This window comes from Ictalurus furcatus, chromosome 5 (genome assembly GCF_023375685.1).
Source record: "Ictalurus furcatus strain D&B chromosome 5, Billie_1.0, whole genome shotgun sequence".
Lineage (NCBI taxonomy): Eukaryota > Metazoa > Chordata > Actinopteri > Siluriformes > Ictaluridae > Ictalurus > Ictalurus furcatus.
In genome coordinates this window covers 16,272,804-16,337,320 of record NC_071259.1, presented here as the reverse complement: position 1 = coordinate 16,337,320, position 64,517 = coordinate 16,272,804, and the positions used below count along the sequence as shown (strand labels likewise).

The following is a 64,517-nucleotide window of genomic DNA, read 5'->3' as shown; positions in this document are numbered from 1 at the left end:
TACTATGCAAAGCAGAAGCCATACATCAACACTGTCCAGAAGCGCCACCCATTTCTCTGGGCTCGGTCTCATCTGAGATGCACAGTAGCACAGTGGAATCGTGTTTTGTGGTATAACGAGTCAACATTTTAAATAGTTTTTGGACAAAACAGCCATCGTGTTCTCCGGGCCAAAGAGGAAAAGGACCATCCAAGCTATTATCAGCGTCAGGTCCAAAAGCCAATGTCTGTCATGGTATGGGGTAGGAAACTTGCCCATGGTGTGGGAAACTTGCACATCTGTGAGTGCATCATTAATGCAGAAATATATGTACACATTTTGGAGCAACATATGTTGCCATCCAGAGCAGGACAATGCCAAACCACATTCTGTCCAGATTACAAGCGCATGGTTGTGTAAGCAGAGAGTGCACCTGCAGTCCTGACCTGTCTCTGATTGAGAATGTGTGGCGCATTATGAAGCGCAAAATAAGGCAACGAAGGCTCCGTACAGTTGTGCAGCTGAAGAAATGCATAATGGATGAATGGGGGAAAATTCTACCTGCTAAACTTAACCAACTGGTGTCTTCAATGCCCAAACGCTTAATAAGTGTTATTAAAAGAAAAGGTGATGTTACACAGTGGTAATGAGTGTATATTAAAAAAAATAAATTCACAAAGTAAAACATCAAATAATGTGTTAATAACGTGTTTTCAATATAGTACAGGGTGAATTGAATTTTCAACTGATTTTGTTTGTTTTTTTTGCATTTTCCATACTGTCCCAACTTTTTCAGAATTGGGGTTGTAAAAGAGCCAGAAGGTAACACAGACCTGAGGTCTCCCTGGGACATAAGGCAGCCACTCCAAAATCAACAAACCTAAGTGAACGCGTGAAAATCGGGGGGGGGGGGGGGGGGGGGGGGGCTCTAGATCTGGATGTGAGCCCTCTAGATCTGCTCTTTTACCTAAGACAAAAACTATTCACAAAAACCTTGACTAAACAAATATGTTTTCAGCCTGGACTTAAACACTGAGAGTGTGTCTGAGTCCTGAAAACCAATTGGAAGGCTGTTCCATAACTATGGGGCTTTGTAAGAAAAAGCTCTACCCCCTGCTGTAGACTTCACTATTCAAGGTACCAACAAATAGCCTGCACCTTGAAGTAGGTGTGGCAGATAATAAAAGACCAAAAGTTCGCTCAGGTACTGTGGCGCAAGACTATTCTATGCTTTAAAGGTCAACAGTAGTATTTCATAATCAATGTGAAATTTTACTTTGAGCCAATGAAGTGTGGATAAGATAGAGGTGATGTGGACATATCTTCTGGTTCAAGTAAGGACTCTTGCAGCTGTATTAAGGACTAGCTGGAGCTTTTTTATGCATCTACTGGAACATCCAGACAGTAAGACAGTACAATAATCCAGCCTAGAGGTGACGAAAGCATGAACTAATATTTCTGCATCGTGTACTGACATTATATTTCTGATCTTAGAAATATTTCTGAGGTGAAAGAAGACTATCCTAGTAATATTATCTACATGAGTGTCGAATGAAAGACTGGAGTCAATAATCACACCAAGGTCTTATGGTTGCACATGATGAAACAGAAAGGCCATCCAGCATTACTATGTGATCAGAAAGCTTACTTCTAGCTGCATGTGGTCCTACTATAAGTACTTCTGTCTTGTCAGAATTAAGTAAAAGGAAATTTATTATTATTATTATTATTATTATTATTATTATTATTATTATTATTATTATTACAATTATAATGAGAACAATTATAATTATAATTATTGGATAACAGTATTAATGTAGTTTTATTCTCCTGGACAAATTTGTAATGTCCTTGGTGGCCTGATGTTCACTTACGGTTTTAAGAAACATCCATATGCCTTTTATAGCATGCCTAAAAACAGAAGTGCAATTCTGGTCACCTGACCAAGCACTTTTTTTTTATCTTGAAGACCTCTCTGAAAATTACTAATCTGCCAAAACCTGACCAAGCTCCTCAAACTGGTAGACCATCTTTGCCAGCTGATAATTGAATTTCCAGCTCCCTTATTACTTAACTTGCTCAATAAATGTTTATACAGTGCATCCGGAAAGTATTCACAGTGCTTCACTTTTCCCACATTTTATGTTACAGCCTTATTCCAAAATGGATTCAATAGATTATTTTCCTCAAAATTCTACAAACAATACCCCATAATGACAACGTGAAAGAAGTTTGTTTGAAATCTTTGCAAATTTATTAAAAAAAAAAAAAAACATGTACAAAAGTATTCACAGCCTTTGCCATGACACTCAAAATTGAGCTCAGGTGCATCCTGTTTCCACTGATCATCCTTGAGATGTTTCTACAACTTGACTGGAGTCCACCTGTGGTAAATTCAGTTGATTGGACATGATTTGGAAAGGCACACACCTGTCTATATAAGGTCCCACAGTTAACAATGCATGTCAGAGCTCAAACCAAGCCATGAAGTTCAAGGAATTGTCTGTAGACCTCCGAGACAGGACTGTATCTGCAGCATTGAAGGTCCCAATGAGCACAGTGGCCTCCATCATCCGTAAATGGAAGAAGTCTGGAACCAGCAGGACTCTTTCTAGAGCTGGCCGCCCGGCCAAACTGAGCGATCGGGGGAGAAGGGCCTTAGTCAGGGAGGTGACCAAAAACCCGATGGTCACTCTGACAGAGCTCCAGCATGTCTCTGTGGAGAGAGGAGAACCTTCCAGAAGAACAACCATCTCTGCAGCACTCCACCAATCAGGCCTGTATGGTAGAGTGGCCAGACGGAAGCCACTCCTCAGTAAAAGGCACATGACAGCCTGCCTGGAGTTTGCCAAAAGGCACCTGAAGGACTCTCAGACCAAAGATTGAACACTTTGGCCTGAATGGTAAGCGTCATGTCTGGAGGAAACCAGGCACCACTCATCACCTGGCCAATACCATCCCTACAGTGAAGCATGGTGGTGGCAGCATCATGCTGTGGGGATGTTTTTCAGCGGCAGGAACTGGGAGACTAGTCAGGATCGAGGAAAAGATGAATGCAGCAATGTACAGAGACATCCTTGATGAAAACCTGCTCAAGAGCGCTCTGGACCTCAGACTGGGGTGAAGGTTTATCTTCCAAGAGGGCAACGACCCTAAGCACACAGCCAAGATAACAAAGGAGTGGCTACAGGACAACTCTGTGAATGTCCTTGAGTGGCCCAGCCAGAGCCCAGACTTGAACCCGAATGAACATCTCTGGAGAGATCTGAAAATGGCTGTGCACCAACGCTCCCCATCCAACCTGATGGAGCTTGAGAGGTCTTGCAAAAAAGAATGGGAGAAACTGCCCAAAAATAGGTGTGCCAAGCTTGGAGCATAATACTCAAAAAGACTTGAGGCTGTAATTGGTGCCAAAGGTGCTTCAACAAAGTATTGAGCAAAGGCTGTGAATACTTATGTACATGTGCTTGTTTTGTTTTTTATTTTTAATAAATTTGCAAAGATTTCAAACAAACTTCTTTCATGTTGTCATTATGGGGTATTGTTTGTAGAATTTTGAGGAAAATAATCAACTGAATCCATTTTGGAATAAGGCTATAACATAACAAAATGTGGGAAATGTGAAGCACTGTGAATGCTTTCCGGATGCACTGTAATTGCCTTACTGATGTGATATTTATCCATGTGATGTTTTCCAGCAAATCTAGCAAATGAGCTATGCAGTTAAACTTAACTTGGAGGGCTGCACCTGGAAGTGCAAGTTGAGGCCCTGGTCGTGTCCTAATCCTTATCATTCCATCATTGTGACACATTTTTTTTTCCTCACCAGAATTCAAAGAATCCACTGCATATCCCGTTTTCAGGACTGGTTAAGTGTGTGAAAGACTCGGTCATTCCTAGTGTACATATACACATGCATTCTTCACATGCCCTGCTGTAAAGCTTCAGACAAAGCTCAAGGCTTAGTACTCGATACTCATGTAATGTAAGAGCGTGAAATAGATTTTTTTTTCTGAACGTAAAAAAACAACACTGCAGTAGTTATACAGGCAAAAACGCACAGGTTCCCACCTTCCCCTGAGGGCGAGAGAGAGATAGCGATAGAGGGGGTGGGGGAGGGGACGCTCTCTTTCTGTTTCAATTCAATTGAACGCTTTCTCAGGCAGATGTGTGTGGAAGAGCGAGAGGACACACCCAGTCAAACACCCAGTCAGACATGCCTGGTTGAGGCGAGTCCAGTGGCGGAGGGAGGGAATAAGAAGGGGGGCATATTGGCCAAACGCCAGCGAGTAAAATAAGAGGGCGTGACTGACGGAAAATCCTTTTTTAAAAAGTGAAAAAGTTTAAGCACATTCACACCTGACAGCTCGCGCACAGCCACTCTAGGAACAAGGACTGGAGGAAGAAGGTTAACGCTTCCGAATTAACTCGACAAGACAAAGTGAGAGGAAAACAGACCAAAGGGCAGAATGAGAGACTCGGCAAAAAAAGGAAGCGGAGAGCAGAGACAGATGGGTAAGAACAGCCTTGGAGTTTGTTTGACGGCCCTGTTTTCCATCTCTAACTTCCGTGCAAGACAACTAACATTTCCCCTTTTTTTCCTACTCCCCCACTCCCCCTCTTTGCTCATTCCTCCCCATTCCTGGACTTTTATACTGTTGAATGTAAAAGTGCTTCTGTGGGGAAACATTTGATTTAAAGCTGTTCAGAAATCTGTGCCTCTTTAATACCCAAAACTACCTTCTTTCTTTCTTTCTTTCTTTTTTTTCAAAAAAAAAAAAAGAGTAATATGAATAAAACAGACGGTGCACGGTTATTGAGCTTGGCTGCACTCTATATCCTCTCTGCTGGTTGGATCCCAAAGTTCCTGTTCTCGCGAATGAACAAGTCACACACTCCTGGGCTTTCCCTGCTTTAACACACCCACCTGGAACCAGTAAGCAAGTTTGAGACATGGAGTGGCAGTGGTGCTGTTGCATCATCTACTGATGAGCAGGACAGTGTTGTATTTGCAAGATATCTTATTTGTTCCTTGCTCATCATGAACGTCTACACAACAATATAACTAGTGGCCACATACTGGCTCTGTGGTTATTGCCTCAACTCTAGGGATGGCATTTTCTTATTTCTGCGAAACTCGTGTAGCCAACCCAACTAATCTCGACTAAGGGAGGACTTATTAATGATCTGATTAGTTAGCCCCCTTTTTTGACACTCAAAACAACAAAATGTGCAGGGGCCCTTCAGGACACAGGTTGTGACTCACTGCTGCTGAGAGATAATGGAAGTATAAACCACCTTGTTATAATTTATTAAGGATTTCTTGTTTGGGGGGGGTGAATCTACCACGGTCATAAACGTCCTTTCAACATGCCACTTTTACTACTACCTTAATGGAGATCATATTGGCATGGAGCCAAAATGCTTTACAAATTCAAGCGTGTAGCCTTGTTAGAAAACGTATTGAAGAGAAGGGCCTGTACTTCTGTATCCTGTGTATTTGAATGATTCTCCAGTTCTTGGACCAATTTCAACCTGACAATCCCTAGCCAATAATCACCAGAGAGTAATTTCTGCTCCACAACCAAGCTTAGATGCCCCGGGGGTCTTTGTGATCAAATGTGACGGTTTCTTCTTTCCTATAGGCAGATTTGCTAACAGGCAAGCTTACACAAAATCAAGCTGGGTCTTGTTTTATTTTTCTGAGAGATTTAAAATGAAGCTTAAAGCAGAACCATTAACACTGAGAGACTCGCATGCAGGGCAGTGCAATAAATTGTATTCTGGCTGTTTGCACACGGCTTGTTCACAGTAGTTTGCACCAGATGTCCTTTTTTTTCTCTTTTTTTTTTCTTTGTTGACATATATTTTTCGTTGGTTTCATACTGCTGTGATTTTGAAACACACCAAATTTTTTGCATATATGTGTTTTTGATAGTAATTGGCAAGGTTTGCTTTGATGGGCAATTGGTATTTGTTGTTTTACCTCTGCAGGTAATTAACCAATTAACTAATAATGTGCTAATATTACTAATGCATGCACTCATACGGGTATATTTAAAGCCATCCATCATCTGATGGAAAAGAGTTATATGCATTGATCTACATGTGCTCAAAAAATAAATACGTCCTCTTCTTCTTTGTTATATCTTATATTTTTGTCATTAATGCGACAATGCTGGCATGTCATAGCCTATGCATCCTTCTGTGCTGATTGGGCAGCAACAACTTCCACAACACATTCAAATGATATTAGAATGGAAAAATTTATGTTGAAAATAAAACTGACCTTACTGCTGTTATGAATGCTTTGATGTCCCTTTCACATCATTTTGGTGCAGACCATCATAAAACCATGTTTTCATCAGTGCACGTGAACCAGGGTTCACCTGGATGAGGACTAGGTCACATCAGAAAGGTTGCCTGCTACACTTGCTTGTACAGTAGACAGAGAGGCCAGTCGTGGACCTGTGCGTCCTGTCCCAGTGGGGTTTCTGGATTTGCCAGTGAGAGCCACAGTTAACAAGAAGTTGATATGGCACACCACTTCTGGGTGCAGATGCCACTTTGCGTCTGGTATATGCACTGACATGACAGTTTGTTCACTGCAACATTGTGAAGTCCCAGTAGGTGAGTTACTGTTAGTGAGGCTAACCAAATGTGTTACCCACCTGAGGAGCTGTCGTGCAAGGCAGAGGGAGCTATCCGACCTTGTGTTGCCTTAGTGCTTGATATATATGATTGCCATTACATTGACCACAGAGCCCAACGTCTCCAAACAGTTAAAAGAAATTTGAGGACTTGATACTGTCCAGCTATTTGATGTTCTGATTTTACACCCCACACAGCCCCTGTGTCCCTGTGACATCCCAGCTGGTGAGGGAGGCGTCTGTTGTAACTATCTCTCTCCAGTGGGGCACCTCTCAAAAGCGGCCCCCTGTCATGAGAAAAGCTGTGCTTCTAGAGCATGTTACTCTCTTTGAGACAAAGGTGCATCTTTGTCTGTGGTATTTGAGGTCTAAACACAGTCTGATAACATACTTCTGATAGTTCTAGCAGACTCCAGGAAACTACCAATGCAGCTGCAGTCAGTGGTCCTAGCATCCTCAACAGGCTTGGTTACTGTGCAAAGTAACCTGCCTGAATTTGTGGGGTGAGCACAGTAATATCTCCCACATATTAGGGTGACAGCATAGCTAGCATTCTCAATGAATCAAGCTTCTTACTGGTGAATTGTGACCTGTTCAAGGGAAGATACAAGAAAGATGGAGGGAAACCCAACTTGTGTATGTGTTAGTGGTGAACAGGCATCATATAGCAAGGGCTATATGCTATATAAGTCTAGCTAGGCTAGCCGCCTGTATTAGGGCTGCAAGTTGCTACATGTGAAAAAACTAAGAGCTAAGGGAAGCTGCACCTAGAGAGGGATTGAGAGGTGAGTGCCGTACTTAACAACATAATAGGTTGTAGCTAACTCATGGACAAGTCAGGTGTGATGGATAAAAAGCTAGCAAGCTAACAAAAGAACACAGCTCAAGGTAGTAGCCACAGTGTTCTGAAATGACTCCAAAATGTATAATGCACTCACCACAGCTGTGAAGAAATTCTAGATGATAGGAGCCTATCACCAGTTTTGGAGGACAGTGTACCTGTAACTCTGACCATTATCACAAACTGTACTGCAGATAGCTACGAGGTGTATATGAGGTGGAAAGAAGAAACGGAAATTATGGCTGCATGACAATGATATTAATATAAAATATTACTTTATACAGTAAAAATATATTTTTTTAATTATCAAGCAAAAGCAAATTGAATATGGGCAAATTTAACAAATTTCTTATGAGATTATTTTAAATCAAATATTGGATTGTTCAGCCTGTTTTTAATAATTTAATAATCAGCTTAATATTTAATAAAGATATTGTTTATTAGTCATATATTTAGTTTATATCAATCTTAGAAATAATAGATACATTTGACTATATTCAAGATATTTTCACTTGCTAAGTCTTCGTTTTTTTCAGTACAGTCATCTGCTTTAAAGGTTTGTGTAATTTGTCTCGTGTAATTTTGATTGTATGTGATAGGTGGAAGCACATTTTAAGACTGAATTGACAAGACAAGGCTTATTTTCCTTGGATACAACTTTTCTGTTTTGATTATTCACATTTGTGTCATTGGATATGAGTCAGTTAGAAACTTCCACCTTGGCACCTCTCTGGATGAGGTCACAGTGATATGCACATGCACTATTAAGTGTGAATTCCAGCATGACCATTCTCATCACAGCTCCACTGCCACTTAGCAGATATGTATCTGATCTAGCGCCGATGGGTTGATTTCCAGTTGGGAAAGATTGTCTTTTAATGCTCACACAGGAATGAAAAAAAATAAATGAGACATTTGTGGAAATTATTGCAAATGTCCCACTTTTTAATATGAATATACGGTACCTTAAATGTGCCCAAATGTGACAAGTGTAGTCATGTCCGTTATTTCACTCTACAGATAATTCAGCCAATGGAAAACGATCTGGAGGATTGGGGAAGGAGGATGATGGCTCATATACTGTGAAGATCCAAGGGGCAGGAGTGGATGCTTTTGAGCTAACGGTGAGACTGTGTGTCAGAGAGATATCCTGAGACAAACAAGATATTTGTTATTGCCATCCCAGTAGTTTCATCCCATCAAGTAGTTGAATAAATACAGTGTTCATATATAATGTTCATATCCATTACACTTACTTAAATCACAGCTTAGACACTACTTATTACTCAAAATACACTATCTAAAACACTGTTTTGGGAAATTGTTGGCTGATCTTTGAAATATATTGAAATATGCAACTTGAGTCTCCCCCCCACGTTGATACTTGAACGTTGTAGTACTTTAATGGTCTTCTAATAGTATAAATTAGTACAGTACATTCTACAGTACTTTTCAATGCTTTCTGTGAAAATTTATTTATTGGAAGTGTATTAGAGATCAGTAATCTTGTTTGAGAAACGCATTTAAAAAAAAAAGGTAAAAGAATTAACTGCAGAAAGAAAAACAGGTCCTTTTGAAATTTTGGACACTACTATGTGATTGTCTGTGCAGGTTCCTGGGTTCTGTCTGGTCCAGGATGCAATAATAACAATTCTTAATAGAGAAGAAGTGGCTCCTCGAACATCCCTTGCTCTCTCTTTGTCTGGTGCAAGCCTAGACCCCTTTGCTGAGCTCCAGAGTGTCAAAGGCTTCAAAAAAGGAGTTACACTCAGATTAATAGAAGGCAAGTAGTCAATTCCATCAGCATGGCCCATGATGGATTATTTTTCTTTTGTGAATCATTTTCAGTAAAATTGGCCATTGCTTTCATTTGAAAGGCAGTGCATATAAACTCGCTGCAACAATTGCCTGTGATACAGGCTCAGATGATCTTGCATACACCTGCAAAACACAGTGTGTTCAGAATTAGCACTCTCACTAATGCTGAAACAGTGTTCTCATCATGTGGCATCAGCACAATGCATAAAATCATGCAGATACAGGTCAAGAGCTTCACTTAATATTCACATCAACCATCAGAACGAAGAAAAAGTATGATCTCTGCGACTTTAACAGAGGTTGGCAAGTGGCAAGGTAGTTTGTGCAAGATGGGCTGGTTTGAGTATTTCATGAGCTGCTGATTTCCTGGGAATTTCACACACAGTAGCCTCTAGAGTTTACAGAGAATGGTGAGGCGGGGGGAAGCAAAAAATATCTGTTGTGCAGAGGGCCTGAAACACCTTGTTGATGAAAGAGATCAGAGGAGAATGACCAGACCGTTTTGAGCTGACAGTAACTCAAATAATCACTCTTTACAACCGTGGTGAGCAGAAAAGCATCTCAGAATGCACAACACATCAGTTACACATGACAGTTGTAAAGAGTGACTATAAGTTATTTTATTTTATATAGCTCAAATCAATCTGGCCATTTTCCTCTGGCCTCTCATCAACAAGGTGTGTCCACCCACAGAACTGTCGCGCAATGCTTTTATTTTTTCATACCATCCTGTGTAATCTCTAGAGACTTGTGTGTGTGAAATTCCCAGGAGATTAGCAGTTTCTGAAATATTCAAATCAGGCCATCTGATACCAACAACCATGCCACTAGGGCTGCAAGAACTAATCGATTAAAATCAATAGTAATCAATAATTAAAATAATCGACAACGAATTTCATTATGAATTAGATGGGTCAGTGACGTCGCTTCACAATGGTGAAACATTTCCGTGAATAAAACACATCTGAAAAACAGCAGATGTGACGGAGTCAGCTGCTGCTGTGGGAAAAGTGCACGATCCAGGTAGTCCAAAACATGAGAACGTTTTGTATTAAGCTCTTCAAACAAACTCGTAAATGTATTAACGTGGCTTGTCGTGTTCGATGCCGCAACAGATGTGTGTGCTGTTTAATGTGTTCCAGACATGTTTTCTTCAGTGCAGAAATGACATTTTTATATCTATATAATATATAAAATGACCTTTATATCTGTAAACGTTAGAAATTCATGCCAGTATTTCCATTTTACATAAAGACTCGTCCTGACAGCAAGTGAGTCTCCATTAAACTTCACTGAATGAGCGTGAGTCCACACATGTGCGTCAATCAAAAAATAATAACTCTGATTAAAATATTCATTTTGATTAAATATGTTGTTTGATGATATATATATATATATATATATATAAACAAAAGTAATTCTTTTTATTTTTTTTATTTTTATGAGAGCAGTAACTGTAATGGGATTGTAACATGTAATTGTATATAAATGTAAAGATGCGTCATACATTTACAGAATAAAAGAACATGTTACTGTGTTCAGATGAGTGAATGTGTTACTGCAGAACATTTAACCTCTTACCAGTTAACACTTAGTTTATGCTTTTGTTTTTCTTTTTTCATTATTTTATTTATTTTTTAAAGCATTTTTAATATAGTGATTTAACTTATGCTTTAAAGCTTGTGGACAATCAGTTGTTTTTTTTGTTTTCAAAATGTAATGTTAACCCACATAGAATCCACATTTAATCCAAATTAACCAAAGAAATAATCGTCAGATTAATTGATTATAAAAATAATCGTTAGTTGCAGCCCTACATGCCTCTATCAATGCCACAGAGATCACACATTTTCTTCATTCTGATGTTTGATGTGAACATTAAGTGTATCTTACCTGTATCCGCATGATTTTTTGCATTGTGCTGCTCCCACATGATTGGTTGATTTAGATAACTGCATGATGTGCAGGTGTACAGGTGTTTCTAATAAAGTGGATGGCGAGTGTACATCACGCATTGTCACACTTTGATAAGTGTGACAATCTCCGTGCTGTTTACTCATTTGAATGAGTATTTGAAATCAAGCTTTTCACTTAAAGTATGATGACCGTAATCTAATCCCACAATCAATGATCTACTTACATGAAAGAAAAAGCAAATTTGACTCATAGTTGTCAAATGCAGTTCACAAATCATGTTTGGAGCCATGCGTGACTGTAGGGAAAGAACTGAATTTCAGTGAATAATAGCCACACCTACATTCATGTAACAGCAGTTATCATTATGGTGTCATTAAAGGGTGTGTAAATCTTACAACTTGATGGTGCCTGTCCTGACCTAACCTTTCACATCTGCTTTTCTGTGTGTATGTGTTCCAGAGCCCTACTCTCCCCGGTCGGCTCAAGCTCATCTGGCTCGTGTGCAGGAGCTGCTGAGTGCTCCTAGTCCCCAGGATGCCTTGAGAGAGGGCAGATCCCCCAGTATACTAAATGCACTCACACACACAGCCGGTAAGAGGAAAATGGGTTGTATTTTTCTACAGTAAATTCTTATAACCTTGATGTTCCCAGTGCATCTCCATACCTCCAGATGCATGCATGCAAGCTCTATGGAAATGAGCACATTGTTGCAAATTGATGCAATATGTACTGGATCTCCTGTTAACTACATACTGGTTTATCAAAATTAACTGTGCTGTAGTCCATTTAGCATTGTTAAATGTGTGTCTGTGTGTTTGTGTTTCAGATGTCCCTTCTATTAGTCACTCATCAAAGGGAAAGAGAGCGAACAATAAGACTGATCAGACAAGCGAAACTCCTTTACCTCCTGATTACATCCTACCTGGGGCTACAGAACGCCCCCCTCTGGCCACCTTATTGCCCAGTAGCACATACCCTGAGGTACATGGAGCGCACACACGCATGCACACACCAAATCTCGTGTGTGTGTGTGTATAATATATATATCTCTATCTCTCTCACAGATGTATTCCAGCAGCAAAAATGAAACCTATGTAGTTTGTACACTCTTACACACTAGGTTTGAGTTAAAGTGAATGTATATTGCACAGATGACAATGATATTGATGCCCTTCATGATAGGTTCCCAATTGCCTGCTGGATCTGTCACTTAGCTCTTGGAACCCCCCACCTGGCTCCAGGAAACTGCAGGGTGACTATCTGTACATTAGCGTCCAAACACTGGAGGGAAAGCACTATGACATTACATCATCTCCTCGAGGGTTCTACCAGAACAGGTGAGGGCAGGGTTAACCCTAACTTCACCCTAGTCAGCTACACTCCTTCTCACTGTTTGTCTATTTTATTTCAGGTCGACTGTGAATGTTTTTGACCCACGTCCTGCCTCGTCCACTCCAGTGTGTCATTGCCTGACTGACCTTCTGTCTCAACTCAGTCCACAGTTTAAGCATAACTTCAGTACACTCCGACACAGGTAATCCATAAATGTACAAAACTCTTAGTATGCTCATTACTTGGCTATAGATGTCCCTTTGACCATCTGTATGATTATATTATACCAGTTCAAATGTAGGATTTATTTAAAACACTTAATACACCTACAGACCTGCCAAAGTACAGTGTTATCATGCAAAAATGTCACCCCCCCAACCCCCCCCCCGGATAAATGGAGAATGTTTTGATTTCATTAATATGAAATAAAATAAACCTATCACTATTAGTTTGACTTGGCTGACAGTAGACAAGTATGCAGCTAACATCAGCTAGCTATCTAATTCGGTCAGGATTGTGGGCCTCCTTGGCCTCCTTCCACATGAATGCCAGGACCCAAGGTTTCCTAGCAGAAAGAGCATCACACTGCCTCCGCCATCTTGTCTTCTTCCCATAATGCATCCTGGTGCCATCTCTTACCCAGGTAAGCTGGCCGTCCACATGATGTATAAAAAAAACCTGATTAATCAGACCAGGCCACCTCCTTCCATTGCTTCATGGTCCACTTCTGATGCCACACAGTTCTGGCTGTGGACAGAGGTCAGCATGGGCAATCTGACTGGTCTGTAGCAAGCTGTCACTGTGTGACACTTTTCTATCATAACCAGCATTAATGTTTTCAGCTATTCATGCTACAGTAGCTCTTCTGTGGGATCAGATCAGACAGGCTAGCCTTTGCTCCCCTCGTGCATCACTGAGCCTTGGGTGCCCAAGACCCTGTCACCAGTTCACCAGCTGTCCTTCAATGGACCACTTTTAGCAGGTACTACCCACTGTATACCAGGAACACCCCATAAGACTTATAATTTTGTAAATGTTGTGACCCAGTCTTCTACTCCTCTCAATTTGTCCCTTGTCAGTGTCACTCAGATCCTTATGCTTGCCCTTTTTTCCTGCTTCCAACACGCAACTTGAAGAACTGACTGTTCACTTGCTGCCTTATTTATCCCAGCCTTGACAGGTGCCATTGTAATGAGATAACTCTGCATTGCAAAAAGACTTATGACTGCGGAAGTCTATCTTGGACTTCTTGGCTTGGTTTTTGGTCGGACATGCACTGTGAATTGTGGAAACTTGTACACACTGGTGTGTGCCTTTTTTTTAAATCATGTCTAATCAATTGAATTTGCCACAGGTGGACTCCAGTCAAGGTTTAAAGACATCTCAAGATAAACAAACAGGATGCTCCCAGAGCTTAATTTGGAGTACCTAAGACCAGGGTCTGAATAATTTATCTAAACGAGACATTTGATTTTTAATAAACTTGCAACAATTTTCTAAAAACATGTTTTGGTTTGCCAGAATAAATTATTGCAGATTAATGGCAAAAAAAATGAAATGTATTTTAAATTACAATAAAATAAAATTAAACAGTGAAGGGGTCTGATTCCAAACTCACTATATCCCAAAGTAATTTTGTAAATGTTTTTCCTTATTCCTTTTTCTTGAAAAATTGTTGCATTGTGTTGTTTCCAAAGCAGAACTGAAAAACGGTGAATGAGATTAAATGTGTATGTGTATCTTTCTACCTTAGGCCTACTCTGTCGACAGAAGAGTTTATGTCCACCCCTTACCGTACTATGAGCTGGTTGGGAGGTTCGGCTCTCTATTCTCACAAAACCAATAGCTGTAGACTTGGTTTGGAGCAGGGCTTTAACACTCAGGTATTTGCCCTTCAATCTGTCTCTTTTCCCCAATTATTTCCAAAATGCATGTCTGTTCTATCCATCAGATCCAATCATCTATACATTGTTGCTCGCTGTGTGTGTACAGGCTCCAGACTGGAATGAGGAAATGCAGACGGCTAGAGATCTACCACAGACCACCTTAGAAGAGAGACTCCAAAGAGAAAAAGCCTTACTACAGGTCTACACCCTTTAAAAGCCAATGAGTTCATACAATCAGTTCCTTTAAATCAGCACACATTTACATATACTATACTCAACCTACCTGTCTAACACCTTGGCCCTTTTTTAAAAAAATTTTTAAATTTTTTTTATCCCTACAGGTCAATAGTGCCTTTGCATGGGCTGTGGCCCAGGCTGCTGAAAGAGTGATTGATGGCTTTGTTGATCCGATTAATGGCTCTAATGAAGCCCCAGCTTTCCTGTGGGGTGGCCTGTTTATGAACATTGGTGGACCTGGAGAAGATTGGTTGGGTGGCGAACGTGGTCGAAGGGCAGCACAGAGACTTGAACTACAAGCCATACAGGCCTACAGTGATTTAGATGGAGACCTACAAGCGCTTCACACTCTCCCTACTGCTCTAACCGACTACCGAGGCCTTCGTCTTTGTGCCCAAGGTCTGGCACCCGGCCTTCAGTCTCAGGATCAGTCTGGGGTCTCTACTGGCCTCCTGTATAGCCTCAATACTGGGCCTTTAGAGAACCCAGCACGAAGGAAGCTCTTGCAGCTGCTAGCTCAGTCAGCCAAGGCCCTTGGCCTGCAGAGGAATGCAGTAGTGGGCCCCACTGGCTATCAGGTGGCGCTGTTCACCTCCATGGATGCTCAGGGACTGTTGGGAGCAGATGGCCGTTATTACATACTTGATGTTTTCCGTACAGCCCCTGCTGATGCCAACTTCTACGTGGCAGAAGGTGAAGAAGAGGTGAAAGACTGCAGCCTTCCCAGGCGTTTCCCTCATGGACTGTGCCGTCTACGGCCAGAGCTAGTCAAGGCTTTCGTGCAGCACAAGTAAGCATCGATGAGTCTTTATTGGTCACAGCACAGTGAAATACTTTTCTTCGCATACCCCAGCATGCCAGGAAGTTGGGGTCAGAGCGCAGGGTCAGCCATGATACAGTGCCCCTGGAGCAGAGATGGTTAAGGGCCTTGCTTAAGGGCCCAACGGTGGCAGCTTGGCAGCGCTGGGGCTTGAACCCTTGACCTTCCGATCAGTAACCCATTGATATTGTGTTTGTGTTAGGTGTATGTACAATAACATATTTTATGGATTTTGTTGTTCCATCTTATGGGTTTGTCATAAATTATGTTAGTCTATGTGGTCTATTATCATTATTATGCTTATTTTCTCTTGTTACTTCAGGCATACTGAGTTTACAAAGCTTGTGAGAGAAAAGATGGAGGAGAGCGGCGGCATGGAGGATTGTGTAAAATCGGGTAAGAATGCAAAATTGGGTTTAAAATTCGTGGTACAGTAAATGGAGACGACGACGACGACTACTACTACTATTAATAATAATAATAATAATAATAATAGTAATAAAAGTAATATCTCAGTCTTTGCATCTTATTCAGTTCAGACATGGGTATGCATTGAATAAGATTGTAAATAACAGGTGATTCTCGAGGCACAGAAGCAGTGAGAGAAGCCTGCAAAGATGTCGGCTCTATCAGTGACATCATCTTTGAGATGCGCTTTAACCCTAATGTCTTCTCTCCAGGCAAGTACATCATTCCACAACAAAACCACCTTCTTGCACATAAAATAGGCTACCAAACATTAAAATATCTCTTTTCTGTCTCTGCAGGTGTGCAGTTTCCCAAATCAGAGCGTGCTGCTGTGGAATTACAGGAGAGATTACTAAGAGAAGCTGCTGCTTTCATTGTCAATGATCAGATACCAGCATTTGTTAGTGTCATGATGTTCATTTTTTTTGATGTTCAGGTTTTTGTTTTTAAACCTTTTTATAAATTGCTCATCTGTAGTGTGGCTGCAGGTTTTCATTCTAATGATGCATGAGCCCTTTCCAGACACATGCTCTGCAGTTTGTATGTTGTATTGATCTGCGCTCATTCTTGAATATTAATACCATTGTGTGGGCTGATTGGTAGATGGATGACTGTCTACACTGCAATGAGATGCCCATAGATGGAGCTACACTACGACAAGCCCTACATAAGAAAGGCATAAATCTCCGTTATTTGGGTCACTTGATATCCTCCATCAATCAGTCGGATCACAAGGAGCAACTGAGGCACATCACTGTAAGAAACTGTCAGTGCTCATAAATTTAACAAAACAAACAAACCCAAAAAAACAAAATCTTAGTTTGGTAGAATAAATATTTACTGCATTACATTGCCTTATATTGCATCTTCATTAATTTTTTGCTCCTGTCTATTAGAGATTGGCTTATGGAGAGATTGTAGTACGCTGTGCTCGAAGGATCTTCAATGGCTACATACAGGTATTGCGTTGTTTCTTAATTGACACAAACACCACATATACATTTCAAAATAGAACATTGAAATGTATAACTTTTTGTCTTCTAATTTTTAAGGGAGTGGAGCTATCTAGCCTGTCAGCAGCTGCAAGTCACTTCTTCTGCTGCTTATTGGTGCCTCACTTTAGCCCTGCTTCAAACAGTGAGGAGTCTAAAAAACGCTCCAGGAGACGTGGTCATAAAGGTGGAGGAAGTGCTGATAATACTGCATGGAGCTTGCTCACTGGAAATGAACTATGGACCCACATATGCCAGGATGCTCTAGAGACCTATGGTCTTAAAGAGGGACTTGGGTGAGAGAGAACATTTTTTTTCATATTGCCGTTTTCTTATCTTATGCATTTTTATGTTGTCGTGTCCCCAGTACTCCTATGTAAACAAAGTCATGAAATGTTTGCAGATCAAATATTGACCAGCTGGTTGAGCAGTATGGGTTACAGAAGCTATCCTTATTACGAGAGATCTGCTTGAAGACTGGCATACAGGTACTACAGACATCCATTATGTGTAAATAAACTAGCCTTAGTATTACATATAAAGTCCCAAGTAATTACATGCCAATAAGCCAAAGTCAGTTCAAGACCTTGTTTTGGGCTTGAAACTACTAGTATTGTCCACTATCCTAATATCATATATATCACATTTACAACTATTTCAGTGCAAATACAATACATCAGTATGTCCCTGGTAAATCTCCACTGTATCTAAAAGACCCTTTGCATTACTTAAGTCTTTGATCATATTTGGTTTACATATGGTTAATGACCAAGTTAAAAAAAACCCCTGCAAGGTAGGTAGTTATAAGAAAGCCAGGTGTATTAAATTAATTAGATTAGATTAATTTACTAGTCGTGAGGTTTATATTAAGCTAGACAGCATTGTTAGGACATTTGTACAGTCAGATCTTGGCATTGTTGGTTATTTCCACAGATCTAGAAATTGCAGAAAATATGTTGTGGGGAAAAGCCAAGAAGCTTGTTACAAGGTTGCAAAAGCTAACAGTATTACTACATGCTTTATTACTCCACAAAATTTACAGGGTGTCCCAAAAGTCTCCATAGATGGGGTAATTGAACACTTTTTTAGCAAAATGTAACTTTATTTACAAAACATCCTCTACATCAGCGGTTCTTAGCCTGGGGGTTATGATTAAAACGATTGATTGACTAGATTCACGGAGAAGCCACTGACGGACTTTTGGATATCCGTGCACTCAGAATACTGAGAACTTGACTGGTTGACATGGCATTGAAAAACTCTTTTATGACCCGATCTAGGTCGGGCCGCCACGTGCACTACATCTACACTACATACACATCTCTCTACAGGGTTGGCGAGACCAGGATTGCGTTTGCTTTGTTTAAAAAATAATAATAAAAAAAATAATATATATATATATATACACACACACTCAACTTTTGAATATATAGTTGTTTAAACATCAGAAACCGACCAGGCCAAAATAATGAACAAAATGCCCTCTAACTGTACACAAAGAAACTAATTAACTATCCTGCAAGAAAAGAAAACAAAAATACACTTTCTTCCCTCACTCCCTAACTAACCCAAAACCAGGGGGAACAAAGAATCAACATAAATAGCGCTGACTTCCTACTAACCAGTATTACCAGTGTACTATTCACAAAGGTGACTATTAGTGTGTTAGTTAACAAAAATTTTATATATATATATACACACACACACACACACACACACACACACAAGTGTACCACTCAAAAGGTTAAGAACCACTGCTCTACATGATTGCCATTTCCTTGTAAACACAGTCATCTCTCCCAACTTTGGCTCCCAGTTTGGTGTGTGTGTGTGATGTGCTTGCCATGTTTCCTGTTAAAGTCCATCACAGCCTTGCGACAGCTTCTTGATCCAGCCATGAGAATGATTTCAATGCATTCTTAAAGGCTATTTGTAAAAAAATACAAGTATGAAAAATGTTTGAATACATTTTGTTAAAAGTATTAATTTCCCCTATGTATGGAAACTTTTGTGTGTGTATGGTCATGTGAAAAAATAAGTACACCCCATGGAAACGGTTAGCTTTTTTTGACACATTTGGACAAGCAAACGTTTGATAATTTTTTGAAACAGTGCCTATTAATAAAGTTGATATACTTGAACAAAAAACAGGGACAGTAGCTTTTTCAATAATTTATTCAACATAAATATCAATTGAGGTGATGTATTCTGTGAAAAAGTATGTACACCCTTGGCCTCAGAAGCTAGTACTGCCCCCTTCAGCAGAAATAACTTCTTGTAGTCGTTTTGCATAATTGTCCACCAGTCTCTGACATTGGCTTGCATTAATTTAGACCACTCCTCCATGCAATATTCTTTCAGTTGCAAGATGTTTGAGGGTTTTCTTGCATGTACTGCCCGTTTCAAATCCCCCCACATCATTTCAATGGGATTCAAATCCAGGCTTTGACTAGGCCATTCCATAAACCTCCATTTCTTCTTTTTGAGCCAGTCCTTGATGGATTTGTGAGTGTGCTTAGGATCATTATCCTGTTGAAAGGTCCACTTTCGGTTCAACTTTCGGATAGATGGCCTCACATTACCTTCAAGCACTCTTTTGATATTATGAAGAATTCATAGTTGAATCAATGAATGCAAGCTGTCCAGTCCCCGAGGCAGTGAAGCAACCCCAAAACGTAACATTTCCACCACCGTGCTTCACAGTTGGTATGAGGTGCTTTTCCTGAAAAGCTGTCTTTGGTCTGTGCCAAACATGTCTGCTGTTACTGTGGCCAAACAACTCTATCTTTGATTCATCTGTCCAGAGCACATGGTTCCAAAAGGCCTGATCTTTGCCTATATGCTCCTTGGCAAACTGTAGTCTTGCAAAGGTCAATATGTCAAAAATGGCAACAATTTCCATGGGCTGTGCTTCATTTTTCATGTGACTGTATATACTTAACAAGGAATAGTGCTAAGAAGAATCTGAAAGCTGCTTATTTGAACAACCAAGGGCATAATATTATGTGACAGCATTCAATGCTGCTATTCATTCTTCTTGTATGGTACATTTTGTGCACCATAGGTGCACCAAGGTTAGTGTGTCTATTTTGAAGATTTTACAACCAAATAGAATTTTGCACAGCTCTGCCATCACTGCAGGAACATACGATTTTTAAGCAGGCACATTTGCCTAGGGACCTGATCAGTGCCACTATAATATATGAAAAATATGGAAGATTTTATTATCATTATTAATGGTAATTGTAGTATTAACAATTAGAGAGGAAAAAAAAAAAGTCACAGACCTGAGTATCGCTAGCTTTTATTATTGTGTCAAACTATCTCTTAAGTCATGCAAATGGAAAGACAGGCTATATGATTACAGAAGTTCCATAGTGCTATCATGGCAGCACTAGTTTAGAATTGACAGTCTAAAGTTAATAATAATGTTTAATTGTATATTATTGTATTCTGTGCTCAAGGACATCTAGCAGCAGCTTAATGTCATGTTTTTGTATGTTTGTATCCCGTAGCTTCGGCTCAGAGATTATATCCTCAACAACCATAGCAAAGCCCCAATTTCTCCAGATGATGTGCTCAACTTTCTGCCTGTGGTCAAACATATCACCATGCCAGCAACTGATGCTATGCGGTCCTTTGGTGCAGCCCAAAACAGCCTTCAGAAAGGTTTGCATTTAACAATATTTTCTGTTTAGTGTAATATTAAAATTGTTATTGGTTATTAAAGGCAGTTCTTTGACAGGGTTGCTGGAGCAGGCATATGAGCAGTTGAAAGAAGCAGCATACCTGTTCGGCCGTGTTTGTGACAGTTTACATCCTGAGGCCTGCCACTGTCTCAGTTTACTGGCTAAAATGGCTTATGTTCAGGGCAACCCTGCTGAGGTAGACATTTGTGCTATATCACCAGTGTGTTTTCCAGCTTGAAGTAACGATAAAAATGACTTGCTTACCTATCTTACTTGCTTACATTTAATAATATTAATCTCATTTAAGGCTCGCAGTGTACAAATGAAGGTGGTAGTCATCAGTGAGAGGGTGCTGGGCTTTGACCACCCAAATACCATTCAACAATATGTAAGTTATATAATATATGGAAACACTCATTTGAAATGTATACAAAAAGCATTGTGCTGTATATGTGTATGCAATATGGAAAAGGTATGATTAGTCATAAAACAGCTTTTGTGCTGTCTCTAGGCTTTGTTGGCAGTGTATGTGTTTGCTGGAGGAGAGACTGCTTTGGCCTTGCGGTGTCTGTATAGAGCTAAATTGCTTATGCTAACAGTACATGGGGAGGATCATCCATATACGGCAGTACTGGATGTGAGTAAAGCACCCATTCCAATAGATAACCATTTACTTTATACCTTAACATCCCTGTCCATTAATCATGCGAGCATCACAGTTAAACCATATGACACAATCTCTCTTCCAGAGTTCTTTGGGCTTAATATTGCAGGGGGAACAGTCCCTGCAGTATCTACAGAACGCACTGAGACTCAATATTTCTTTCAGAGGTGCCATGGACCTTACGACTGCCCTAAAGTAAGATAAACTATGTTATCAAGCCAGAGCTAATAAATATGATTGGCATAAAGCTAAAACTAATAATTTAGGATTGGCAGTGACTCAGACTGTCAGGTTTAAGATTAAAATAAAAAATAAAAAATGTCTCTCTACAGTCACCACCTCTTGGCTCAGAGGATGTGTGTAGCAGGAGATTACAGAGGAGCCATGGCTCAAGAGAAGGAAGCGCACAACATCTTTGAGAAGCAGGTGAGATGTCATGGTTTTGTGCATTTTGGGCTCTCAAACTGGAAAACTTTGAACTGAGTAGAAGGAATTTTGTGGAACCCCTCCTAAAACACATTTTTGTTATGGCACAGCAAAACTGTGCATAAGAATTTAACATTACAGTATGACTTTATGGTGTTTGTTGTGTGTCTAGTGTGGTGACAATCACCCGCAGACTAAGTGCAGTTCGGACTTCTTGAATGCTGTCACCCAGCAAGCAGTGCGTGTGGAACGGTCCATACGACAGGGAGGGGCAGAGCTCACAGACTTGAGCACACCTGAGGTATGTATGAGATCGCAGAAAAATTCACTGACAATGTGCTGTTTGTCAGTTCTGTGTAATGATCTATTAACCATCTTTATTCAGAATCTGGTTCCCTCTCTCGAGACTACCCAGGAGCAGGTAGCTCTTGTAAATGGCATCCTGAAGACTTCATACAGGTAAGGCAGACTTCAAAGACTTGATGTGAATGGCTGTTACATAGCCCAGACTGGGCTGCTCTTAACTCATTGATACTATTTCAGCATGAGGCTGCTGGAATTCAAAGAGAAATTGAAACAGAGAAGAGCTTGTGAGGAAGTGGAGAATGCTAAAGCAAACTCCAGTGAAGTCAATGTTGTTGAGGAAGCTGCATCCAGTGAGAAGCAGAGTGAAGAGGTGATTGATGGAAATGCCAAGATTCAGCCAGAAAACACAGATACTCTGGAAGAAAGACCTGACCATTCCCAAATGAATGGGGAATTTGAGTCTCGCATACAAAATGGAGATTGTGCAACAACTGCACCTGATGAAGATGGTAAATCATCCATACTTTCAACAAAGAGTCAATCACAGTCAGAAGAGATCATTACAGCAACCAACACCGAACCAGCTTTAGCAAATGGAGAATGCAACGCTGTTGATGAAGTAATGCTTGTGGAGAAAGAGACCCCAAAGAATTGACATCTACATGGTCAGAGATTGCAAACAGACAGTCAGAGACAAAGACTGATAACTTTGTGGGGGAGGGACACACACACACACACGTTTTAAGCACACTTATTAGCTTTATTTTGGTTCTTTGACTCTCTGGATGATCTCCAGATCTTGGCAGTACTCATACTGGGGCTCTGAAGGCTCATCCCAGATTGATTTTGGGAGTTGATGAAGCTTGTGTAGAGGAAACCGGATTAGGGCGGTATCATTAAACACGTCTAGGAAACGCTGTGAGCAGGGCAGGCTTGTCTCCTCACACACATTTGTTACCTTAATCACAACATTGTTAAGGGCTGCAGCTTAAAAGGGCAAGCACAAACATGTCCCTACTGTCTAAGTATATTACACAACTGCAACAACTAATTTCATATCTCCACAACTTCACTCACGGTTTTTTCTTTATTATGGACATTTTATCACGATCCTGATGACATTTGCAAATAAACACCATTCTTTAAATGTGCTTCTTTTATTAAATGTATTAAGTTTACTAAGTGTTCAGCTGACTATATATGGTTTCCAAAATAAAGAACAGTTTAAACCTGTTTTTGTGTTGTAGTCCCTGTGGTACATGGGCATAGGAATCGGGGGGGGTTCCCTATCCCCCCCACTTTTTTCTAAGCTCAAATTTTAGTTTGCATTAGCTGCCTGTCTCTGAGGATTTCTTAGTTGGACAGTCTCCAAATTAATGAATTCTGCAACTTTTAGAAAAGTAATTCAATAAAACGAACTTGCGCTATAATAAGCGCAGAGGTCAGTCTCAAGTAGCTAGGGCTTGCTGAACCGTTTACCTGTTCCTAAGCTAGAAGAGAGCAAAGTGTCTGTCACTGCAAGGTAACAAGCAAAACCTGGTATGTATTTGAGAGCTGGCGTCTAATAAACAATGAAAGCAGAATGAATTCATTTGGAGATGACTAATATTGCGTGACCATCTGCGGGGAATAAAACCGCATGCAGATGCTCTTGAGCACGCTAACGTATAGATGAAAGATTTACCACTTTGTATTTGAGGTAGGATATTGTAGCCATTTCAGCCCATGTAATTGCTAATGATTGTTTGCTGGTTTTGATTGACAATTTTGTTGTCGAAATAATTAGTCTATGAAACAAATGTCATATGCACAAGATTGCAAGCACACCAAAATTTGTGTGTAGTCATTGCTACATATCCATGAACAATTTAATGGTAATGTTACTCAAAATATTTAAACACATGAGCATCCTATAATATTTTAAGAGGACAGAGGAGGATGAACAGCAGATTATAGGAGTAGAAAAGACTGAGGAGGACGAACTTGTAAGTTGTATGGAGAGCTACCAATTGGCCAGCTAGTTCACATCACACTGTGTTGGATATTTGGGACGGGGTGCCATAGTGTGAGCTATGAGTTGGAGACTATTTTCCGTCATGATTCTGGAAAACATCCCCTTGGTAAGGCAGTGAAGCTGCATCAAATACAACATATAATGACCATAAAATTAAATTAAACTTTTTAAGCCCCAGTTTCCAACCCCTTGTACAAAGTGGAGCATTTTGGATACAAATATACCTTTGTGCTTGTGCATCACTGTCATGCTTCTTCATGGTGTTTAATATAAAATGCCCCCCTGCCTTAGAGGACTTGGAGGTCGCACACTTTCTTCCTCAGTCACTTGATGATTACGCCTCTGATGGTGACTGAGGTCATGTTGGTAGTAAAAGGTAACACTGAAACAGTAAACTGAAGAAAGTCACTGACTCAGGGTCTCTGCTAAAGCTAGCGGCATCATATTACGTGCGTATGACGTCATGTGCCACCGACTAGAAACGTATACATCGACTTATACTACCGGTTAGTAAAAAAACCCACTAGTGTTCCATTTGAGACGATACTACCTTTCTAAAATTCATACACTAGACGGTTGAGTGCATAGTGTAAGTGTATAGTACGTCATCTGGGACACAACTTTAGTATTTACTCTCTGATGTGTGTTTTCAGAACAGAAGTAACGTAATGAGTAAACACACCCTGTGCAGACCAACCAATCAATAATGAAATTCATTGACAACGATTTTCATAATCGATTATCATCGATTAGTTGTTGCAGCTCTAATATACAGGTATATATAACTCAGAGCAGTACCTCCAACTCATACTCATAGAAACAGCAGTCCTCACAGGATGGCCCCACGTCTCAACATGTACTGTGGCTAGCTACATTAACTAGCATCTGTTCTTAATGATTATAGTAGCTAGTGTTTTAAATGAACAATTCTCTGTTTGGAGTAATACTAATGAATAACTTGAGCTTCATTCAGTGACATACATCAGAATTCCTATCTCCATATTTTGTCATTTTTATTATTTATTTTTTTCATAAATCAATGCTATTGGTCACCCTTTACGTCTGTCTGTGTTTTACGAAGATTTAAACAATGAAAAGTATTAAAAGAGCTTGTGACTAAATCTCCCTTCCCCAGTCTGAGTAGTCTCAACCTTCTGTCACTGCAAATACCCTCTTACAACCACACTAATTAGTACAATCGATTCCCAAAAGTCATTAGAAATGAGTGTTTAAGTGCTTTATTTATTTATAAAAAAATAATTATATATATTTTCTAGGGAGCATGCCCCCAAACCCCCTAGCATTTCACACCCCTGCAGTGGTATAATTTGTCCATCTACCCAAAACTTTTAAGGATACATCTGAAAGAAAACTGTAGTCTCTTTCAAGCTCCCTCTGAAGCATCCTAGAAAACATACAAATGATTAAAACAGTACATTTTGAGGCATTCAAATATAGTTTTTTAAGAATTTAACATTAAGAATCTCTTACTTCATGTCACTTTGAAGAATAAATCAGACCATACTAAACGTGTTTAAATATTGTCTCGTTACCATCTTTTCTTGTTTATGTGACTGATGTGTTTGCAATATGGTGTCAGTCTTAAAATAAGAAAATATTTGAGCTAATCTACAAAAAGTATCACTGTTCCAAGATGCTGGCGTTGTCTGCTGACTGGCTGCTAGTGTACAAAATGATTCATTTCTGGGCTTGCTATACATTCAATCTCTGAATTTGGCTGGTGGGTAAGTGCCACATACCTCTCCTGAATGCCAAGAAAACTGTTGCCAATAATGGTGACCTTTGGCAGGATCTGAGGACTCCAGTTTTTCCACAACAGATTGTTGTACAGAGCTTTTCCACAATGCATCAAGTAGAAGAGGGTGGGGTGGCATACTGCTCGCTTCCCTTCCTGACAAAAGAAACTTGCTTTAGAACAATGTGTCATAGTGTAAAGGGGCATACGTTTTTAAAAACAGACAAAGCTTATACTTGGTCCAAATTTTCACTGCACATTCAAAAACTAGACCTGGCCCAAATAGAAGCTAACGACACCTGGAGCTCTAGTCTAGTAATTACATCATTTTGGCAGGTAATGACATCTTCATATCACAGTGTTTAGACTATTGTTGAGCCGAACATGGAGGAGGAGTTGCTTGGAAAAATACTTTCTTCCTTTGTCCAACTGGCCTTTGGGCTAACCAACTTATATGGGTGACCAACACTTCGTAGTCCCTACTCAATGTGGCTCAAGGTCCCTTTCCAGAACCTTCAAACTAACTGTCCCTCAGTGGTGGAATGAACTTCCAACCTCAATCTGGACCACAGAATCTGTTACTATTTTCAAAAAACAGCTAAAGACCCACCTCTTCCGTGAGCACTTAACTAACCCCTAAAATGCCAACCCTACATTATTTAAAAATAAAAAAAAAATCCATTTACTCTGGCTCTTACACATCTACTCTGCGCACTTTGCTTCTGTAGAACTCAATTATAAATCTTGCATGATAGCACTACTTGTATTGTTCTCCGCTTGACATATCACTTTGCTTTTATTTCCTCATTTGTAAGTTGCTTTGAGTAAAAGCGTCGGCTAAATGAATAAATGTAATACAGTGCCTGCATCTCCTTAACGTTCCAGAGTCCCCCCCCCCCCTTTTAAAACAATAAAATCTCTTCTTAAAAGACAATTCTAGTCCAATCCTAAAGCAGTATTAGGTTTTGTCAGTAATCTTAAACAGGTACCACTGCAAAAGGCTATGTTGCTGGGTGTGTTATCATATACCTCATTTTCAATCAGCACAGCAAAGCCCAACTCTCTGAGGGTTTCACATTCTGACACTGTAAACACAGGGTCATACAGGCTACACCAGCCAACAGGAATCTGATAGACAGGAAATTAAGGTTTACCATTAGCTTTTCATTTCTATTTAAAATAAAAATTTAGTTTACAGAATTGATAGCAGACTCACCTGCAATGCCTCCAACAGCAGCAGCAACATGGCAAGCTGATATCTAGCAGACACACAGGAGGAGAAGTTGCCCAGGCCATAACATATACACTCCATAATGCAATCAGTTCCTTCCACTGTTTTATCTACAGTCTCAGCCAGGCAGCCAGACAAGATCTCTAAGACAAAACATGAGACAAGTGAGACAGGACAGAAGACATGTAACAATTTATTGATAATGTACAGAAGACATCAGACATTCGCTGACTGTCTCTTTGGGACTTGTATGAAATGTGTATGTGAAACTCAATCACCTTTCCATTCTGGCCAGAAGTCTTCACACTTCAGCTCATTGCTGCAAGAGCAAGAGAAGTAAATGTACACAGCCCAACATCTAAACCCTAAAAGTATGAGGATTCTGCCTACAGGCTGATGTCTTTTCAACAGCAGAGCTCAAAAGTTCTCATATATGAACGCTAGCTAGCTTTTGTCTTTAAGGTATTTTTGTACACCACAGGTAAAATGGTGGAAGTTAAGATATTAATGGGGGGGGGGGGGATCTGATGAGAAAATGTTATATAAAATTAAGCATCGAATAATGTGTATGCCCACCCTTTGTCCTCATAACTGCCACCAGTGCCTGCATATCCTCTGAGGAGCTTTATGATACGCCCGTCTTTTGTTTTTAACTTCTTGAAATTCTAAATAAGTTGTAAAATAGATGTAGAAGAAAGTATCCAGCACACTTTTCAGTTAGTCACTTTGCATTTCGTAAAATGTTGTTAAATGTTTATTAATTACAAATCTGAACCATAAATGTGTCAAATACAGTAGCATCCCTGCATTCATGTTATAGTGCCTGCTGTGTCTATGCGTCATTTAAAAGTGTCTTATCCATTTATTCTGCTAAGTTTCCTAATATACCGGAGCACATACAGTACATTCAATAAGGAAGAGTGCACCAGTCATGTCCTGTCATGCTCTCTCACTCACTCACTCTCTCACACACACACACACACACACACAGACAGAGCTTTATTTAAGGGAAGGTCAAAGAAAGGGTTTATAAACAAATCGCGTCAACGAATATACCTGGTGCACATAAGCTAACCGATCACTAACTGGAACTGAGCCTTTTACTGTTCTTTCTTTTCTTACATCGCCTCTGTTATTCTGCGTTTGTCCCGTTCACGGTCCACAGACTCGGGGGCTTGTGTCTTTTCCAACTGAGACAGTTTTCCTTTGCGGGCTCCTCCTCTGCCGCGCCGTACAGACTGCCACTCACTGCTGTCCGCCATTTCCGCCATTAACTCCATGCACTCATCGAGCGCGACTGTCCATCAACATTCTGTATTATTTTCTCCTGCGAGTCTGAACAACGTTATAAATCATGCTGCCAAAGCGCGTAGACTAATCGGTGTAGAAACCACATTCCATCTCCCATGCTTGCCTGGCTGTGGTGTTACATTTTAATCGTTCCGACCTACACTTTTTTTTTTAAATATAGTTCCTAGCTTCGACGTTTATATAACGTAAAGACTTCACACAAATAAATGCTATTATTGCACTCTGAGCTACAAATGAATGAGCTATAAATGAACAATTTTTTCCTCTTACGCACAGCGTCCACATGATTTTATGTGTAATTTTTTGCGCGTCATGGTACCATCTACAGGTGCGTGGTTGTAAGTCCCCAAGCAGTCCTGGACCTTTTTAATGTAGAATGGAAAATGTAAATAAACAAACTTCCCCTACGAAGTAAGAGTTGACATGGCCCGAGTCTCACAGTCCACCAGGTGGCGCTCGGAACATTCCTCACCTGTAGTAGTGGGAAGTTCGGATCATTTTACTGACTTGGATCTTTGAATCCCGTTCAGCAAAATGAACGAATCCTTTTTCGAGTTATTTCGTTCATTTCAGCAGAATATAATTAAAATGTTACATGTTAAATTCCCCAACACAATTAGTACTTAATAAACTATAAAATAAACTATAGGCTAATGCAGCCAAGGCCGAATTATGAGAAAGATCTGTTAGTTCACCTCACCTCCCGATCCGAGTCTTCTTTCTTTTGTCACGTCTGTTCCCTGGAAATAGAAATGATTAGTTCACCTCTTGAGTCTTCGGATTCGAGTCGTTCGTTCATCACGTGACCGCCCCATAGGCTGAATGCAGTGGGGCTGTGATGGGATGAACAAACGACTTGAACCCTAATACTCGAGAGGTGCTTTTAACCTAAGATTCCTTAAATATCTTGAAGAATTTTTTAAAGAAAGTCCATGTATTTAGATGCTTTCCCTTTGCTGTAAAATCTATATGTTAATGTATGTTTACAACTGTAGTTTCTGTGTCCTTGACGTCAATCTGTTGTAAGATGTGTTATGTTCTATTTACATATTGTTGTTGTTGTTTTTCGTGTAATTGTAAGTAATTTCTTTTCAATGCCTATGTAACTGTTTTTCATCTTCATGTATTAATTAATTAATTTTTTTTTAAAGACTCGAGAGGTGAACTAATCATCTCTGTTTCTGGTACAGAACGGATGGGGATGTTGCAACGCATGCGCGGTCAACACAAAATGAACGAATCTTTCTCTGAGACAACTCGTTGTTCCCGAGTCATATTAAAGAATCGTTTAAAATGAGCGAATCACTCTCTGAGACAACTCGTTGTTCCCGAGTCATATTAAATAATTGTTTAAAACGTGCGAATCACTCTCTGATACAACTCGTTGTTCCCTAATCATATTAAAGAATTGTTTAAAACGTGCGAATCACTCTCTGAGACAACTCTTTGTTCCCCAGTAATATTAAAGAATCGTTAAAATGAGTGAATCGTTCATAAACGACACATTACACTCCTCACGTGCGGCGCTCTCGAGCGACGTCGTGTTTTGGTTAACAGGCTAGCTACCAAGCTAATTAGCTAATGGTAATTTAATTTAATTAGCTAATGCTAATAGAAATTACCTAATGGTAATTTTATTCATACCTAGCTGGATTGCTACCTGTGGATCACACACTGTTGGTGACTATAAACTTTAATACAAAAATGAAGTGTGTAATTGAAGGAAATGGTGTGAAAGGTAAGATATATTCTCTCTCTCTCTCTCTCTCTCTCTCTCTCTCTCGCTCATACAAGAGCATAGGAAGGAGCTTGTATGTTCTAAACTACTGTTTATTTTTCAGTTTTTGGAAAAGCAGTTCATGCTCTGTCACGGATTGGTGAGGAAATTTGGTTGGACCCACTGGAGAAAGGGGTAACATGCCCAACGTCTACCACATCTCGGCTCATGCAGTTATTGGCACCTTTCACGAAAATGAGCAAAAACAAATATATAAAGTAGAAAATGATTATCATTTATATATTATCCGATGAATGATAGTTTGAGATTAATATTAGAGGGACACTGTGTGAGGGTGCACGGTGGCTTAGTGGTTAGTACGTTCACCTCACACCTTTTGGGGTTCTATTCCCACCACAGCCCTGTGTGTGTGGAATTTACATGTTCTCCCAGTGCTGCGGTGGTTTCCTGCGGCTACTCCGCTTTCCTCCCCTAGTCCAAAGACATGCATGGTACGCTGATTGGCATGTCTGTAGTGTGTGTATGTGTATGTGATTGTGCCCTATGATGGAGTGTACCCTGCCTTGTGCCTAGGGCTGCACAATTATGGCCAAAATGATAATCCCAATTATTTTGATCAATATTGAGATCTTGATTATTTATCACGATTATTCATTGATTTTAGGGACAACATATTTTTATTGTACTTTCACATTTAAATAAACAGACCGCTGCTTTCAGCTCCATGTTGTGCTACATTCCTGCTAATGTACAAATCTTTGCATCAAATTAGACTGATCCTTAAAGTGCATCATCTCATTGAAGCAAAATATAAATAAAATTGTACCCAAAATATAGGATAAGTAAAAATGCCATCAACCAAATGAAAATATGCATCAAATATAACAATATGTAACTAAATGAAAACAATTCAGGCATATGCAGAAAAGGCAATAACAGTGTTTACAGGAGGAGAGATGCAAGACAATAGGAAATTACAAAAATTTAGGTGCACAGTTGAAGTTTAGTGTTTTTTTTTCTTTTTCTTTTTTTTTTTTTAGAGATGGTAACGTTAATATGCCACAATATAACACACAAGTAGGCATGAGAAAACTTGAGCTTGTCAATTATGACAGAATTTAGGAACATAGTGCGGGATCAATAAAAGATGGCGGTTGTGAGATCGGGAAGTTGAGAGAAGCAGATGATGTACAGTGTTACTCGTCATCATAATGGCTTCTCTGCAGTATTTACACACTTGTTTGGTTGACTGAGGAGATGAAAAGCAGTGTGTAAGTAACTGTTGCTTGGTGTAGATGTATTTTGGACTTCCTGTAGTTTTTATTCCGATTGTATTATACAACTCCGAACAGGTCACTCGCACCGGTGCGAATAAATATTTATTCACAGTCGCACAAAGTACTTTTCAGTTGCAAATGCGAGTGAAATGGTTGCACTGTAGAGCCCTGAGTTTATCTGCAAAATTTTTTCCTGTTCGGCGTGATGAGGTTTAATGTCCCCGACAACCTCTGTAGTGCCATTTAGCATCATGCTAGAGTCATGATTTCCCCTCGCGCAAGCGCTGGAGCTTGCAGGGAAACTGGCAGCTCGAGCGCTAAAATGCTAATACGTTTCTGGCTTTTGGCACTACAAAATGACGTCATCCCTGCGCCGCTCTATGTGATTGGCTGTAAGTGTAGGAAGCGCTTGATTTGAGTGGAGAAAACAGCAGAGTTTTCTATGAGCGGCAGACGAACTTTAAACATCAATATCGCAGTCGATCATGTTCATTTAATCGTGGGCAGTCAAAATCATAATCACGATCGATATTCGATTAATTGCGCAGCCCTACTTGTGCCCTATGCTCCCTGGGATAGACTCCAGCTTCCCTGTGACCCTGAAGGATAAGCGATATAGAAGATGGATGGACACTGTGTAGTTTTATTTTAACTCAGTAACTTTTCTCACATTGTTTTGCAAAACAAAACACCGGTTATTGGCACCTTAAAATTGAAAGTTTGGTGAAATCTCCCTTGGAAAGAATACCTGTACTCAGGGTTATTATAATTTTAAAAATATTGCTAGTTTGTGTTTTTATTTTGTTTTGTATTTTGGTCTTCAATTCCAGCTTTGTTTCAGTTAGCTTTAATCGTGCATAAATAGTTTTGATTTCATTTTTATCTTCATTACTAAAATCATTACTTTTAGTTTGTATTTCGTTTTTAATATCACGGTAAAATGTGTATTTGACAAAAGGTGGAATAAACGATCAGAAGATAAGATTATCTAATATCCAACAAGGTAAAATCACTCAGTGTTGAGTTTCACTGAATTTTGGTCGTTTATGATTCGGCAACATTGATGGATCCACTTCGTTCAACCTCTGATCTTAAGTCAGACCAGCAAACATTTAAAATACGAAAACGTAAATTTTATTCTCTGAAATTCGATTTCGTTTTCGTTCGTGTTACAGGTGGATGTTATATTTGCAGTCTAGTTTTCGTTCATTTGGAAACACATTTTTTTTTTTTTTTTTTTTTTTTAGTTAATGAAAATTTTTTTTTCACTTATAGTTTTAGTTTTCGTGATAGTTTTCATTAACGATAATAACCTTGCCTGTAATGTCCAACAAGGTTGGTGAACATTTGTAGACATAATTTGGGACCAAGCTTCTTTATATTGGTGTATATTTCTTAGGTTTCTGCATGTGGACTACTCTCTTCATCCTTCAGCTGGTAACATTTTAACCCTCTGGCATCGGAAACCAGGTTTTGTGTTAAAATATCCTGGAACTTGACAGAATTCATGACTCAATTAACCTTCATAAGGGTCCTTGGACAAGCAACTAAAAAGCATACTTATGGTGTGCATGATACCAAAAATTCAGTTTTGGTATCATGTGATCACAATGCATGACTTGTGTTAGGAAATTACAGGTGCTGTATCTGGTATGGTGCTCCACTGTCTCCACGTGGCCATTTCTGAACATTTACGGGCCCTAAATGGAAACTCGGTCAGTGCGTTTACATGGACAACAATAATCCAATATTAACCCGATTAAGACAATACTCTGATTAAGAAACTACCATGTAAACAGCAATTTTTAATTACCTTAATCTGATTAAGGTCATACTCGAAGTAAACTCAAATCGAATTAAGACATGTGGAGTATTCCTGTTTTAGTCGCATTATCGATGTGTATTACAGACATGTAAACAACTTAATCACATTATTAACGTCGTGTGGGAGTTATGTTGAGCTGTATGTTCTGGAGGGAACTTCGGACAGCGTAGCGCGGTGACGTAATGACGTGTGCTGTTAATTGAACTATGTTCTATAACATGTAAAACGGGAACATGAAAGGAGTATTCTAAAAGCAACTCATGTAAACACCTTAATCACAGTATTGTCTTATTCAGAATAAGGTCAATAATTAGATTACTGCTGTCCATGTAAACGTAGTCAGTGTCCCCCACCAACACCACTTATCATCCATTTCTCCTCTTCTGCTTTTTTTCTCTTTTCTTACCGAGACATATATGAATGCTTCTTGATTGCTGATCCTTTGTTATCTGATGCTAGTTATCTAATTTGGTTAGGTACTAAATTGCAGTTTCTATTCTTTCCACACCACAAGGGGGCCTCTTGCGACTGCCTGATACATAAACCTTTTTGCCAAATGATAGTAAAGTGTCTTTTTTTTTTTTTTTGCATATATCTTTAAAAACCACCTGTGGTTTGTGGACCTGTAGCAACCTTGTTATGGAGCCGATTTCATTCATGGTTGATTTTAAAATTTGACAACACCCAAGATTCATCTACTTGATTCATCCACTGTAAAGAATGCTCTGTGTCCACTTCCTGATAAATTATTTAGTTTTTATAGCCCTGACTGTACAGAATGGACCCTGTCCCATATAGCACCCTAAGCCTGTGGTTCTCCTCCAAGTCCTCGAGTGTCAAGGCGTGGCCCTATGGTGCCTGAGTGACCAAGGGCTTGAGGGTGTAAAAGTAAGCATTTGGGGCACACTTTATCACATTTTTGAATGTTGACTGTTCAGTCAGTGTTCAGCCTGAAGCTTTCATGATGGCTCGCAATTCACTGGCCTACAGTTATAAACAGTGTTTCTCAAACACTGGTGCATGAAGCTATGAATGAGAAATTTGGTTTAGTATTGGTTGGGATGACCAATGAAAACTAGTTTTTACACTGCAAGACAAATGAAGTTCATAATTTTGTCACTCCATTCATGGAAAAAATACCAGACAAATCATCCCAAATAATAACATAATTTAAATAAATAAATAACAAATTAAAATAACATGAGAAATCAGCTGTCTCCATGCAGTAGTTCGTATAAAATTTTGTGTAGGTAGGCTATAGACAAAGTAATTATATTAATTAGGTGTCATTCAATCATTTAATCAGTTATTTTATGGAGTTGGTGCTTAATGGTAAGTTAAATTAATAGGCAAAGATACATTAGGACCCTAACTTTATTTGAAATTCTGCTTCTCTTGTTTTAAACCACTGCATTTCCTGTCCATCTGCTTTGATTGATCCTCACTTATAATTGCAAGAGATTTTGGGAAGAAGACTACTGCCTTCTTTCATTGTGGGCTTGCAGTAGAGGTTTGCTGACCACCCTTCAGAAGTTTAAAATGAGAAATGTGACATCCTTTGGCCTTATGTCATTGTGACAGGAAATTAAAACAGCAATCTTTTTCAAGTTTCAGTTTGTTGCATTTATTTTAAATATTCTTTTTGCTGACTCTCATGGAGGGTGTCAATAAATTTAGAGTTGACTGTATCAGTGAAAGGCCTAGACAGTTGCCATTAGCTGTTCTGAGCCTAGCTGTTTATGTAGTTAGCCTAACTCCAAGAAGTGGAGACCCACTATCACTACCCACTGTTGGCATCCATAGAGATGGTTTTGTAACCTTTTCCAGCCTGGTGACCATCAACAAATCCCAGATGGAGAAATTAGGGAGAAATTATAGGACTTTTGTGAAAATCTGATGATATTTTAGATCATATTTATGCAGAAATATAGGAAATTCTAAAGGGTTCACATACTTTCAAGCACCACTGTGGTTCTAAACCTTATACTTTAATCTGAGTCTGATCAGAGTAGGACCACAATGCCAATACACCAAGACTTATGCTGGATGTCATCTTTTTATGTAGAATGGTCATAGTTTGAAAAAGATCAAATATAAAATGTTCATGCAAACCTAGCTAATATAATCCTGTTTCTCCTGTTTCACATTTCAAAGCTGGCTGTTAGGACAGTGAACAAGGCCCATTCAGCATATGCTTGTTTCCTCTTCTCTCCCATGTTCTTCCAGCATTATACCTCAACTTCAGACGAACTACAGGATAATAAGTCTGCAAAATGCAAAGTATCCATAAAGGTATAAAAAAAAATCAAACTGTGCACAATTTCTTCAGTATTTCTATAGAAGACAGATTTTACGTTTGTAAAAGATACATAACAAGGGTGGACAGATCATAAATTCATTAGCTAGCACACTGGGGAAATGAAAGATTCAGTGTGCTTGCCAAGTCCCATGGTATCTTTGCCCAGAAGTCCAATTAACTGTGTAAACAATTATGTGCATTGGTACAGATTATGGAAAATAATCTATATTATTTAGACTAATAATTCCCCCTTGCATTGCATTTTCCTTTCATTGCTGTGATTGCTTTTCTGTCTTAAACAGAATTGAACAGTGAAATGTAATGCAGTGGTGTGGATTGCTTTTAAAGGTAGATTACCTTCACTTATGGCACAAAGTAAGCATTTATTTATTAAAAAAGCTATTCCCTGCTGATTGTTTTTCATTAAAGCGATCATGTGAGGGCAGTGCAATGAAGGTTTTTCTTCAACATCCATCGTCCCGAAGTCAATGGGTTTTTTGGTTAAATGCCTGAAATGAGGTCTGTGGTGAACACAATCTCAAGATATGTTCATGTTTTATACTCTGACATAAAATACATCAGTAATACCCCACTTGTGATTTTGTTATGCTTTTACGTGTCTTGAAAAAGACGGTTGCTAACAAGTGGCTTAATGGTACTACCACAACAGGAAAACTCGCCTACTACAGCCTCGTTGTTTTTATACTCGCGCTCTTGCAAACTATTCCAACTCAAACTTTCCAACTTATAGATTTATCAATTTATAGCATTTTCCAATTATAATGTTTTTAAAAAATAAAGTTTGAAAGAGTTGTCGGAAGTGTAGCGGTGGTGACGTTGAAGTCATGCGATCGTGGTATAGTTCGTTTATAGCCTAACATTAGCTTTTACTTCTGACGATTGTATTTAGGCTTCAAAATTCATAAAAGTTCTGTTCATTTGTGAAGATTGTCTTAATGAAAAAAAATGTAAGAATCATAAACTTTTGTTGGACACAGAGCTTATTTTCTGCAATAATCCAAAAGCCAATGGAAAAATCCTATTGGCTGTTTGTCGAGGTTACCAGGGTGATGCTAACTTCCAGAGTGGCCTACAAAAATACCTCATCCCTGCAGGACTGACGACTTCCACATTAGTGAGAAAGGGACACCCCTCTTTCGTAATCCAGAGATAAAGTCCATCTCTACAGCGGGCAGTTATTACATTTAAGATGGCAAAAATGCCAATGTACATGTAACACCGGTCCCATTCACAAGGTGTGAGATTTTCATGCGATAAAATTACAGCTTTTGATTATATCACAATGTACACTACTGTAGTAATGGTTTGGAAGTGAAATTTGACGTGGTGAACACAGATGAGCGGATTGATACATACAGCGAAACATCCCAGTGTGATTATATGAAATATAGGCATATAATATGTAGTTAATTAAGAAAAGGGACACCGCCATCTTGCTCTCACAGTTACGTCTTCCCAACTCGTAAATACAAACTTCGCAGGAGGACTTGAATGCACCATAATTCATGTTATTCCACTGTAGACATTGATTTTCCCTCTGGCATGTAACCTTCTTGAATAGATTTCTTTTGCAACATTCACTAGAGAGTACAGTTTTTTCCTTTCTTTCTCAGGTTGTTGAATATGTGAAGTTAAAAAAAGACCATTATATTAACATCCTGCTGAAGCTGATTGTCTGCCAGGCAACTATGAACAAGAAACTAATATTCCATAATCTGCTTGGCTGCCCCTGAATAAAACTGCTACAACTTTTCTACAGATTTCTACTCATTGGTCAGCTGTTAGTAGGCTGTATTTTAATGTTTAATCCAAGACAGTAAAATGATAATAGGCTCCTTTTACGTTCAGTACCAATAAGAGCATTCAGAGTATGGATCCTATTTGTACTGGCAATTGTAACTTGTTGATAAATGGTATGTGTGTTCTGTAGTCGGTGCTGCCCCTCTTCCGCAGCGTCGCCACATTAGAGCGCAGTGTGTACAGATGTGAGATAACTATCAACATCTTCGACAGCAGGGTGGTATTCAAGTTTAAGTGCAGAAATGGTAAGTTGGTTTTACAGCAATGCCTTCTGCTGAAATTTAGAGCTGTATCTGTAGCACTAGGGGGCGCTGTACACTAGCATATAAGCACCGACAGTCATCTCTCTCTTTCTCTCTCTCTCTCTCTCTCTCACCATGATCATAATGGTTATCAGTCTGATACATTATGTTCACATATAACAGCTATGATTACATGAAGGTTGGACTTTTTCATGCTTTATCATATACGAATACATTATTTTATGTTTAAAAATTGTAGGAATAACCAAGACACATAACTTGGGGTACCAAGAATGTGAAGCTCTGCAAGCAGTTTTTCCAGTTCACCTGTGTCCCAACATTTTAAAGGCACATCCAAAGTAGGTCTATACCTGCTATGTATAAGATAATAACCTACAAATCATTCTTACTTGTCATTCAACGAATCTTTGTTAATTATCATATAATGTCACAGATATTTATGAAGTATTAATAAAGATACTGTCAGGTCCAGAATGCTTGTAAATGTATTCTAAGAGATTTAAAACCTCTTATCAAAAATGTGTGTTTTTAACATACCCTTGTGTGTTGCAATTGCTGGCACCTCTGCATTTAATACTTTGTGTATTGTGTATAATACAAAATTGTGTATTTTGTTTATGAGTATCAAAGCAATTCTAACATCTAGCCAACGTCAGGCGCTTAGGTTTGTGGCTAGATGAAAGAGACTTTTTTTCTGGAATGCCTTCCAAATTGTTATGGTATGGAGCTGATGCGCAATTGTGCACAAGGAGACTTGTTGACCTCACTATTCTCCTATCTTATGTAAATCTTCAACCATGTCTCTCTAACCATCACTGGTGGGGGTGGGAACTGTTCCAAGCAGGTCAATTACACCATTCTCAGTTGTGTTAAACTGTTGTTTATTACCCTAACAGTGAATATGGGCATTTTCAGGCATGTAGCTATTTTTCTATAGCCATTTGTCTCATTTCCTTTGTGTAGTCTCGAATCTTCCCCATGTTGATGAATGACTAAAAGGATAGCCATTCATCAATAATAGGAATTATTATAGATTCATTAGGAATAATAAAAGTATAATATACACTCTCCAGACACTTTATTAGGAACACTATACTAGTACTGGGTAGGTCTCTCTTTGCTTTCAATACAACCTCAGTTCTTTGTGGCACGGAGTCCCACAAGATGTTGGAAAAATTCCTTTGCGATTCTGGTCCTGCAGATTTTTCAGGTGCACTTATATGCTGCAAGTCTCCTGTTCTACCACATCCAAAATGTGTTCTGTTGGATTCAGGCTATGGCATACAATCAGTGATTCATTGGTATTAACAGGTCCAAAGTGTCCCAAGAAAACATTCCCCGCACCATTACACCACCTCCACCAGCCTGGATTGTTGGGACCATGGATTCATGCTGTTCGTGCTAAATTCTGACCCTATCCTCTGTGTGCCTCGGCAGAAATCAAGATTCATCAGACCAGGCTACATTTTTCCAGTCTTGAACTGTCCTGTGCTTGAGAGCCTGTGCCCACTGCAGCCTCAGCTTACTGTTCTTGACTGACAGAAGTGGAACACACCAAGGTGCACAGTATGTGCAAGATTTTCTGCATTGCACTACTGTCACATGATTGGCTGATTAGATAATTGCATGACTGGTATTCAGTTGTTCCTAATAAAGTCTAAAGTGAGTGTAAATGGATGCAAACCACACACATCTTTTAGTTACATTTTGTTCATAAGTATTTCTGGGGGTGCAAATAATTGTGACACATTGTTTTGTTAAATTCTTAATATGTCTTCTTAATATATACTGTATATACTTAAATTACAAGTTAGATCTCATATTTTCAGTGTGAGATTAAGCCAGTTTTTGAATATCGAGGAATCTTTAGATGTGTCATCTCAATTAATGTTTCATTTGAGCATGAAGGATTTTGGTATTTTCTCAGACTTCTCAGTGACATTGTGATGCACTTCCCTGTCTCACAAGAGGAAATCACACTATCCATATCACCCATTAGAGTGATACTGAAGAATTACTTTGAAGAGGACAATGGTCAGGAGTTTATTTCAGTGGTTTTCAGATTATATGATCTGCTGCAGTAAAAATAGAATGCAACAAAAGACTTTTCATATCTCCTTTTTTTAATGGTTTGCTTACAGATCGCATCATGTATACAGAGATGTTTCTACATCCTGAGGAGTTTGACTACTTCCATCTCAGAGTGGACTCAGATATAACCTTCTGTCTCAAAGAACTGAGGGTAGGAACCAATAAATGTTTTAGACAGTCACTTAAAAAAACAACATAATTATAATATAACTTATATTGTGGAAATTGCTTCTTTATGTATTCTGATGTTATAAGTATGTTGATGTTTAATGCTGCAAATAGGTATGTTTGATGCTGTAAATAGCAACAATTGCTATAACAATTGCAGCAACATTGATTTTTATAAGCTGTTCAAAATACCCACTGCATTTGGCCCAAGGTTGCAAAAAGCAAACTGCAAGCAAGTCACAGCTCTGAAGTGAGCTTAGCTTGCTAGTGAACTCAACACAAAAATGTTTTTGTGACTGAAGCTGAATCAAATATGCATCATGTGACAAGTTCTTTCTACTGTGGTATTTAAGAGAGAGTACACCATTGAGAATGGCTTCTGTTACTGTAATGTATTCTTTCATGGTGCGTGTAATACTGTCTCTCAGTTGAAAGTCATAGTGTGGTGTGTTAGTACTGATGTTTGAATTTGGTCATATTGTGCATGTGTTGTAAGAAAGGTCTGAGGCCCTGGAATAGCTTGTTCATATTCATTTTTACTGTGACTTATTTCTGTCTAGTGCCCAGTTGCTTGGACTTTAGCATTCAGTTATTTAGGTAATTATAGGTACATGGAAGACCTACAGATTATAACTCACAATCATGTTCTTTTCCCCCTCATAGGATACACATACTAAAATGATTTAGGACTACATGTTTGTGCTACATGTTTTTACTTGGAGATGCTAGTACAAGTCTTAATTGTGATTATGGTTTTCATTTAGTTTTATATGGAAACAGAAATGTTTTAGACCTACATTTCTTAGTCTAATACTCTTGTCCTGAGCTTACTCATATAACCCCTGACTCGTATTTTAGTAGCTTGGAGTAAGCTGTGGGATCCCCCTCTAGTGGTAGCACTTATTACATGTGTCTGGACTGGCTGTCCTGGATGGTATCTCTATAGACTGCTGTGTGTATGTCAGCAGCTGATACAGAAAGACAGAAGTCTGGACTCAGCTGCATTGCTGGGCCACTAAACCTAGTGAGTTACAGAGTTGGATAGCATACAGTGTCCATGACTGATTCCAAGTAAGAAATACACTTGCATAGACCTAAGTGAGAAGAGAGGGGTCATACAAACCTGTATCATGTCAGTATGTTCTAAATGGTTATACAATTGCAATCAAAATTATTCAACCCTCATTGTAAACCAGATTTATTGTCAAATTTACAGACTTTCAGTTGTTTGCAATGAACAAATCAAACAAAAGCAATTGAAATAGTTCAACACAATGAATGCTTCAAGTGGTTTCCCCAAATTCAACTGAAAATGCAACTTATAATGACTTCTCCAGTCTCAAAATTATTCAACCCCTGAATAAAATCCCTCACAACAGCACAAATATAAAAAACAGGTGTTGTCTCAAGCATACCTGATGCAACTAATCAAGGGCTTCATTAGTTGCACACTAGGTGTGCTTGAGCTGGAACACATGAAATATCTGAACTGGCCAGGGGCAGAAAATTATTGAAATACCTGGACGGGGCAGAAAAAGGAAGCGATCAATGGCTGCAACCTGATTTCTGAGAAGGCAGGTTGTGAAAAACCCTCGAGTGACTGCAAAAGACCTACAGCAAGACTTGGGAACAGGCACTGAGGTTTCAGTGAGCACAGTAAGGCACGTACTAAACACAGAATATTTCAATGCCAGAACTCCAAGACGTACACCACTACTGACCCAAAAGCACAAGAGAATTCAGCGAAAAATCATATAAATAAGTCACAGATGTTTTGGGATTCTGTTCTGTGGAGCGCTAAAACAAAACGGAACTTTTTGGCATGATGGATCAGCGGTATGTCTAGAGGAAGAAGAATGAATAAAGATCACTCTGTCCACCGTCATGTATGGTGGAGGCTCAGTGATGATCTGGGGCTGCTTTGCATCCTCTGGCACTGGAAACCTGCAGTGTGTGGCAGGCAAGATGGATTCATTGAAGTATCAGGAAATCCTAGGAGAAAATGTCATGCTGTCTGTGAGGAAGTTGAAGCTTGGGCGTCATTGGACTTTCCAACAGGACAATGATCCCAAGCATACCTCAAATTCCACCAAGGCTTGATTGCAGAAGAAGTCCTGGAAGATTCTACAAGGTCATCACAGTCACCTGACTTGAACCCCATAGAAAATCTCTGGTGGGATTTGAAGAAGGCGGTTACAGCACGCAAACCCAAGAATATTACTGAACTGGAGGCCATTGTTCATGAGGAATGGGCTAAGATTCCTCAGGTACGTTGCCAGAAGCTGGTGTCCTGCTATGCATGTCGTTTGCAGCAGGTCATAACAGTAAAAGGGTTCTCTACTAAGTACTAAAGATGCTTGCCATGAAGGGGTTGAATAATTTTGAGACTGGAGAAGTCATTAGAAGTTGCATTTTCAGTTCAGTTCGGGGAAACCATTTGAAGCATTTGTTGTGTTGAACTATTTCAATTGCTTTTGTTTGATTTGTTCATTGCAAACAGCTGAAAGTCTGCACATTTTGACAATAAACCTGATTTGCAATGGGGGTTGAATAATTTTAATTGCAACTGTATATTGTAGATTGCGGATGTGATGAATGGTAACGTACTTTCATGATGTCCTAGACTTTTATTACAAAGGAGGCTGCTATAAACAAGAATATATTTAAAATGGCATGCACTTGTTTTTAGGGCTTGCTGACATTTGCTGAGTCTCATGGCCTACAAGTGTCTGTTCACTTTGGTTCATCTGGAAAGTAAGGTTGCATTTGTTTCAGTACAAAAAACAAACAAACTGGTAGACAGTGATGTGCTGAATACTCTTTTTTTTTTTTTTTTTTTTTTAAGTCCTGTGTCGTTCAGTTTGGAGGATATGTTGCTGGAGGCTGTAGTAGTATTGGCTACACTAGTGGATCCAACCAGTGAGAATCCTTCCCAGGTGTCTGTTGCCCAGGAAGCTCCAGCACACAGGTGACACAGTCATCCACTTTGAATGTCAGATACATCTAGAGATGATAAATGGACTCTTGTCTTCTGAAAAGTACAGGGTTGCTGAGGTGACCTGATGGTTATATTTAATAAGGTATGGCTATATGAAATAAGATATTGAGGCTACAAACTAAGTATTATGTTGTGGCCACCAGCTGTGTAATCTGAATCCATGACTGAATATCTTGTGGGAATGTCATACTTAATATGTGGTCTCCAGTTAATCATTTGGGCGGGTGAAATAAGTATTTACCGCGTCAACATTTTTTTCAGTAAATATATTTCCAGTAGAGGTGCACCGATACTATATTTATCAGCCGATACGAAAACTGATTATTCAGAGTGATATCGGCCGTTTCACTGCTGCTACTTCCAGTGTAAAATTTTAGCAGTGTAGAGCTTACAGAGCTTACAAAGCTTACAAACTGCAGTTTTGTCATCATTCCACACAAGAGACATCATCTTTACAAAATCGATGTGTTTTCCCGCCCTCTTTCTATTGACAGGATACAATCGGCCCTGATCATCGGATGTTTCGGAAAAAATCCAAAATAAATCAAAATAATTTAGCATTTTAGCATCTTCAAAGTAGACACCCTTTTTGCGTAGAATTTCCAGAAATGTATTCTTGGCATTTTCTCAACCGATTTCTTGAGGAATCCCCCGAGATGCTTTTTAAACAGTATTAAACGAATTCCCACTGATGCAGGACACTTATTGGCTGCTTTTTGGAATATTTCACTCCAAGATATATATATATAAAAATATTTGTAAATAAAATATTAGTTTTCTAAAGAAAGAAATGAATATGATGGCACAGTTATATTTTTTGTCTACAACACCCGATTTTAAACATTTATTGATATACCTTCAGATCAAAAGGTTTTTAAGATCATAAGACATATTTCAGTCAAGTATCTCCAAACTTTTGACTGGTTGTGTGTGTGTGTGTGTGTGTGTGTGTGTGTGTGTATGTGTATGTATATATATATATATATATATATATATACACACATACATACATACACACACACACACACACACACAATACACTGCAAAATTTTAGGCACATGCAAAGAAATGCTGGAGAGAAAAGATGCTTTCAAAGATGCCTTCTTGCATGAGGCACCAGGTGGGGTACACCCTAGACGGGTTGCCAGTCCATTGCAGGGCACATTCATACAGCCATTCATACACTATGGACACTTTAGACATGCCGATCAGTCTACCATGCATGTCTTTGGACTGGGGGAGGAAACAGGAGTACCCGGAGGAAACCCCAAAGCATGGGGAGAACATGCAACCTCCGCACACACAGGGCAGCAGCGGGAATCAAACCCCCGACCCTGGCGGTATGAGGCTAACGTGCTCACCACGTGCTAACTAAGGGATAATCCATGGCTAAGTGCGTTACATGATTTTAATGGTTGCCTCCATGGAGTGGTCACTTGCCAGCATTGACAAGTTAAATCTGTCATTGATGTTTGCAGCTCAATATTTGACTGAAAAGATAAAAATAACGGTTAATTTTCGTTAGTTATTTTATATATTATTTGTTAGATCTAGAATTCCACCCACTCTAAATCAAGAGCAAGCGAATGAGGGAGAGAGAGAGATTGTGCATGTGTGAATTACCTGCGTCTGTGCCACATCACTACTGATAATGAACCTGTATGTTACTATGGTTACAGTTGTTTATAGGCAGTGCATGAACTTAGACTGGTGATTAAACTGACCAGAACTACCTGTGATCTACACGGTTTTAAATCACAATTTCGAGTATTTGGATGGACCATGGTATATATATATGTGTTTGTGTGTGTGTGTGTGTGTGTATGTATGTGTGTAAGTATGTATATATATATATATATAACACACAGACACACACACACACACACGGTCGGTCCATAAGTAGTTTGGACAATGACTCAGTTTTGGTAATTTTGCCTCTGTACATCATCACAATGGATTTGAAATGAAGCAAACTAGATGTGACAGAAGTACACTTTCAGTTTTAATTGAAGGGGTTTAACAAAAATATTGCATCAACCATTTAGGAATTAGGAACTCCCATTTATTACAGAGTCCCTACATTTTCATGGGCTCAAAAGTAATCAAACAAACTGACATCATTATAAATATAAGGATTATTTTTAATACCGTCACTGTTCAAATACTTATGGACCTGACTGTATATCATTTTGTACTCGCTAATGAAGGCCAACTTCTGTTTCTGGTTTTATCATCCATTTCAGGCAGTGAGGGAAATGTCAGGGACTTTTGCAGTACAAATCTTTATGAAAACTTGAACAGCAGCAGACAGAAACAATGAAAAACATTTTTTTTTTTTTTTTTTTTTTTTACAGAAAAAGCAGAAATTCATGAAATGGTTATTGCATGAAATGATCATTACATAAAGGAATAAAACACAAAATGGCTCGTTTATTGTAAATGAAATGCTGGAAGATAAGTTTGCAAACATTGCAAACACATTATGCGCATTAAGATGCTAAGGCTTTACATATAAGCAGCTGTGTTGCTAGGCAGATGCTTAAAGCTTAGAACTGGTTCAGATACTATTTCATTACGTTTCAACCCTGAAATGCCTGGTTATGGCTAAAATACGTCATGGTATGTTAAGGTACCATGCTTCTAATGGTAAATAGTAATCAACATAATTACTAATTACTATCAACCTAACCTAAGTAAGTTACTTACTTACATATTAAATAATGACATTGTATCCTTAGATATCTGGAAAAAAATCCAAGGTATGCCATTTATGAATTCCTGTAGTGATCACAATGTTAAAATCCTAGTAATAAAAGAAGTGGAAAATGTTCTAGGGGATGAATCATTTGTAAATTATGCATCACAAGTTCTGTTGCACTTTTGTTTTCCATTTAACAAGCGACAGCTAAATATAGGAAAAAACAGAATTTTGAAACACCACTTAACAATGACCCCCATCATCACCTAGTGTCTGTCGTTCCACTCTCAGAGTGACCCAATGGCCTCAACATATGCAGTACAGGCAGCACAGGGTACAGAACAATAACTGACTCAGTGACAACCTTCTTAGCTCAAAGCACACTATTTCAGTACTTCATCACAGTGAAAGCTTTTTAAACAATGCTTAGAAAACTTTACAGACTGTACAAGGTCCCAGAAAATATTTTTCCAACATAACTCTTTCTGAGTGTAATGTAGAGTAATTATGTGTTTAAATATTTTCAATACAATAATAAAACAAAATAATGAAAATGGAAAAATAAAATCCTCTTTCATTCTTATTTACAGTGTAGTGGGCATTTCTGTACACGAGGGTCCAGTAGAGGCAGAGGCAATTAATATAATTCCCCACTGTCCAGTTCATTCAACTGGGGAACAGGTGGCCTCCAGCCAGGGAAGTCCATTCTTCAGACCAGCTGGCCATGTGAGAAAGCTTATGCAACTAGTTGGGGAAGGAGAGGACTTTTCAAAATCCAAAGCTTATTTGAATGGAAAGAGCTCTGGATCTGCTTTGACCACAGCAGTAACACCAGCCACTTTCAAGGTTAGAAACATGTAGGTTATCTGCCAGAATTCTTTATGACCCATTGTAGGAATGTCATCATTTCATTTAATTGCATCACTTTGCTCTAATGTTTGAATTATCACATAAGATCTGATTTAACACAAAGACTGCCATAAAAGGAAATGTGCATGCCTAATCAATTTATCCTAATAAGTTTTCCTCTCATATACCAGATCTGTTCTCTGCTTTTTGGGGCTGTAGCAAATGATCAGGACAGCATCAAATCAGAACTACCCAGTTTGGTGTATGCCAGTGACACTGAGGATGATGCTAGAGACAGTGGTAACAAAGAGGAAGTGTGAGTCAGATAACATACACCAAAGGATGGGCCAGAGGAGACTACATTTATATGTTTTTGAAAATGTTTTAAGTGCAGTGATATACGACTTGTAATAGTTCTGGCACTAATGGTTTAGTACTTATCCTTTATTAGAATTTCATTTTACTTATATGCCTATATGTATACATAAGCTATATATTATCTTGGAAGGAAGTGTTATAAATGGCTAACTGGTGAATAGACATAAAGTGATCTCTGTGCCCCACACAGATGTGATGAACTATTACCAAGTTTCACATTTTGTCAAAAGACTGCAGAATCTAAAGACAGTTCACTGGATGAGTTTGTAACAGTATAGTTAAGACAGCACTCCATATGTATTCACATTAGCATACACACACACATAAATATTAACATTAATATATTATCTTTAGAAAAGCTTGTATGATTAGAAAGTAATGCTATATTGAGCTTATAAAATTGCTTTAATTTAAAATGATTAATAATGTACAATGAAGTAGATGTAAATGCATAGCACAACAGTAAACTTCGCCTTGGGGAATACAATACAACAGTGTATTTCAAGCTTGTCTTGGAAAGACAAACCATCATACAGCTAGAAAAATAGACCTTTATTAGATCATATGGCACACATGCTTAAAGCATTCATAGATGCTCAAAGAATATTTAAAATTATGATTTCAAAAAAGCTGACAGATTACACTTATAAGAAAAAAATGTTACATTCATATACAATGGTTTGTTTCCTAATGCATACACAGATATACAGCAAGTTTGTTTTTACCTTTTACATACAGTATATTACTCAAGTCCACATGCGCGCACACACCTCTTCAAAGTGGTTAACAGAGCATGAAAGGTTTTTTCCCCCTCATCATAAGATTGCAATCTCTTGCACTGTTATTACATAACAACCCACATTGTGTGGAGAAACTCTAGTCTAATACAATATTAAATATTTAAATTATTGTTATTCTTTTTAAAAAAGTAAACATAAAAACTTAGCAGACTGAAATTGTCTCCTTAGTACAACTTCCCTTTACCCAGGTTCCTCAATTGTGGTGTTATAAATCTCTGTAGATAGGGGAAATTAACACTTTTTAAGCAAAATGTAACTTTATTTACTAAACGTCCTCTACATGATTGACATTTCTTTGTAAAACACACACAGTTGTCTCGCCCACTCAAGATGAATTTGTGTTAACACAGCTGGTGTTATGCAGGTCCATCCCAACCTTGTGACAGCTTCCCAGACCAGCAGTGAGAACGATTTTAATACATTCTTCTTTTGTCAAAGGCATTCATATATTTGTGTGCATGTGTGTTAATTTCCCCTACGTATGGAGACTTTTGGGATACCCTGTAGATCAATACAGAACCAGACTACAACCAGATTAACTAGGTATATACTTGAGATTATAAAAATGGCTTTTTAAGTTGATACTCCAAGGCCAAACTGACTATTTTCATTCATTAGATTCATCGCGAGTCGCTGTTCTGTGGGTCTGCCATTGGCATCATGACATATTACAGTCCTACCCTATCTCTAGACTCCAGTCAGATACACCTCTCCTGGTATAATGATGCAATTTTCATTATCATCTCCACACATCTCCCTGCTGGAACAACTTTAATTCTTTCAGTAGTTAATTTCAGGTTGCATATTCCTACATGACATGTTAATGTCATTGCTACTCATTTTTATGTTACGTCTTGTCAAAAAGGTGTACTGCCTGCTCTGTTTATTATCCATAATGAGAGCACTGTAAGATGCAATGGTTTGGTCTCGCACATCATAAAACAATTCTAATCATTTTATTACTTATAATTTTACGTCGTTTAAGTGGTTTACGTGAATCTGTATAAGCCAGAGTGAAACAAGATGTGCTAAAATCCAATGAAGAGAATCAGGGTTTGGTCCTTGGCAAAGAAATGAAAACTTTTTGCCTATCCTGCCAGCAGGAAGGAATGACCACTCTAATGAAAAAGAGAAGTGGAGCACTGCAGTCACATCAGTCTGTGTACTCAGCAACGATAGACAGTAGGACAGTGATGTCATCTGGCTTTCCTCCTATAGAGAAATGGTGATTAATAGAAGCAAAGCTGCATTAGCAAACACTGCATAAAAATACTTGCATGTGCAGAGGGCAACAGTGATAATGGAGTAAAGCACTTTCTAAATACAGAGCTGCGTTGATCCCCCTAACCCCTGCAGAATTTAATTTATATAACTGGGGTATAGCTGGATAGTTAGAGCTACATAATTAGCTAATCTAACAAACTCTGTTCCGTGTAATAATTCAGTTGACATTGGTATAGCTACTTTGACTTCCATTACCAGTTGGCTAACTTACATAGTCCAACATGTGTTTCACCCTTTTGTTAGAAGTACAAAACTAAGTTCTAAGTTATATGGCAATATATACTCATCACAGATAAGTCAAAAAGAGGCATAGTTTAGTTGCTATGTCACACAGTGTGTTTTAGTATTGCAATGTTGTTGAATGTGGGTTGACAATGTTATACTATCAGCCCACACAAGCATCCACCATTCCAAGTTTCACTCTGCTGACGTCGAGCAATATCCATCAACAGTTGCCAAACCAACCACTACAAAATGCTGATTGAATGCCAACAGCAAACTAAGTCAACCAACTGAAAATATCGCTGTGTAGTGTGTGTTTGCAGGTTTCTGTTGTGAGCTATACACATTATTTTCAATAAATTACACTTTCAAAATGTGGAGATAAAATCATGTATTTCAAAAAGTGTGATATCCCCAACATAAATTGCACCTAGGTCAGGGGAAGAGATTACAAATGTTACAATTAAAAACCTCTTCTGTCCCTTTTTCATGTATTTCAGGAGGTTTTGAATTCAGGAATTTTGTATAAAAGTACTTACCTCTTACATTCAGTCCATTGTCACAAGCAAAATGTGCAAAAGGTGACATGTAATTGGGGTCATATGCCAAAACATGGGCCTGTTCTGCAATACTCTTAGCTGTCTGCTGGATGCACTCATAATTGGTGTCCTAAAACAGAGTATGCCATATTACCACTCTTTCTAACCACTTGGAAAGATATCAGTTCTGCAAAATTGTGATCATCATATGTCCATGGCAGTACCTTGAGCTTTTTGAGTTCTTGTAAGATCATATAGTCTGGCATGTTGTCAAAGAGCCCATCTGTGGCTGTGAGGATAATGTCGCCTAGCTGGACATCGAAGGATGTACTGTCTGCAGCTTCAGGACTGAGAAAGAAATACAGTTGTGTGAACATTATAAGTCTTCTGAAGATAACTGATGCCAGTCATTAGACAACATTTGCTACATGATTCACAGAGTTGTCTTCGGAGCTTTCCTGAACTATTAACATGAAAACATCTACTATTGTTTTTTCATGTATACAATAACCAATAGAATTTCTATTAAGTTATAGTAATAATTTAGTATATTTGCACTTGTTAAATGAATTAGATTCGGATTAAATAACCATACAACAAAAAAGATCTTGGATTAGAATGCTGCATTTATTGCAATACCACCTGGAGCATCTCATGAACATTATAGTATCAACATTACAGTGAGGGGAAAAAAGTATTTGATCCCCTGCTGATTTTGTACGTTTGCCCACTGACAAAGAAATGATCATTCTATAATTTTAATGGTAGATTTATTTGAACAGTGAGAGACAGAATAACAACAAGAAAATCCAGAAAAACGCATGTCAAAAATGTTATAAATTGATTTGCATTTTAATGAGGGAAATATGTATTTGACCCCTCTGCAAAACATGACTTAGTACTTGGTGGCAAAACCCTTGTTGGCAATCACAGAGGTCAGACGTTTCTTGTAGTTGGCCACCAGGTTTGCACACATCTCAGGAGGGATTTTGTCCCACTCCTCTTTGCAGATCTTCTCCAAGTCATTAAGGTTTCGAGGCTGACGTTTGGCAACTCGAACCTTCAGCTCCCTCCACAGATTTTCTATGGGATTAAGGTCTGGAGACTGGCTAGGCCACTCCAGGACCTTAATGTGCTTCTTCTTGAGCCACTCCTTTGTTGCCTTGGCCGTGTGTTTTGGGTCATTGTCATGCTGGAATACCCATCCACGACCCATTTTCAATGCCCTGGCTGAGGGAAGGAGGTTCTCACCCAAGATTTGACGGTACATGGCCCCGTTCATCGTCCCTTTGATGCGGTGAAGTTGTCCTGTCCCCTTAGCAGAAAAACACCCCCAAAGCACCTCCATGTTTGACAGTGGGGATGGTGTTCTTGGGGTCATAGGCAGCATTCCTCCTCTTCCAAACATGGCAAGTTGAGTTGATGCCAAAGAGCTCCATTTTGGTCTCATCTGACCACAACACTTTCACCCAGTTGTCCTCTGAATCATTCAGATGTTCATTGGCAAACTTCAGACGGGCATGTATATGTGCTTTCTTGAGCAGGTAGACCTTGCGGGCGCTGCAGGATTTCAGTCCTTCACGGCGTAGTGTGTTACCAATTGTTTTCTTGGTGACTATGGTCCCAGCTGCCTTGAGATCATTGACAAGATCCTCCCGTGTAGTTCTGGGCTGATTCCTCACTGTTCTCATGATCATTGCAACTCCACGAGGTGAGATCTTGCATGGAGCCCCAGGCCGAGGGAGATTGACAGTTCTTTTGTGTTTCTTCCATTTGTGAATAATCGCACCAACTGTTGTCACCTTCTCACCAAGCTGCTTGGCAATGGTCTTGTAGCCCATTCCAGACTTGTGTAGGTCTACAATCTTGTCCCTGACATCCTTGGAGAGCTCATTGGTCTTGGCCATGGTGGAGAGTTTGGAATCTGATTGATTGATTGCTTCTGTGGACAGGTGTCTTTTATACAGGTAACAAGCTGAGATTAGGAGCACTCCCTTTAAGAGTGTGCTCCTAATCTCAGCTTGTTACCTGTATAAAAGACACCTGGGAGCCAGAAATCTTTCTGATTGAGAGGGGGTCAAATACTTATTTCCCTCATTAAAATGCAAATCAATTTATAACATTTTTGGCATGCGTTTTTCTGGATTTTCTTATTATTTCTTATTAATTTCTTGTTATTCTGTTTCTCACTGTTCAAATAAATCTACCATTAAAATTATAGACTGATCATTTCTGTCAGTGGGCAAACCTACAAAATCAGCACGGGATCAAATACTTTTTTCCCTCACTGTACATCCTTATGAGAATATGTTTTCATGCCTGGCAAAGGTTTTTTGTTCAAGAATGCAGCCAGATGAACTTGGCATCCTAACCTCCTTTAAGAATATTGAAAGCTTGTCCCAGGCTTGTATTTTTTTTCTATATTACACTGAATGACGACACATTTAGATCTGTGCTGAAGTGTCAAGTTCAACTCCTGGAAGGTCATTAACTCAGTGTTCTGACTGTGGCCAATTCTGGCCCATGCTGTCCACAGAAATAAAGGTGCCCAGTCTTAAGTTTCTGTCTTCATTTAAAAATCCATACTATGTGAGCAGATTAAAGTATGGCAGATTACTTTAAAGAACATCTGGTCACTCCATCACAACTATCTACAGATAAATAGCAGGCCACATGAAGATTAGCTTTGATGTCAATGCCACCATCTTGACAAGCTTCTCCATGTTATTTATGTCTTTAAAATAAATAAATAAATAAATAAATAAATAAAAATAATAAAAAAAGTAATATGATGCCAGCACACACTTTTGGTTTTATGTCCATTAATAGGAGAGCTCAGTCTTCTCCGTTCACGCAGGCATCATTGTTAAAGCAAATTCTCCAGTTTTCTAATTTACATGTAGATTTGAGACCACATTTAAATGCCCAAAATAATAAAATAAAAAAACATGTCAGTGGTTCACCGAGTACACATTGGAAAATGGTATTTTAATAAAGAAACAGGATTTGTTGATGTGCATCATTTGACTTCAGACAACTCTCCCATTGGCAGCTAGCCAGCTATCCAATTCCATTACAATTCCCTTGGTCAGCATGGCCTTTTACTCACTGCTACAGCAAGGCAACAGCATGGCAATCTTTCCTACCTTTGTAATGTCATATGATGAAGTATTTTTGAAAGCAAGGAAAAACTTTGCTGCAAGTATCATGATTACTTGAAAACCGAATATAGTATAGAGATAAAACTGACTTCATATGCTAACCTACACTATATGGCCAAAAGTTTGTGGACACCTGACCATCAAACCATATGCAAGTCTTCCCCAAACTGCTGCCACAAAGTTGGACACACACTATAGTAAAGAATGTCTTTGTATGCTGTAGTATTACAATTTCCCTTCACTGGAAATAAGGGGCCCAAACCTTCTGCAGCATGAAAATGCCCCTGTACACAAAGCAAGCTCCTTAACGACATGGTTTATCAAGGCTGGAGTGGAGCATGTGTGCGTTATGGTCAGGTGTCCACAAACATTTGGCCATATAGTGTACCTGGAGTGAAAAGTGAGAGCTGAGCTTAAGATGTATCCTAAGCAGTGGTATTGTTTATTATTTAGCAACTTTCCACAGCAGAGACATTAATCCAGTGAAGATAATGACCAAACTCTCAGCATGAAATGTTCATTCTTCTACCAGCAAGGATTACATATCATTCAAACCCCAGCAGGGAAGGAGACATCTGTTCTTTCCATAACCTTGAGATTTCTAGTTATATGATGCTCTTTCTCTGTAAGAAAAAAAAAAAAAAAAAGATTCTTTACCTGTCACTAAGAACAGAGCCCTCTGCCTCTGGGGGAGCAATTGAAAGCTGGAAGGGCGTGTTGAAATAGTGTTGCTGCTCATCAGACCTGTGCACTACCTCCCCTCCTCGAACAACCAGGAAGCCAGAATCTCCCAAGTTTGCAGTGTGAAGCTGGTGACTTTGTCTGTCCAGCATCACTATACAGGCTGTACTGCTTCCTGAAATGACATAATAGAACAATAGAACATAGATTATAATAATAGAAAAATACATTTTTGAAATGCAGCCTGCTTTTGTTTTACAGAAAGAAAAAAAAACTAAGAATAAAATAACTTGGAAAAGTGTATGCGTGTGTATATAACATGCTAATGAATATGGTAAAATCAGCCATAACCTGAATCAAAGCAATGTATCTGAGTCAAATGGTATTTGGGTAATGGTTAGATCTCGCTGGGTCTTTTACCTCACATGCTGGTACATGCAGAAGACTTCAGAATAAAGCCTGCATACAGACTCCTTCAGCAAAGTCGTGATTTAGAAGTCACGACTGTACACAAAGTTTAAAAACATTCCTATGTGTATCAGTTCAATTGATAATTAATTTTTTAAATAGCTCCCCCTGTGCGGAGACACAAAATGTCAATCTTCAGAGTGTACTACACTACTTTCTTATTTTATATTTAATGTCAAATATTTATCAATTTATCAATGTCAATATTTTGTTTATATCTACAAATTGCAATCTAGAACAACTTCAAAAGTTCCTTCTGATGTGACAAATGGCAAATTAATTGTAATTAGGCAGATTCATCAGTAAACATAATGCTTACACTCACCTAATAGAGGTACTTTGTTCTGAAGGAGTTCATAATAACTTTTAGTGAGGATTCCCACAGGGTTGCTAGGCACAAAGTGGCCTTCCTTGACCAATCTCTCACATGTCCTCATGAGCGTTCCGGAGAACAGAGAGGGATCTACTCCATAATCCCGCCAGCCTCCCACTCCATCAGCCACACCTACGACACAAAAAAGGGGGCATCAGAAGACAAATCAGATATTGATTGAGAAGCAAAGAAAACTTATGACATTTGGTTGTGTTCTGCACTACAGAAGAAACGATCACTCTTGGAACACAAACAGGATACTTGCTTTGGAGTGACAAAGAATAAAAATTTCTGGGGCGTTCATCAAGTAAGTGCTGTAGATATTCTTAATATCACTGTTAATTGCTGGAACCATGCAGGCCTTGGCAAACCCTAAAAGTACCTGCTGGATGTTTTGTTTTTGTGTCATTCAGAGTCTATTGTGCACAAACAACCAAGGAGACCAACAGTTTCTGTCCGTCTGGTTCTATTAACCATGTCAAAGTGACTTCAATGACAGTTTTTTATCCAGTATGATGTAAACATTAACAGAAGCTCTTGACCTGGATGTGCATCGTTTTATGCACTGCGCTGCCTCCTCAAGATTGTCTGACTGGATAATGAGCAGAAGCACAGGTGTTCCTATTAAAGTGACCAGTGAAGATGACATCCAAAATTGTCTGCATTACCAATACAGGCGCTGTTGGTCCAGTTCTACGCAGCCAACAGTCGGTCATCACCACCTCAATAACAGTCTGGTTTGGCTTTGCAACCTGTAATATGCTGACTAGACTGGAACATATTGTCCAGTAGGCTGAAAAGCTCATAGGAAGAAACAGTCCCTCACTAGGACATGTTCACCTCCAGATCTGGGAAGCAAGCAGGGGAAACAATCATTGCCCCGAACACCCAGCTCATGACATATTTAACCTCTTTCCCCTTCAGAAGGCACTTCAGCTCAGTGTGGATCAAATCCAGCAGATACAGGAACACCTGCTTTCTGTACACTTACTGTATAAACACTTCATTTCATCATATGCAATATTCTACCCTGTAAAATAATCTATTTTAATACAAAATACTGTTGTTCGTGTATTTATTATCTTATTGTAATGTTTATAAGCACGTTGAGGGCTCAACAGCCGAGTTTAATACCTTATATACACACACTAGTACACTTGGCCAATAAAGCATCACAGTGATTCTATCAAAACATAAACTAACGATAGCTAGCTAGGATTAGTGCTACTTTACCAAGTCACAAATAATACTATTATGAATGCTAATTATTATTACGAACTTGTGCGTAAATAAAAGGATACCCTTTTGAAATAGACAAACCTAGCTAGCTCACACTACTAAGCCAGGTCCGAGGTGCTATCTGGGTTGTGTTGGCCGGCCAGCCGGTGCCTGCTGATTGTAATATAGCGTTAAACGGAGTTAACGTTCATGCTACTTACCTAAAACATCCGCGGATCTGTGGCGCGCAATAAACCAGGCGTCATCACCGTAACACATGCATTTCTTTAAGATACCCTTTCGGAAATCTTTCCCATATCCAAAGCTAGCCGATATGAGGCTGTAATCGCGGCTATCTGTTTGGGAAAGGCCGCCGATGACAGCCCGGGCCAGCAGTCTACCGCAGGAGAGCACGGACAACATCCCCCGAGCTCCAGCCCAAACCAAGCTCTAATGTCCGGGGCTTAACCCGCTTAAAGACCGTTTTACTGACTCTTCAGGACAGGAAAGAGAGGACAAGAAGAACGACTATAATCAAACTTCACATACACACCGCTGCTCTGGAAGTTTCTCTCTCTCTCTCTCTCTCTCTCTCTCTCTCCGGTGATGAAATGAACACTCTTTACATTCATCTGTCCTCTACATTTTGCCCCAAATGTGTCTTTAATTCTCTAATCATTTCCAAATATCACAGATTCCGTTCCGCTGTTCAGCTTCATCACACAGCTCCCCTGTGTGCTCTGTAACGGATTAACTAGTTACATAACACCACGGATAGCCAGCTAGCTAACTACAGGGCAACTAGTTAGAGTCTCGTGACTGGGGTGACGTCACGCTTACGCTATGTCGAATAGCTTTTCCATTCCTTTCATGGACGGCGCTTATAACCACATTCCGCTTCACACCAGGCGCAAGCTGTAATTAAAAAGTTTTAATGTATCTGGCATTACGTGTTTAAATGCTCATTAACTTGGCTCAATACACGTTGTAGTACACATTGTGACGCTCCGCATCCTATTCATTTGAATGAAGAGCTTTACCCGACAGTGTTGCCAGCAATTTTCAGGTGAAAGTAGCTAATTAATGTAACGTATACTCAGAAATCCACTAGAAGTCGACGTGATATGATGTCATAGACTAAGATCATTTGCATATCAGAACGTGTTACACAAAGAAGGACACTTAGAACAGTGGTTTTCAAAGTAGGGGCCGCGACCCCCTTGGGGGCCGCCAGGGGGCACCCGGGGGCCTCAACAATTTGGTTTAAAAAAAATAAACACATGATTTATATATATATATATATATATATATATATATATATATATATATATATATATATATATGCATTACTATAACATGTTATTTGTAACAATACATATTAAAATCACATTTCCTGTACCTAACTTTCTAATTGCTAAACAGACAAAACATCAACGTAATTATTAATAAAAAAAAAGGTGGATATATTCAGAAGTCTGTATTTTTAATGTGTTTTAAAGACATCTTGCAAAATGGGAGTCTCGGTCGAATGTTAATTCCATTTGGGGGGCCTTGCCCTGGAAAAGTTTGGGAACCCCTGACTTAGAATATAATATATTAAAATAAAATAGATTGTTATATAATAGATTAGAATGGAGTTTTATCCGAATGGAAAATAGTGCATTATAACTTATTTCCTATAGAAAGAATGTCTTTTGTCTATGAAATCACAATATAATTGTTTAGACATTTATAACATGCTATAATTTCCAACAAGAATGCCAACAATAAAAATGTTTCAGATGGAATAACTCCATTTCATTATCAAAACGGTGGTTTAAAACAGAGAACAAAGGAGAGCATGTGTGAGACAAACAATGGTATCAGTGATTGGTGGTTGGAAACAATAGGGATCAGTGATTGGTCGTTGTGAACAGTGGTGATCAGTGATTGGTGGTTGGAAACAATAGGGATCAGTGATTGGTCGTTGGGAACAATGGTGATCAGTGATTGGTGGTTGGAAACAATAGGGATCAGGGATTGGTCATTGGGAACAATGGTGATCAGTGATTGGTGGTTGGAAACAATAGGGATCAGTGATTGGTTGTTGGGAACAATGGTGGTCAGTGATTGGTGTTTGGGATCATACACTGATCAGCCATAACATCACCTGCCTAATATTGTGTAGATCCTCTGCCACGAAATCAGCTCTGACCCATTGAGGCATGGACTCCATAAGACCTCTGAAGGTGTGCTGTCATATCTGGCACCAAGACATTAGATCTTTTAAGTCCTGTAAGTTTCGAGGTGGAGCCTCAATGGATCAGAATTGTTTGTCCAGCACATCCCACAGATGCTCGAGTAGATTGAAATCTGGGGAATTTGGAGGCTAAGTCAACACCTTGAACTCTTTTGTCATGTTCCTCAAGCTATTCCTGAACAATTCTTGCAGGGCGCATTATCCTGCTGAAAGAGGCCACGGCCATTAACCCTTGTGCATCCTTATGGATATTTTTGATTTTTGTTTTTTTAATCATTTTGTATGTGTTAATGCAAACAACATACATTTTGCAAAAGGTGTGTATTTTTATTGGAATTTTAATATTTCACCCTCATTTGCTTTCATAAATCTATTTTAAACTAAGTACACAAAATAGTTACACTCAGGACCTTAAGGTCAAAAATGTCCCCATTGAAATCCATTCAAATCCATTCAAACAGTAATATTTAATCCCGTTGACGTTTAAGTATAAAATCATGCATTCTGTATTAATAGGCTTTTATTTTGTTGACAAGGTTTCAAAACATTGATTTTTATTTATTTATTTATTTATTTATTTATTTGTACAAATGTTCTAAAATGTGTACTCTCAGAAAAATGTTTTCAGGTTTAGCCTTTGGGGAAAATACAGGTGCATCTCAAAAAATTACAATATCATGGAAAAGTTTTTTTTCTGTAATTTAATTCAAAAAGTGGAACTTTCATATATTCTAGATTCATTACACATAAAGTGAAATATTTCCAGCCTTTTTTTGTTTTATTCTTGATGAATACGGCTTACAGCTCATGGAAATCAAAAATCCAGTATCTCAAAATATTAGAATAAAGAATTTATAATACAGAAATCTCGCTGTGTCGCATTCCTAGTGTCAAGCCACTCCTTAACCAGAAACAATATCAGAAGCGTCTTACCTGGGCTAAGGAGATAAAGAATTGGACCGTTGCTCAGTGGTCCAAAGTCCTTATTTCATATGAAAGTAAATTTTGCATTTAATTTGGAAATCAAGGTCCCAGAGTCTGGAGGAAGAGTGGAGAGGAACAGAATCCAAGTTGCTTGAAGTCCAGTGTGAAGTTTCCACAGTCAGTGATAATTTGGGGTGCCATGTCATCTGCTGGTGTTGATCCACTGTGTTTTCTCAAGTTGAGAGTCAATGCAACATCTACCAGGAGATTTTAGGGTACTTCATGCTTCCATCTGCTGACAAGCTTTATGGAGATGCTGATTTCCTTTTCCAGCAGGACTTGGCACCTGCCCACAGTGCCAAAACTACTAGTAACTGGTTTGCTGACCATGGTATTACTGTGCTAGATTGGCCAGCCAACTTGCCTGACCTGAAGCCCATAGAGAATCTATGAGAGACTCCAGACCCAACAATACAGACGAAATGAAGGCCGCAATCAAAGCAACCTGGGTTTCCATAACACCTCAGCAGTGCCGCAGGCTGATTGCCTCCATGCCACGCCGCATTGATGCAGTAATACGTGCAAAAGGAGCCCCGACCAAGTATTGAGTGCATAAATTAATATACTTTTCAGAAGGTCAAAATTTCTGTATTATAAATTCTTTATTCTAATATTTTGAGATACTGGATTTTTGATTTCCATGAGCTGTAAGCCATAATCATCAAGATTAAAACAAAAAAGGCTTGAAATATTTCACTTTATGTGTAAAGAATCTAGAATATATAAAAGTTTCACTTTTTGAATTAAATTATGGGAAAAAACCATCGTTTTCCGCAATATTCTAATTTTTTGACATGCACCTGTACATGCTTTTCTTTTTTATGATTCTGCTGTATTATAGAGCACTGCAGACCAACTGAATAAATGATGCAGCTATAATTGTGTGGGTGTGTTTGTATGGATGTCAGAGTTGTGGTTTGTATGTGTGTACTGAAAATTGTGTGTGTGTGTGTGTGTGTGTGTGTGTGTGAACAGTTTGAAAGAAAGAAATGATATTGTACTGGAAATCACAAATCCCAACCCATGTATATAAGTCAAAGAAGGTTACTGAGCTTTGAAGATTTTTGCATTATGTAAACAAACCAGTGTTTAAAGGGTTAAAATTCTGAAAATGAATGAATGTTTGGTAATTATGATCACAACTGATGCTGGTAAAAAAATCGACATCAGTGAAAGTGGAAAAAATATTAATATATAATATTTTTGACAGTTTTTGGACATGGACATTTTTGTCCTTTATAGACCTGAGTGGTAAGTTTTTTTTTATTTTTTATCTGACACTGCATAAAACATGAATGTAGCTAAATTAATGTTGCTGTTAATCAGTGACATATCAAAGATGGTAATAAACAAAGGAAAAAAATCTGCTTAGCATTTAGTATATGGAAAATAATTACTATTTTTCTTTTTTCACTAAAAAGTCTGATTAGAACTGATACTGGTAAAAAAAAATACATCAGTTAAAGTGGAAAAAAAATATGAATATATAATATTTTATGGCAGTTTTTGGAACTGGACATTTTTGTCCTCTATGGACCTATGTGTAACTTTTTTTAATTGACGCACAAGGGTTAAGGAATACTATTGCCATGAAGGGGTGTACTTGGTCTGCAATGATGTTTAGGTAGGTGGTACATGTCAAAGTAACATCCACATGAATGCCAGGACCCAAGGTTTCCCAGCAGAACATCGCCCAGAGCATCACACTTCCTCCGCTGGCTTGCCTTCTTCCCATAGTGCATCCTGTTGACATCTTTTCCCCAAGTAAGTTACCCACACGCATCTGGCTGTCCACACGATGTAAAAGAAAATGTGATTCATTAGACTAGGCCATGCAACATAAATTGTCTTCGCCCCTCCCTCTCAACTCACAGCACTTCCACTCTCGTACATGCTCTGGTCACATCCAGATCCTTTAGCAGTGCTGCTCCACAACTCTGGAACTCTTTACTGCCAGATATCCATAATTGTGATTGTCTTTCCACTTTCAGGTCCCTCCTCAAAACCTACCTTTTTAAATTAGCTTACTACGAATAACTCTTATTTATGAAGGTATTTATGTCTATGATAATGCAATTTTTTAATTTGTGATTTTAGATTATTATTTATCTCTTATGTTCTTTTATTGTAAACTTGATTATGTCTGTAAGGTGTCCTTGAGAGTCTTGAGAGGCACCTATAAAAATGTATTATTATTATTATTATTATTATTATTATTATTATTATTATATTGCTCCATGGTCCAGCTCTGATGCTCACATGCCCACTGTAGGCACTTTTGGCAGTGGACAGGGGTCAGCATGGGCACTCTGACTGGTCTGCAGCTACGCAGCTCCATATGCAACAAGCTGCAATACACTGTGTGTTCTGACACCTTTCTGTCACAGCCAGCATGAACGTTTTCAGCAGTTTATGTTGCAGTAGCTCTTCTATGGGATCCGACCAGCCGAACCAGTCTTTGTTCCCCATGCGCATCAGTGAGCCTTGGGTACCCGTGACCATGTTACCACCTGTTGCCCTTCCTTGGACCACTTTTGGTTGGTACTAATCACTGCATCACAGGAACACCCCACAAGACCTGTCGTTTTGGAAATGCTCTGACCCAGTCGTCTAGCAATCACAATTTGGCACTTGTCAAAATCACTCAGATCCTAATGCTTGCCCATTTTTCCTGCTTCCAACACAACAACTTTGAGAACTTGCTGTTCACTTGCTGCCTAATATATATCACCCCTTGACAGGTGCCATCGTAACAATGTAATCAATGTTTTTCATGTCACCTGTCAGTGGTTTTAATATCATGGCTGATCAGTGTAGGTTTGTACAAGCACAAATTAGACTTTACACATTAGCAATGAATAATTTTTCAACTTTCTCATATAACCAGAGAGCCATTTCAATTGCAGGACAGTCACTAATGTCTGATTAAAATGTCACTAGATTTGTCCTTAGGCTCATTCTTGAAATGAAGTTGTTGGAAATTAAAGGAGTTGACAGCACTGCTGCCATATAAACATGGTATGAAAACTGTCTCATCTTGCAGTAGCAAAAAATACAGTATTAAGACTAAAAAGTTAAAATTCTCCAAAATAAATATAGATTACTACACTTTTTTTAAAATGCTATTTATGAATTTTGCCGATATCTTGTTTGCTTCTGAATGTTTGCTTTTGAGGGAATGACTGTTTATAGCTACTATAATGTAAGTGAGAACAGGAACTAATGACATTAAATGTAACTATAAACCGATATATAAACTGCCAAGTATGACATTCCATTAAAATAAAAAAATTTAATCAGTAGCAAATAGCTGTGATTTTGGCACATACTCTGTAAGGTGAAAGAAATTGGCACAGTGGTAGTCTTTAGCCAGTCTAGTGAGGTAGCAGTGTCAGCTGTCTCTGTGGTTGAATACTGGAAAACAGGCAATAATGAGGAACAATTGGGTTTTGCTTAAAATTTTGTTATTCTGCCAATATAAACATATTTTACCAAAATTATGTTTGTTTTTAGACTACTATTTAAACTTGGCGTGGTGTCTGCCTGCAAAGATCATGTTTTGTAAGGAGCCTATTTAGTGCAGTGTTAAATGTAGTCAGACTGTCTAAAGATTTCTAAATACTAGCTAGGATAAGTAGCAATATTAAGTGTGATTTTGTAATGATTTTAATCAAGTTTTTGGATTAAAAATGCTTAAATAGCCAAAAAAAAAAAAAAAGACATTAATACAAAGAAATTTAATTTCAATTTGAAGCTGAGAAAAGAGTAGAAATTTATCAGAGACATTGCACAAGCATTGGGCATAACCAGTACAACAATTTGGAATGAACAAGACAGAAACCACTGGTGTACTAACGACCAGACACTGAACAGGTCGGCCAAGGAATACAACAGCAATTGATGACAGAAACATTTTAAGAGCTGTAAAGAAAACCCCCAAAACAACAGTCAGTGACATCACCAACAGCATACACTGAACAGGGGTGAAGGTATCACAATCCACTGAAGGTATTACAATCCACTGAAGTGGAGAAAGTGTGGAGAAAGAAAGAAAGGATCTGCTCATGATCCAAAACTTATGAGTTAATCGGTCAAGCATGATGGAGATAGTGTCATGGTTGGATTTGCATGGCTGCTTCTGAAATGGGCTCACTAACCTTTATTGATGTAACTCATGATGGTAGCACCAGAGTGAATTCAGAAGTCTACAGAAACATTTGGTCTACAGACAGAGAAATGCATCCAATCTAATTTGGAGGGACTTCATCATGCAGCTAGACTATGACTCAAAACACACTGCCAACACAACAAAGGACTTCATCGGGGGGAAAAAGTGGAAGGTTTTAGACTGGCCAAGACAATCACCAGACCTTAACCCCACTGAGCATGCATTTCACCTCCTGAATAGGAGACTGAAGGGAGAAACCCCTCAAAACAAGCAAAAGAAAAGAAGCTGCAGTACAACCCTGGAAAAGCAACACAAAAGAAGAATGCAACAGTTTGGTGATGTCAGTGGGTCGCTGCCTTGATGCCATTATTGCAAGCAAGGGATATGTAACTAAATATTAAGTGTTATTTACTTTAAGGCTATCTCTATCTCCATCACCTAAAAAATGGGTGGTCTGCCACCAAAGGTGCCATATTGTAAGTTGTTTAACACATCTAGATGTAAATATCAGGAAATGAAAGCTGAAATTCTGATCTATTGTCAAAATCAAAAGAATTGGCCTTGCTGTTTTGGGAGAGGACTGTATATAGTAGAAGATTTTTTTTTCTAAGGCCCCTACACACAAAAATTACTCATCTAACAAGTTAACAACAGTTAAATGAGCGACTGAGGGCCAGAACTCTAGCTGATGTATAAAGATGATCTCTTCTTCTAAAACCGAGGCACCCATGACAAGAGTTACAAAGGTTAGAAGGCAAAAAACCAAAAAAACAAAATAAAACCATCAAGTAAATAAACAAACAAACAAAACCAACAGATAATCAAAATTTGCAAACCAAAAGTTTTGGGAAAAAGTGTTGCTGGCTCCTCAGTATGACAAAAATATTGGCTGTGTGGGGCCTGCCTCTGATCAGGCTCTGAGGTCCACCTGTGCATTGTTCAAGTTCAAGTTGCTTTATTGTCATTTCAACCATATACAGCTGGTAGAGTGCACAGTGAAACGAAACAACGTTCCTCCAGGACCATGGTGCTACAGAAAATAACACACTAACCACATGAGACACAGAACTAAATAAGATCTACATATTCTACACAAAGTGCACGTGCAAACGTTCTAACAACACAGGACAGTACAATACTACTAAAACAGGACAATAGGCACAGTAAGTGACGGTGTAGTGCCGACCAGTACGCACTTTTAGTGTGGAAGTGTCTGATATAATAGGTAGTGCAAAAGATAGATTATTCACCTGATTGCTGATGGTGAGGTGTAACTATTCTTCCTCTGTGTAATCAGCTGCATCCAGCACTGTGGAGAGCAACTAATGAACTACAATGACTACAATGATCACCACAGTGGCCTCAGAACTTCCCATAGCTCAGGTTTTCAGATGTATGTCGAAATGTGATACACTACCATTTTTTTTTCATGATGTGTTCTGAATAATATCTAAATAGTTGTATTATTTTTGTGTGTGTGTGTGTGTATATATATATATATATATATATATATATATATATATATATATATATATATATATATGTAGTGTGTGTGTGTGTGTGTGTGTGTGTATGTACGTGTATATATATATATATATATATATATATATATATATATATATATATATATATATATAT

General features: G+C 38.8%; 4 protein-coding genes across 6 annotated transcripts; 2 read left to right on the top strand and 2 right to left on the bottom strand.

Moving 5' to 3' along the window:
* The first annotated feature begins 4,112 nt into the window (after positions 1 to 4,112).
* On the top strand, positions 4,113 to 23,258 carry si:ch211-166a6.5 (clustered mitochondria protein homolog). The gene is made up of 26 exons (XM_053624879.1): positions 4,113 to 4,494; positions 8,491 to 8,594; positions 9,082 to 9,253; positions 11,665 to 11,796; positions 12,032 to 12,186; positions 12,388 to 12,542; positions 12,617 to 12,739; positions 14,291 to 14,420; positions 14,530 to 14,622; positions 14,765 to 15,450; positions 15,803 to 15,876; positions 16,056 to 16,160; positions 16,248 to 16,348; positions 16,552 to 16,704; positions 16,845 to 16,907; positions 17,001 to 17,236; positions 17,344 to 17,428; positions 20,456 to 20,609; positions 20,686 to 20,825; positions 20,937 to 21,017; positions 21,141 to 21,266; positions 21,379 to 21,488; positions 21,626 to 21,719; positions 21,892 to 22,020; positions 22,105 to 22,178; positions 22,263 to 23,258. Exons 1-26 carry the CDS (start codon positions 4,449 to 4,451, stop codon positions 22,678 to 22,680), a joined length of 3,939 nt encoding a protein of 1,312 aa, XP_053480854.1. The 5' UTR covers positions 4,113 to 4,448; the 3' UTR covers positions 22,681 to 23,258.
* srrd (SRR1 domain containing) lies at positions 22,786 to 28,530 on the bottom strand. The gene is made up of 7 exons (XM_053624891.1): positions 28,149 to 28,530; positions 27,305 to 27,345; positions 27,012 to 27,169; positions 26,825 to 26,923; positions 25,800 to 25,951; positions 25,399 to 25,444; positions 22,786 to 22,983 (listed from the first exon to the last, which is right to left on the bottom strand). Exons 1-7 carry the CDS (start codon positions 28,304 to 28,306, stop codon positions 22,786 to 22,788), a joined length of 852 nt encoding a protein of 283 aa, XP_053480866.1. The 5' UTR covers positions 28,307 to 28,530.
* Positions 28,531 to 29,870: 1,340 nt separating this feature from the next.
* Positions 29,871 to 46,995, top strand: rad9b (RAD9 checkpoint clamp component B). 2 transcript variants are annotated; one of them, XM_053624885.1, is made up of 11 exons: positions 29,871 to 30,075; positions 30,179 to 30,249; positions 35,332 to 35,469; positions 37,428 to 37,542; positions 37,799 to 37,898; positions 39,488 to 39,594; positions 39,702 to 39,802; positions 42,509 to 42,573; positions 42,665 to 42,787; positions 46,106 to 46,361; positions 46,556 to 46,995. In XM_053624885.1, the coding sequence occupies exons 1-11, from the start codon at positions 30,042 to 30,044 to the stop codon at positions 46,682 to 46,684; spliced, it is 1,239 nt and encodes a 412-aa protein (XP_053480860.1). In that variant the 5' UTR covers positions 29,871 to 30,041; the 3' UTR covers positions 46,685 to 46,995. The 2 variants fall into 2 exon arrangements, with proteins under 2 accessions (XP_053480860.1, XP_053480859.1); XM_053624884.1 differs by lacking the exon at positions 35,332 to 35,469 and having other exon boundaries at positions 46,106 to 46,372; positions 46,556 to 46,689.
* Positions 46,996 to 47,123: 128 nt separating this feature from the next.
* pptc7a (protein phosphatase targeting COQ7 a) lies at positions 47,124 to 56,297 on the bottom strand. 2 transcript variants are annotated; one of them, XM_053624889.1, is made up of 6 exons: positions 55,710 to 56,297; positions 54,223 to 54,402; positions 53,406 to 53,604; positions 49,812 to 49,935; positions 49,588 to 49,717; positions 47,124 to 48,754 (listed from the first exon to the last, which is right to left on the bottom strand). In XM_053624889.1, the coding sequence occupies exons 1-6, from the start codon at positions 55,909 to 55,911 to the stop codon at positions 48,696 to 48,698; spliced, it is 894 nt and encodes a 297-aa protein (XP_053480864.1). In that variant the 5' UTR covers positions 55,912 to 56,297; the 3' UTR covers positions 47,124 to 48,695. The 2 variants fall into 2 exon arrangements, with proteins under 2 accessions (XP_053480864.1, XP_053480865.1); XM_053624890.1 differs by having other exon boundaries at positions 47,125 to 48,754; positions 56,042 to 56,297.
* Positions 56,298 to 64,517: the final 8,220 nt, after the last annotated feature.

What these genes read in the sequence shown, in the direction of transcription:
- si:ch211-166a6.5 (XM_053624879.1), top strand. Translation starts at nt 4,449, where the DNA reads ATGAGAGACTCGGCAAAAAAAGGAAGCGGAGAGCAGAGACAGATGG. An exon ending in CCAAAACAGCCTTCAGAAAG is followed by an intron (nt 20,610 to 20,685) that starts GTTTGCATTTAA and finishes GTTCTTTGACAG; the next exon opens with GGTTGCTGGAGCAGGCATAT. An exon ending in ACAACATCTTTGAGAAGCAG is followed by an intron (nt 21,720 to 21,891) that starts GTGAGATGTCAT and finishes TTGTGTGTCTAG; the next exon opens with TGTGGTGACAATCACCCGCA.
- srrd (XM_053624891.1), bottom strand. Translation starts at nt 28,306, where the DNA reads ATGGAGTTAATGGCGGAAATGGCGGACAGCAGTGAGTGGCAGTCTGTA. An exon ending in CTGTGCTGATTGAAAATGAG is followed by an intron (nt 25,952 to 26,824) that starts GTATATGATAAC and finishes TTCTTTTGTCAG; the next exon opens with GAAGGGAAGCGAGCAGTATG. An exon ending in TTTCTTGGCATTCAGGAGAG is followed by an intron (nt 25,445 to 25,799) that starts GTATGTGGCACT and finishes TATGTTTTCTAG; the next exon opens with GATGCTTCAGAGGGAGCTTG.
- rad9b (XM_053624885.1), top strand. Translation starts at nt 30,042, where the DNA reads ATGAAGTGTGTAATTGAAGGAAATGGTGTGAAAG. An exon ending in TGGACCCACTGGAGAAAGGG is followed by an intron (nt 30,250 to 35,331) that starts GTAACATGCCCA and finishes CACATTTCAAAG; the next exon opens with CTGGCTGTTAGGACAGTGAA. An exon ending in AATGCAAAGTATCCATAAAG is followed by an intron (nt 35,470 to 37,427) that starts GTATAAAAAAAA and finishes TGTGTTCTGTAG; the next exon opens with TCGGTGCTGCCCCTCTTCCG.
- pptc7a (XM_053624889.1), bottom strand. Translation starts at nt 55,911, where the DNA reads ATGTTGTCCGTGCTCTCCTGCGGTAGACTGCTGGCCCGGGCTGTCATC. An exon ending in CAGATCCGCGGATGTTTTAG is followed by an intron (nt 54,403 to 55,709) that starts GTAAGTAGCATG and finishes TTTGTGTCGTAG; the next exon opens with GTGTGGCTGATGGAGTGGGA. An exon ending in GGCTCTGTTCTTAGTGACAG is followed by an intron (nt 49,936 to 53,405) that starts GTAAAGAATCTT and finishes TTTCTTTCTCAG; the next exon opens with TCCTGAAGCTGCAGACAGTA.